This window comes from Xenopus tropicalis, chromosome 7 (genome assembly GCF_000004195.4).
Source record: "Xenopus tropicalis strain Nigerian chromosome 7, UCB_Xtro_10.0, whole genome shotgun sequence".
Taxonomy (NCBI): Eukaryota; Metazoa; Chordata; class Amphibia; order Anura; family Pipidae; genus Xenopus; species Xenopus tropicalis.
The window spans coordinates 81016042-81072755 of NC_030683.2; the positions used below are offsets into that span (position 1 = coordinate 81016042).

Sequence of the window (56714 nt, forward strand, 5' to 3'; positions counted from 1 at the left end):
CTGATATCTGCTGAGATAAACTGCTTCCACATTGTCTATTCCGGGAATGTGTATTGCCGAGATCTGAGTATCCATTCTTTCTGCCCACTCCAGTATGTGGGTCACTTCTAGGTTTGCTTTTCTGCTTCTCGTGCCTCCCTACCTGTTTGTATACGCCACTGCCGTTGCATTGTCCGACTGTATTCTCACAGCTTGGCTGTTTTCCCATGCCTGAAGTGCCTGCAGGATGGCCCTGATCTCTAGAATGTTTATCGGAAGTGATGATTCTGTCTGTGACCAGATTCCCTAGGCTGAGCGCCTCTGGAATATTGCCCCCCCAGCCAGTGAGGCTGGCATCCGTTGTGACTATCAGCCACAATGGTGCCAGAAAGTATTTCAAATTCAATACAAAATAAACTGGAGAGTACACATATTCTTCAGTGCAACAGTGTAATTTATTGAGATATCACTGCACTACATGTTTCGGCTAACAGCCTTCCTCAGGTGCATACAAGAGTGACATAAGCAAACAGAATAAATACCTTACACCCCACCAACAAGTTCCACCAGCTCCATAGTGTGGCCAGGTGTATAGGTTATCATGAAAATAAAGTGTGGCCTACCTTTAAATCGCACCTTAGTAGCAATATACAGATACATTGTATACAGATTAGCTACAAATGTAGAAAAAGGCAGTTTCCTACCAGACAGTAAATTGAGAGAACGTTTGTTCTTTTCACATGAATAGAAGTCCATCAATTAGAAGTTCTTAGCTTTATAACCTGTAAGTAAGAGGTATAACATTATAGAAAGGATTTGAGGCTCAAAGCTTCATTCATACCCAGTGGTTCAAGGGTTCCCATTATATGTATCCATTTTACCTCATTTTGCAATAGTAGACGTGTTCTGTCTCCCCCTCTCTTTGGGACGGCCACGTCTTCTAAAACTAGCCACCGTAATGAGGCCGGGCTGTGTTTATGCAAATAAAAATGTTTTCCCACGGGTGTCTGTGTTTTCTTTTTCTCTGGATCATATGCCGTTATAGAGTATTTATGTTCCCGTATTCTTGTTTTAACTGGTCTAGCAGTTTGACCTATATATATTTTCCCACATGGGCATTTTAACGCATACATACCACAGACTCAGAGTTACATGTATGGTATCCCCTGATAGGTATTTTATGGCCCTTATAAGGATGTGTAATGGAATCACCTTTAATAATAGAATTACAGTTACTGCATCCGAAGCAGGGAAAGGTCCCATATTTTGGAAGGCCAAAGAAACGGGTTCGTTTTTCTGTTCTCAATAGGTCTGATTTGACCAATTTGTCTGCCAAATTAATGATGTATAATCATTTTTTCTAGTTGTTTGCTTAGAGGGCCAAATTGACTGACGAATGGTATTCTCAGTTCTACTTGGTGTTTGGCAGTTTTTTTTACAAGTAGATTCTTTCTGTTAATTTGCTGCACATCATCCCTCACTTTACATAGCAACCTCTTATCGTATCCTTTTTCAACAAATTTATCTATGAGTTTATTAGCACTTTGTAAGTACCTTTGGTCATCAGATGCAATACGCCTGATGCGTAAAAATTGACCCTTGGGTATACCCTTAATAGTGTTTGGAGTATGGTAGCTGTCTGGTCTGAGGTAGTTATTTCTTTCTGTGGGTCTGGGAAATAGATCAGTCACAATGTGCCCTTCCTTATTAAACACCTGTACGTCAAGGTAATGTATGGTGTTTTTACTGTGTTCTTCTGTGAATTTGATTGAACTATGTTGGGAATTGATGTACTCAAGGAATCCCTGCAGTTGTGTTTCACCCGATTTCCAGATTATAAAGATATCATCCACATATCTGAAATAGCAATGTATGGATTCCGCATATATTGGATTCTGGAGTATAAGTTTACATTCCAGATAATCCATAAAAATGTTGGCATTGCTAGGTGCTAAGTTACTGCCCATCTCCGTGCCTTGTACTTGAACATAAAAGTCTTTTTCAAAGCGGAAGTAATTGTATTTCAAAACAAAGTTAAGTAGTTCCATGAGAAAGAACACCATAGCCATAGGCGGATTTTCCATAAGGCTAGGGAAGGCTAAGCCTCCCCAAACCTGCTTGGCACATTTAAAAAAAACAAACAAAAAAAAAAAAAAAAAACCTTACTCCGTTTCTGCACTGTCCTGGAAATCTGTTCTTGCAAGCCCGTTTTGCTGTGCTCCGATTGGATCTTTCTTCTTGTGGATTGTCCAATCAGAGCACAGCTTTCTCGACAGACAGAGCACAGATGCACACAGGGATCGGGAGATTTTGCAAACTGGAAGCAGTACAGAACTGAAGACTGAAAAGAAGAATCTGCAGGCTGTAACTTTACCTAAGAACCAACTGCAGTTTTCATCCCACAGGTACTATACAGTTCTAAAGAATCACTAGCTGACATTAAATTGTTTTTTGCCTGACCTGACATCTATAATAATTTATAATCTATCACCTACCCTAACAGATGGAGGGTAAAAAAAAGTTAACTCTTTCCCCTGCAAAAGCTCATTGTGTGTTTATATATTTGTTGTTGTTTTTTGCACTATTTTTTTTTTTCATTGTTTTTTTCATTTCTAGTAAGTTACAGTGGGGCCAATGCTGTGTATCAGTGCCAGTGTTATAGTGCCAGGGCCTGAATATCTGCCATCAGTACCCACTGCTTCTCACTGTATATAATGTGCTGGTTTTGTAAATATGGACTGCGTCTCACTGCATATAATGGGGAGTCAGTACCCACTGCCTTTCTTGCTATAAAACTAACATAAACACATCTAAAGGGGTGGTTTACTTTTAAGTTAACCTTTAGTATGTTATAGAATTACCTATTCCTAGCAACTTTGCAATTGGTCTTCCTAATTAATTTTTTTGAATAATTTGCCTCTCTTCTGCCTCTTTCCAGATTTCAAATGGGGGCCAAAAAATATTGCTCTGTGAGGCTACAATTTTATTATTATTATAATTTTGTATTACTTATTTTTCCAAGTAGGCCCCTTAACTATTCATATTCCCATCTCTTGTTTAAACCACTACCTGGTTGCTAGGGTAAATAAGACCCTAGCAACCAGATAGCTGCTGAAATACCAAATGGAGAGCTACTGAACAAAAAGCTAAATAACTAAAAAACCATTAAAAATAAAAGTGAATTCGAATGCGAACTACCCCTTTAAGCTAACTGATCACAAACACAAATGTTTGCAGATCCCCTAACAGAAGTGCACGTATGAATACTTTTACATCCTAAACATTTTAGGGTAAAAAAAAAGCACCCCCCGCACTTTTGTACAGTATCCCTGGGAGTCAGTGGGAACGGCAAGAGGTAGTTGGGAGGTTAACTTTTTATGCCAGCAGCGAATCCACTAAGTCTCACATTAGCTGTAGGTCAGTCTGTGTATGGGCCATCTTTAGCCTCCCCAAACAAAAAAGTGACCCTCCGCCTATGACCATAGCATGTGGGGTATTGGTATTAAGCAATGCTTCCTCAATGTAATGCATGCCCTCCTCATGTGGTATTGATGTATATAATGACTGTACATCAATGCTACATAAAAACCAGTCAGGGGAGATTTGTCCTATGTTCTGCAATTTACAGAGAAAATCCGTTGTATCACACAAGCATTGGGGTATACCCTTCACAATTTCCTGTAAGTATACATCTACAAATTGTGAGAGTGGCTGCAAGATTGATCCCATCCCTGATACAATTGGACGCCCTGGTGGATGTTCCAAATTTTTATGTATTTTGGGCAAGTGGTAACGTACTGGTATTCATGGATGTGTAACAGTCAAGAAGTCAAAAGTTTTTTTGTTAATGATACCTGACTCAAAAGCAGAGCTTATGCAGAGGTCAATCTTTTTCTTAATGTCCCAAGTTGGATCAGTTTGTAAAGGCTTGTAATGTTCCAAGTTACTAAGTTGTGAGAGTGCCTCTGATACACCTGAGAAAGGCTGTTAGCCGAAACATGTACTGTACACTGTTGCACTGAAGAACAAGTGTACTCTCCAGGTTATTTTGTATTGAATTTGAAATGTGTTCAGCCAGCAAGGGGCCTGTTAACTGTTGACGAGTACTTACTTCTGAACACTGGAACCTACGGCAGGACTTTGAATTTTCAATTTTTGCCAGAAAGGATTTCCCCTGGTTCAACCTGTTGGGGGTTAGACACTATAATAGAGATCTCTGAGTCTCTTCTGGAAGTGTTATCTTCAGTGGCCGGAAGTGGAGTTGAGCAAATGCTACTGCTTCTATAGTGGATACCATCAGTCCCAGCACCCACATGCATGTCTGAACTGTTAGTCGCACTGATGATTGAAGAAGTTTGATGGATCTTTGGATCCTGAGTTGTTTTTCCTGTGGTAGAAATACCCTCTGTGATGCAGTGTGGAACAGTAATCCCATGAACGGCATGGCCTGGTTTGGCACTAGGGAGGATTTGCGGATGTTGATTGGCCACCCGAATATTTGGAGACTCTGGATGGACAGCTGTATGTTCCGTTCTGCTATGTTCTTGGATCTCGCCTTGATGAGGAGGTTGTCCAAGTAAGACATTATGAAAACACCCCGCACACGTAGGTATGCCACCATGGAGGACATGATCTTTGTAATAACTTGTGGTGCCGAGGACAGTCCAAAAGGCAGGGCAACAAACTGATAGTGGTAATTGTGAAATGCAAACCTTAGAAACTGTTGGTGTGGCGGGAAGATGGAGACATGTAGATATGCATCTCTTATGTCCAGGGAGGCTAAAAAGTCTCCTGGTTCCACAGCCTGGATTATGGATCGAACCGATTCCATTTTGAACTTGTGGTAAACAATCCAATTGTTTAGGAGCTTTAATTCCAGGATTGGACGGAAAGACCCGAATAGAAGCCTTGAAATCTCTGATGCAGAGGCACTGGAGGGATGACTCCCGTTTCACACAGAGAATCTATTATGGAAAGGAAGGCTTGTCTCTTCAAGTCTGGAGTTGGTACTCTTGACATGAAAAAGTGTCTTGAGTTGAGTTGTGACCAAGTTTCTGCAAAAAAAGCGCAGTCAACCTCCTATGGTGCCTCTGTCTGAGACCGCCGAGTGTAGTCAGGAGGAAGCAGCCTTGTCTCCGGTTTGCTTGGGCAAGTGTCTGCGGGGTTACCATGCGGATTTCCTTTTGTTGGAGAATCGATTCTTTGAGTTATTCTGGGAGTTCGATTGCGGACTGTATCTAAAGTTGCAAAACCCTTAGTTCCGAAATGACTGTCCCCTTCTCTGATTGAATACGGACTTGGGCTTGTTTTGGGGTAAAAATGTACTTTTGCCCTTGGTAACTTGAGAAATTATTTTGTCCAGTTCGCCGCCAAATGACTTCTGTCCCTGAAATGGGATAGATGTTAGGGATGTTTTGGAACTAAGGTCGGTCGATCAGACCTTCAACCAAAGTGCTCTTCTTGTAGCAACTGAGAGTGTGGATGCTCTTGCTATAACCCAAGCTGTACTCAAACATAATAAAATGTGATCACACTTTTTGGTGGATATAGCTCTTACCCACAGTGACAGTGGGTCCAGGTGCTCATGCCCCAGACCATTCAGCACAGGGAGTCATCACAGGAAACCAATTATGAAGATAGGCAGGCACTCCGGATTGTTTGTTGTAGAAAAGTACAAAAGTAGAAAAATGCAGCCAGTAGAAAATAGTTAATTAAAAAAGTATAAATTTTATTCTATCCATGTGTAAAAGCAGATAGCCTTACGCGTTTCATACCATAGGGTACTTAGTCATAGGCTGAATACATTGAACACAATACACAATATTTAAAGGCAAATTTGACCAATGAAATAAACTTTGCAATCAACCAATCAGACCAAGAGGTCATGTGGCTAGGGAAAGTGGATAAAAAGTCATAAATTTACATAGGGATATATTAAACATTATATACATTAGATTGGTGTATAACCATAAAAAGCTAGATTTAGGTAATTATACATAACAAGTAACATCATAGTCATAGTTAAGTCCATGTGGTTGTCGAGTTTTTAGGAAGAAAATCCACTTAGTTTCTTTTCTAATTAGAACTGAAGAGATATCGCCCCCTCTAGGGCTAGGGATAGCTCTATCTATCCCTATAACCTGTAAAAAAGACAGGGATCTATTGGAGCATTCAGAGAAGTGTTTTGCAACAGTAGTGTGACTGTTAACATTAGTAATATTCAGTACATGTTCCCTTATCCTATCTTTTAGCTTTCTACATGTCTGACCTACATATTGTTTCATGCACTTAGTGCAAGTAAGGAGATATATAACGTTTTTAGTATTACAGTTAATGAAGTGTTTTATCTGATATTTTTTCATAGTCATAGAAGAGATGAACGAATCCGTTTTTTGTATGTAGTTACAAGTGATACATTGTCTGGATCCACACTTATAGCACCCTTTTGTAGACAACCATGTAGTTGTCGGCTGTCTAGTATGGATTAAACTTGGTGACAATAAATTACTCAAAGTTTCAGTTTTTCGAGTAATATATTTATGTCCTTTATCGAGTATTTGTCTCAGGATGGGATCTAATTTTAAGATGGTTAAATTATCATTGATAATTTTTTCTATAATTTTTTGTTGGGGGCTATAAGTCAAAATACATGTCAAAAAATCGTTGTCCTTCTTTTTAGCATACTTCTTATGTTTAGATACTTTTTGATTATGCACATGATATCTGTCAAAAAGATTTGATCTGTCTACAGATGCAGCCCGCTCAAAAGCTTTGACGATGTTGTTCTTAGAATACCCCCTTTCTATTAGTCTATGGTATAGATCCGTGGACTTAGATACAAATTCTGAATCTTCAGAACAGACGCGTCTGATGCGTAAAAATTGGCTGTATGGAATATTACAGATGGAGTGCCTCGGGTGACAGGAAGTAGCTTCTAATAACGTGTTAGCTGAACAATCTTTTCGAAAGATTGTGCTAGTGATTGATTGATTGAAAGTGCTCAACGTGACATCCAAAAAGTTAATGCTAGTATGATGTATTTCAGAAGTGAACTGTAAATTATAATTATTAGTGTTAATGTGTTGAATAAAATGACTAAATTGTTCTTCTGTGCCAGACCAAATCATTATGATATCATCAATGTAGCGTCCATAGTATTGAATGTGAGCAGAGAATGCATTAGTATCATTATAGATGTGTACATCCTCCCACCAACCTAGGAATAAGTTCGCATAGGAAGGTGCGAATTTGGCACCCATGGCCGTGCCTCTACACTGTAAATAATACTTATTGTCGAAATAGAAATAATTATGTGTAAGAAGAAAATGTATAGACTGTAATAAAAAAGTGATAAAGTTTGGTTCATAAGTGCTGTATTGGTGAAGGTGATATTCGATGGCTTGTAGGCCAAGAGTATGAGGAATACATGAATATAAAGAAGTGACATCTATTGAGGCCCATTTCAAATCTGTAGAATTCCACTGATATTTATTCAGAGTGTATAGTAAGTGACCGCTGTCTTTAAGGTAACTAGGGAGTCTTAGAACTAAAGGCTGTAAAAAGTGATCTATGAATTCACAAAGGTTTTCGCCTAGAGAGCCTATACCTGCTATAATCGGTCGGCCTAATGGAGGTCTCTCTTTTTTATGTATTTTCGGTAAATGATGGAAAATGGCCGATTTTGGTGTATCATTTTTGATGAAAGCAAGTTTTTCATCTATAATGTTGAAATTCAGAGCTTCTTGTAACAATGTGTCAAGCTCCATTTTATATGCATATGTAGGATTTTTATCTAAAGATAAATATGTGTCTTTATCTGCAAGTTGTCTGTAAGCCTCAGAAACATAATCTGATTTATTTAGTATAACAATCTGACCTCCCTTATCTGCTTGTCGGATAACTATGTCATGGTCATTTTTCAATGTCTCAAGTGCTCTTTTTTCTTTTTTAGTAAGGTTACTACTGGTAGAAGAATCTCTAACTGTCTCGTATAAATAGCTTAGTTCTGTTTCTATATTCTTCTGAAACATATTGATAATATTATCTCTAAGATATGTAGGATAGAAGGTAGATTTAGATTTAAATTTATACAGTGATTCAGGGAGACTGGCTCCAACTCTACCCGAATCGGGGTCGGTCTCTCTGCCCAACTGTTCAAGTTGAAGGAGCGTATTCATATCTTTGAAATTTGATATGTGAGACTGTAAGAGGGCAGGAGTAACTAAATTGCTCTCCTTATCTACCTCTTCGATTAAAGTAGTATTGTCATTGTAAAAGTGTTTTTTCAGTAAAAGTTTTCGTACAAATCGGTTAACATCTGTAATGGTGTCAAATAAGTCAAAGTTTTTTACAGGACAAAAAGTTAAACCTTTTTCCAGAATGTTCAGTTCATCAGAAGTGAAAGTTCTTGTTGACAGGTTCAAAATCTTTTTATCCTTCTGTCCCGTAGACGGTATCTTGGTCGACTGTTGAATTCCTCTTCCTCTCCTGACTCGCTTGAGTGATGATTCGTTTTTCTCTTCCACTTGGACCAGAGACCCTGTTCGTTTTTTGTCGAATAAGTCGTCTTTTTTCGGGTAGTCTCATCTGAACTGTAGTCATTGGAACGTGTGTCTTTATTTATCTGCAAAGAAAAAGGAGAGGAGGAGCAGCCACCAGAATCCGACTCGCCATTGCTGTCATAATTATCAAATTAACCCAAGCTGTGTCAAGTGAGGCATCTGCTAGGAACTGGTTGGCTTTCTGGATGTAGGAGGCCAGCTGGAGGATTGTGTATTTGGGACTATCATCCTGAATAGATTGTAATAGGGAGCTGGACCATGTTTCAACTGCCCGACTGACCCAGGCAGAAGCTAGGATGGGCCGCAGTGCTTAACCGGTGGAGAGGAAATTGGCCTTAAGAAGCCCTTTCATCCTCTTGTCAGTGGGGTCCTTGAACGCTGAGGCGTCTGGAACTGGTAGAGCGGTGACCTTGGACAGTCGAGATACTGGCGCATGCACCGCTGGAGGGGAGCTTCACTTCTCTATTGAGTCCTAAGGACTCAATAGTCTGGAAAAATGTTTTGTAACCTGAAATTTCTTATCTGGAAATTTCCACTCCTCAAGAATCAAGTACTGCAATTGTTCATGAGCTGGGAAGGTTACCGATGACTTGCATTGCCTTTTAAAAAGTGTGGAGGTCTTTTTCTGAGTAGAGTCTTCCTCCTGAATGTTTAGGGTTTCAAGGACTGCCCTAATGAGGCTATCCACCCTGGGTGCTGTATCGGCCGTATTGTCCTCCTCACTGGAGTCAGAGGCCGCAGGGGATGAAACTATTTCCCCTTCACTGATCTCTTCATCAGAGGAAGGGAGCGTGGATGAGTCCTTAAGGGAATGGTATGGGTGCACGAATGATGTGCAGTTTTAGGTGCGGGGGTGGAATGCAATATTGATAAGGGAGGCTGGGGTATCATCATGAGACCTAATGCTATAATCTATGGTGGGGCAAATAAAACACGTAGTGGGGGCGTGGAAACATCCTTGATCTAAGGAGCAGAATGCTGAGTACACGTTCGGAGTCGGAGCGCTGAATCAGAAGCACTCTAGTTACTTTATTAATAGCAGCAGCACATGATATGGTGTCTGGTGTCTTTCTACATGAGTTAAAGGAGAAGGAAAGGCTAATAAAGAGTTAATCTCAAGCTGCAGGCATACCTTCAGTTGTCTCAATAGTGCCCTTAAGTCTCCCCATTTTTCACCTGTTCAGAAGATCAGAAGCCAAACAGGAAAAAAAAACGCTGAGCAGGGTAAAGAAGATTCCCATAATGCATCGCTCCTTTCCAAGACTTGGAGACTTACTACAGAAGGTGCATGCGCACACAGCAGGAGCGTCTGGTTGCCATGGCGACAGTGAACCCGGTGAACTCTGTTGGGGTGAGCGGGGGGGGGGCAGGTGTGGGGAGCAAAGGACGGTTTGTGGCAGGAGCTTGGAGCGAAGCGAAAGGTTGGTGGGCGAGTGCTGTACATAACATTGCTGTATAGCAGATGCAAGTATAGCCGGCGGCGGTGTCGGTGTCGGTGTCCATCTGTATCTCTTCCTGCTAGTGCAGAGCGGCGGCAGCGGGGGGGGGGTTGCTGCCGGCAGTGGCAGCTCTGTGTGTCGATCTGTATGTCCTCCTGACAATGCAGAGCGGCGGCAGCAGCAGCAGTGGGGGAAGGTGGGGGGTGCTGCCGGCAGTGGAAGCTCTGTGTGTTGATCTGTGACATGCTGTGGGGGGGGGGGTTTGTGGCAGGACACTCTGTGACATGCTGGACAAGATGGCGGCGCCGTTCACTGAAACAAGTATGTAGGTCCTAGTAAGTGTATCTCTGTAAATCTTTCATTAGGCAAGCCAGGAATAGAGTGTTTTTACACAGCAATAGTAGTACTATTTAATAGAGTGCTTAATAGATTTTGACTTTCCTTGTCCTTTAAGAGTTGTTACATTTGTTGCAAGTTCTCCAAGGCATTTTCCCTGTTACTGCTCAGTTGGAGTTTGAATAGGGGAATTAGATACATTTCATATAACGGAGAAACTTGCAACGTTGTTTTGTTTTGTGTCAGCCTCAGTAAGTCAGTGGTGAGCAATTGATGCTTTGTGATTAACATTTGGATCACTTTTCACCCCCTGCTATTTTCAATTGGGATTTTCTTTTTTCCATGAGCATTATTTTTTGGGGTTTTATCTAAATTAAATAAAGGTTAAATTTTAATTCTGATTTTTCCAACACTCTTTGTTAACCAATTGACCTAATAATCTAATTTAGTAACTGTGCATGTAATTGAAGTCTAGGAGGGAACACCTGCTCGGTGTTTCCTAATTTGTGTATTGTACTCCTGTATGAAGGACACTGAAAAAACTGGCACCCTTCAGGGGCAGGAGGGGATAAAGGGAGAGTAGGAGGGTCTTCAGCTCTGATGTCATCAGTGTCCTACCTCCTGATGGGAGGGACCCTTTACCCCATGGTACCTGTGTCCCCCAAGATGTGAGAGAAAGGAGGAAAAATAGTTTGGAAACCGGGTCTAAGGTTTTCTGGTGGGCCCCTTGGTTCCCAGTCCAACACTGATTCCAGGTCATAAATAATGCATAAAACACCCCCATGTCGTTTTATAAAAGGTGCGCATTATCATCTGTTTCTCATTCTCCAGTTTAATTTATATAGTCAATTTGCATGACAAACTAATATCGGCAGGAGTGTGAGTACCTGCCGGATTCCCTTACACCCCTGTTCTAGTTTGACAGGGTGCACAGTCCCGCTATGAAACGCTCTGGCTCCGCTCGCACTGTGTATTTATAAGCAATAACCGCTTGAACGTAACTCTGACTAAATCTTAGACATAGATTATAGAGGATATATATCTATACACATACACATAACTAAACAGTTATTAACAGTCATTAGCTGTGTCAAACTTCAAACTAATGAAACGGTTTGCACACTTAGCAAACTATATCTGACCACTAGGCGTTTGCTGGTTACCTTATCAAACGTCACACCGTCGTGGCCCAATCCGCCGTGTACCCGGCACTCTGAACGTGGACCAATGGGCGCATATAATGGGTAAAACCTCCGGTCTGCCGATTGGCTAGATGTCTGCGCTCTGGTGACGTCAACATATACCGGTAAATCAGCCAATCTGTACACGCCGCGTTCAGGCCTGTGCGCGAGACAGAGACGGAGAGGTAAAAATACCGGGGGTGACAGAGAAATTGGTGCTTGGGTTATTTACGGGGGGCTGCGGGAACGACTGCCAGGTGTTGGGAGCAGAGGTGAGATATATTTGATGCAAGGCGCTTCATAGGCAAAGGGGGCGGATAAGCCACATGCTGCTTATACGCGGTGAGGCTGAAGGCATGGGTTACATTGCAGAGGATTGTGACAGATACTGTGGCTACTGAACTGACTGGCACTGACTAAATGACAAGGCAATAACATTTCATTAAAATACATACTGTAAATACAGCATAGAGTGATTGAAGTAAGGACATTAATCAGTACGTTTTGGAAATTCCTGCTTTTTATGACCTTGTACAATATTATTCAAGCGCACTCTTATAGTATTGCATCTGACATGTCTGGTCTCGTTTAGTTATGTGTGTGTATAGATATATATCCTCTATAATCTATGTAACTTTCTACTTCCTGTTAACATAAATAAAAACGCGTGTACTGTAAGTCATTCCTCAGCAAATACCCTGTCTTTACTGCTAATAGTCCCTCAGTTGTTTCCAGCCCAAGGGGGTTTGAGTCAATTCTGACCCCTGTATTCCTCTTCCTAAACCAACATCCCTGAGAGAGGTTTAGGTTTAGAGAGAGTTGTTTTTGAAGTACATATGTGGCTTGGAAGCAAAGACAATGTAGATGAATAAAAGGCGTATGAAATGCAGATTGCTGGGCAGAGGTGAATATGAGCATTATCTTAGCTGTGAGAGCTCCATTGCTTGCATGTGGTTGGAATGGCAGTGTGTAGGGTGTAGGCTTTACAGTACAGTCAAACTATGTGCCTGTAACAGGATGTAGTAAACAATGATAACATTTATGGGAAAAGCATACAAGTGGAACAGAATTAGTGGATGATTCAGTGTGTGTAAGTGTATATATACATTAAAATAAATGCAGTTGTAGATGAATGTTTTTCACATGCTTAGTTTTGACACTTTTTTTACTCTTTTTTTTTTTCTTTTTTTTAAAGGTACATGATGATTGTTCATAAAGTATCTGGGAACATGAGGCCATTAGTTTGTGTTTTTACGATGTTCCTCTTAGCACTGCTGTCTTCAAATACTGGTAAGTTCATAATCCATTCTCCCTGCAGGAGCAAATAATATCATATAATCTTCTTCAAGGGAAGTTTAACCCAAATAGTGAAAATATTTTTTATTTTTTGCTGCATAATTAAAATGTGATTTTAAGCAACTTTGGACTAACCATTAAATAAAATGTTCTGTGGTTTTAAATGTATTTGTAAATGTGATTGCAGTTCAAAGCAATGTTTGTTTGTCCCTTTTCTTCTCTTAGCACTGCTTTTCTCATTTGAAACAGTTTAGCAGAAGCAAGGTGGCTTCAAGCCAAGACTGCAGTTCCCACATGGTCTGATTCAGAGATCTTTTGGAGATGTGTGCAAAGCGTTTTAGGAATTGAGTCTTCTATTTAGTTACAGACAGGTTGCATTCACTCCTACTTGATGCAGTTGTTGGACCAGACAGTCCAGTGAGTCTCATGTGTCATTCAACACAGTGTGGCGATTACAAGTGGGCTAAAACATTTATTCAATTTCCAAAATGTTATGATTCAGGGCACACACTCAGTTTTTTTTTAGCTAAATAAACACACAGGGGCTTTGCCCAGCTTGCAGTTGCCATGTTGTATTGGTATTTTTGGTCTTTTTGAATTTAAACATTGGAGGGTGCTGATCTCTCATCATATACTGGGCACCAGAGGAACATATGAGGAAAGGCCAGGTGTGCTGGTAAAGTTTTAAAAAAATTATGACTACACGCATCTGTTTGAGTTGATCTTATTATGTATGGTGAGCTTTGGGGTGAAGACACATGGAGCTACTTTGTAGCAGCTTCTTGTCACGGCTACTAAACGCCAGAAAATACCATAGGCAATACTGAAGATTGCCTCTACTTAATACACATAGAGACACTTATCAGTAAACAATCAGCATTGTTTATTTTTGTAGCTGTGACAAGTAGCTACTACTAGTAGCTCCATGTGTCTTTACCCTTGGTATAGTTTTGTAATATGAACTGCCTCCTAAACTTCCTATAAAAGATAAGTAATAGATAAACACGTGGCATGTGTTCTGTTCTCATGCTGTTCTAATATGCAATAGTTAAAGGAACAGTAACATTAAAAAAATGAGTGTTTTAAAGAAATTAAAATATAATGTACTGTTGCTCTACACTGCTACAATTACTGTGTTTGCTTCAGAAACGCTACTACAGTTTATCTAAACAAGCTTCTGTGTAGCAATGGTGGCAGACATTTAAAGCTGAAAAAGGAGAAAAGGCACAGGTTACACAGAAGAAAACAGACAAGTTCTGTTGTATACAGTGGCTTTTACACAGCTTATCTGTTATCTATTATGGATCATGTGCTTGAATGGCAGCCCCCATGGCTACAAAGCAGCATATGTAAATAAATAATAGTAGGTTTTCTGAAGCAAACACATCCGTTTTACCAGTGTAGAGTAATTGTCATTCCTTTAAAACACTTTCATTTTTAATCTGGCCATACATGTTAAGATTTTTAAAAGATTTTCTCGTTCTCATAGAACCAAGCTTATCCTGAAGTGATTGTTTAAGAGTACGATTTGTCCATCAACGAAAACCTTTCAACCAATATCATCTAGTTGAAGTTAGGAAAACTACCTTCTTGGTCCTGCAAACTATTGGACAATGGTCCAATTTTACTAACACACAAAATTTTCAAATTTGCCTGATAAATTTTCTGATGATATGGGATGAATGATCACTAGATCTACAATCATTTGGTGCACACTAACATGCGTTCAGTGATAAATGTAGAGCTCATAACCCTTGCGTAAACAGATCTGTCACATGGCTATTGTTACAGGATTGTGCATATGCAGATACTGCTAGATATGGTGCAGAGTAACAATTGGTTTGTGGATTCTTAAAGTACTCCTCTAATTAGAAACAATTAAAGTACAATCAGAAATATTGCCGCCTTTTATTGTATATCCCTTTTTAGCTTTTAAAATATGATTTAACAATTTGAATTTTTGAGTTTCAAAACCTTTTAAGTAAAATATTTCTGTGCTTAACAAAGTGTTGTAGTTTCTTTGGTAGTTCTGCAAAGTAGAAAACCGAAATGCCATTATTTTCATGCTTGGCCTGTCATGGTAGGGAATTAATTGCTTGTTAAAAAAAAGGCTCCTCTGTATAAAACCTTTTTCCTTTACAACGTGAAGTGATGGGTTGGCAAAAAAGGCTCCTCGCCAAACTTTTTAGGAAGCATGAAATTGTCAATAATATAATTGTACATTATGTTCAGGTTTGCTTCCACCATAACAAGGGCACTTCAGCAAAACCATGATACACCGCGCCAGACAATATATTGAACTAATTTGTTAGTTGGCATTAATCGCATATTGAGGCAGGTAACATTGCCCTGGCATCTGCCAAATTCTTGACTTCTGGAAAATGTGTTGTGAATGCTGCAGAGTTTTTCATAGGTGGAAGTTTAAGGTAGATTCCTTTGCAGTTCATTAAAAGCAATATTTGCCAAAATGTGTGGTCAAATTTGGGTGTGCAGAGCATGTAAAAACATATTTAAAATAACTATAGAAACACACATTTGTCCCATCATCTCCACGGCTCTGTTTTTTTTTTTTTTTATTAAGCTTTCCTGCAGAGATTTGAAACCACTTACTGGCTGTAAGCTTTTGGAGGCTTTGAAATGACATGCTAGTCTTTAACTTCATATTTAGTCTACCTAGGGTTGGTATTTCCCAGATAGGACTGTGTCTGTATAACAACCCTGTTTTCTCTTGAGGCATACATCATGTTTCTCTCCAGCTTCTGTGAAACTTCAGCTCCCAGATCCAAGATTTTAGGAGGACATTTTGCTGTATAAAACAAATATGTTTCACTGGCAATTACTTTGTTTTATTTATGAAAATATTTAACTTATATTTACTTGTGTATCTTTTTAGAGTCTGTGGCTGTTATGTCTGTGGATATGGGCAGTGAATGGATGAAAATTGCCATTGTGAAGCCAGGAGTCCCAATGGAAATTGTTCTAAACAAGTAAGGACCTGACTAAAGAAATTGATGAAAGGCTACTAATGCTCAAGCTATGTAGGAAAGTAAATTTACCCTTTATAAATACTATTTTAAAATTGCTAATTTATCCAGTATTGTGTCATATATAATTTCCCTCTCATCTGCTGGAAACTTTCAGTCATAGAGCAGTGGCATAGGGGATATTTTGAGTACTTTAGTGCCCACACATTTTTAGTAGATAAGAGGCATCATAAATGAGTTTCCCTCACAGAGCAATAGTTTTTGGTTTCTGGGGTCATTGACCCCCATCTAAAAGCATGAAAGGGGCAGAAGAGAAAAGCAAAAAATGAAATAACAATAAAAAATGAAGATCATTTGGAAAGTTGCTCAATTAGGCCATTCTGTAACTACCTCTTTCTCTCCTCGGTGCTGATGAGTTCACTTAACATTATTGCCATTTGGGATTTTTATTGTGGCCTTTTAGAATTTTATCACATAAATATTAGGCCATTGATTATTAGGCCATGGCCATCGAACAGTTAGAATTTAATGCCCTTCAAATGTAGGAGTCTCCGGTTATTTTACATAGGGTAGTTCCTAAGCATGTGGAGTTGAAGGTGGTTTGGACAACACACTATTTTATCTATTTTTTAAAGATTAAATGTGACATGCATAAATATATACTTCATACTAATCAATGATTAAAAACAATATCTTGCAACTCTACAAGAAATTTCAAATTTTCCACATTGTTCTTCCTACTGTCCACATTGTTCTACTTACTGTTTTATATTCTATTCAAAAGCATACAAAAATTTTACAGTACTTATTTATATACATTCTATGCAGACCATTTAAGTTAAAAATCCATGTGGATAGATTTGACCTCATCAGGTGGAACTTTTATTTCCTTTTATATGTGGCAAGAACATTTTTTTTTTTTTTCCCCAGGGAATCTCGGAGAAAAACCCCAGTTGCTATTGCTCTGAAGGAGAACGAGCGTCTCTTTGGAGATAGTGCTCTTGGGATGGTAAGTTACCTAGTTATTCTTTACATATGGACCTCTGTGCAGTGACAAAATATAACTTATTAGTGATCATCCAGTATATTTTATTTGCTGCAATTTAATGTGGGCACTTTTTTTTTTTATTTTTTTTTTTAGCTCTTAACCTTTGTGTGTTGTCAGTGTTTATCAAGGTTTACATGTTTTATTAAAAACTCATGCATTCTGCAGGCTGTCAAGAACCCTAAGGTTACATTTCGATATTTCCAAGATCTTCTTGGGAAGCGGGCTGACAACCCACACGTAAAGGCATTTGAAGCCAGGTTCCCTGAATATCAATTGGTGAAGGATGAGCATCGGGAAACAGTCCTCTTCAAACTTTCCGAGTAAGTATTCTGACTTGTTTACTTAACACTTACCCCAATATGTAATAGAAGGCACTAAGTTTGCCCAGGCACAGTAACCCATAGTAATCAATAAGATGTTTGCTTTTGAACATGTGACCAGCAAACTTAGTGGGGGTCATTTATAAAGTTAGTGCAGTGCTTTTTTTTTTTGCAAATCGTTGTTTTGTATATTTTCTTCCCTTAAATGCTTTAATTTTCTACTGCTGTGCCTGTCTTTCCTTGCAAATCTCAGTGAAATGCGAATTCACAAATGAGATTGTGGTTTGCCTGAACATGCCCTCTGCATGTTTATTGTGTGCGAATATTGCGCCAATTTTCTCCTTTTGTTTTCGCAAATTGCAAAATGTTTGGAAATATTTTCCCACAAAGTTGTGGAGTATTTATATTGATAGCTTTTTTTTTTTTTTTTTTTTTTAATTGGTGTGTAATGACAGACCATTTGTCAGAGAATAAACATAGCTGAGAAAATGTAGAACAGGAAATGTTAGCTTGCTCTTGCATGCAAGATGAAATCATCTTCGTCCATCCAAAATCAGGGAGGTATCTTTTAGCTATGTGTTGCACAATTCTAGGCTTACCACAAATGCTGCACCAGAGCATCCACAAACTACAACTTAGACATGTCTATATTTTTGTTTTTCCTTTCAAGATCTCATGCTGTGTACAAAATAAACATGTTCTTTAGTGAATTATTTTTCATTTGTAATAATTTGATAGAGGAATTTGAAAGGGAGGTAATGCAATACAATTAGTTATATAATTAATAGTTTGCCCTTCTCACTAAAAACTAGAACTGTAGAAGTTTATCAGCAATTACTAGCTTTTGTAACCCATTAGACAAGTTTCAATATCTTACCTATGGTTTTTTAATGCTCACCATGCTATTACAAGAACTTTTTTATTGCCCACAATAATATATGAAAAAAGCTTAAGGCATATCCTTTAATCCAGTGGTCCTGAACCTTTCTTACTTGTGAGCCAGAGTCAAATGTAAAAAGACTTGGAGAGCAACACAAGCATCAATAAAAGTTCATGGAGGTGCCAAATAAGGGCTATTATTGGCTATTAGGCAGCCTCTATGCACACTATCAGCTTACAGGAGGCTTTATTTGGTAGTAAATCTTGTTTTTATTTAACCAAAACGTGCCACCAAGTCAGAAATTCAGATATAACTACCTGGTTTGGGGGCACTGAGAGCAACATCCATGGGGTTGGTGAGCAACATGTTGCCCTTGAGCCACTGGTTGGGGATCACTGCTTTAAGCCATGACCTATCCTTCCCACCAACTGCGGATAGCGCAGCAACCTCTTGTACATAATGAAATATTTTGGCGACCACCTAACAACTATTCCCAAATGTTAACAAACCCCCATATCAGTGTCACCTGTTTTCTCCCATAGGCAGCATAGGGTAGGCACAGTGTAACACACTCAGTGTAGGGCAGGAGACAGGGAGACTGAGCAGGACTACGCTAAAAAAAAAACCTCTCCTGAAAATAAAATCCCGTAGAAATATGGTGATCCGCGCATGTAAGACACTTAATACAGGTATGGGATCCCTTATCCGGAGACCCGTTATACAGAAAGCTCCGAATTATAAGCAAATAATTGTAATTTTAAAAAATGATTTCCTTTTTCTCTGTAATAATAGAACAGTACCTTGTACTTGATCCAAAAAAAGATATAAGTAATCCTTATTGGAGGCAAAACAATCCTATTGGGTTTATTCAATATTTAAATGATTTTTAGCAGACTTAAGTTATGGAGATTCAAATTACGGAAAGATCCCTTATCCGGAAAAACCCAGGTCCCGAGCATTCTGGATAACAGGTCCCATACCTGTAGTAATTCAGCATAAAATGCAGGATGATGTGGATTTTTCCACAGTTAAGCCAGATCAGCATTTTTACATGTGGTGATCTTCTTTCAGATCAAAGCGACAAAGTACCTTTTAAAGGATAACTAAACCCCCCACAGGCAAAAACACCCATAGACTGCCCTCATTTGGCCCTGCTCCCTCTCCACAGAGTCTATTAGATGGAAAAATGTCCCTGTCTGGAAAGCTGACCTATAAATGCAAAGTAGTACAGCATACTTCCCTGGTGCTGTCTTCAAGGTGTTTGGCAAGTTCTCAGAATCTGGCGCATGAGCAGTTGGAGCTAATCCCCGGACTAGCTCCAACTGCAGATGCACCAAAGCTTGGTGTCTGTGAGCTTCCATAACAAAATCTGAAGGCCTAGAAGATGGAGCCTGTGAAGTATGCTGCAATACTCTGCATCTGTAGGTCAACTTTCCAGACAGGGAAATATGTCCATCTAATAGCCTCTACGGGGAGGGAGTAGGTAAGGGGGCCAATGGAGGGCAGTCTATGTGGGCTTTAGTTTTCCTTTAAAGTCTGTTATTGCCCTTTAAAGCGGACCTGTCACCTTAAGAAATAATTTCAAATTCTTTTCTATTGTGTTTGGCAAGCAAAATAAACTTTACTTACACTATATAAATTATTTTAATCTTATTTTCTTCAGCCTTGGAATTCACAATTGTAGCATGCAGGCAGGGGTCATTTTGTGGACACTGTTATCAAAGCAGGCATTGCATCCTGCCAAAATCTTGTTTCTGTGCCAGTATGGGGGGACCTGGTGCCCATGTCCATGCAATGGTTACACAATTACATGGTGAGGATTGAGGGGGAATGTGAGGAGGGAAGCGACATCTAAGAAGTTCTGAATTAAAAGTGAAAGTAACTGTCTGCCCCACCTCTATGCCTAAGGCATAAGACTGCTCAAGGGCACTATTGACCTGCCACTTTGGGTGACATGTTTTATTATAATCTGGCCACTAAATCTTCTATAAAAACTGACATGCTATATGAAAACAGTTTGTCAGCACTGCTCTTGGTCATATAATATATAGAAAAACCAACTTTTTTTTTTGCCATATCGCCATCCTTGTTTAAAGAATTGCTGCAGGTTTCTGTGCTCGGGTAACCCCTGATGTTTCGCTGAGCACCTTGTGGCAATTTTTTTTAATGATTTACCCCAGGCAGAAGTACTACTTGGATAGCACTAAGGGGCTCTTTTGAAAGGTTATCTAAATGTAATTTTTTTTTTTTAAAGGTATGTACTAGATACTTTTTAAGATCCTAAACAAAATGCAGATGTACATTTTCATTGTGTATCTGTACAGTCTTTAATCTCTTTTTTGCCTCCTTTTTCAGAGGCTTGTGGTCAGTCAGCCTTTTTAATGGCTTAATGTACTTTATCATTACCCACTAACTGTCTTACACACCGAAAATAGGCAGATGCAAAAAAAAAAACTATTGTTAGAACAGACTTCGTTCTCCCTCCAGTTTATTTCTAAGGATTTTGTTGGAAGTGTGTTTTTTATGCTACTCACCTGCTCTCTCCTCCTTTTGTTTATGCAGAGAGTTAACCTATTCACCAGAGGAACTCTTGGGGATGATGTTAAATTACTCCAGGTCTCTGGCTGAGGAATTTGCTGGTAAGTTATTTTTGTTTATCTAGACTATTGTGTTTTAATACTTTTGGTACCACAAGTAGACAAGTGCTTAAAGTATTGAAAAACATATGCTAGATATGATATATCAGGTTTAATTACATGTAATTTGTGTGTAATATAACTTGGCTGCACTGTAAAACTATATATGGGTTAGTAAAGGAAATTAATGTAAAAGTTACAAATGATTTAAATGTTAAACACAGTGGACTTCATTTACAATGCAGGACGCAAAGTGAAAAAAAAAAAAAGCCGCTATTGGCTTATATTTTTTTGCACTTTTCAGACCGTCCTGCGTTATGTAACTTACCGTGGGCCTCTGTACACACATTTCTTCGTATCAAAGTGAAAGTAAAGGCTTCCCCCCAAGTGTGGTGTTAGCTATATTAATCCCTTAAAAAGAACTTTGCGGTATAAATATTTGAATTTTTTTTACTACCATTTTTAATTAGGAGATATCCGGCTTTGTTCCCTCATTGCTTCTGACCACTAAAAACTGCAATCCTCTTCAGACCAAAACATTCGGCATTTAAACTGATGCTGTAGGGCTGATCATTTAGTTCTGGTGCTAATTGCACTGGTTTCTGAGCTGCCATATAAAGTGAATTTGAACTAAAGAACTGTGTGAAGTCTATTTCACAGGGGGCTGCCAAAATGTGTGGTACCCCCTAGTGAAATAGATAGCTGCACTGTCATCTTCTTACATTAGATCTGGCAGATGCACAGTAAAGTAGATCTTGCCGGCCTTAATCTACTGCACTTGTGCTAACCGGGATTTTTGTAAGGTATGCCTGGGTCTGCGGTAGGAAGGTTAAGTACATTTCCAGACAGTTTTTCTAACAAACACTGGCCTGGGGAAAAAAAACTTGATCCGTGAAATCAACTGTACATGTCCTTCAACTACTATCAGCCTTGTATTGGGACTGTTATATTCTATATGTGCAGCATATTGGAAGTCGTTCCCTAAGCTCAGTTAACTGACTGCTGCATAAAGCATGTGTAAATTTTTCCATCAATTGGCAAAAAAAAAAGGCTAGAAATGCTGCAAAAAGCCCCCCAGCTCTACTTCTTTGTTATGCCGCTGTTATAGAAGAAATAAAAATTAAGTCTTGGGAAATCCAATTGGCTCCCACTGCAGTGCAGTGCTTAGCACTGTTGCCTTTTAACATTTGGGGTACTAGATTTGATTATGCCAGGGAATTCTCTACAGATAATTAATTGGAGTCCTTAATTTATAAAATCCACAGGGCAAAGGCCAATGTCAATGACATTTAGGATGATTATAATTATAGTAATATTGCAAAGTTTATTTTTACATTTTGTAAGGGATTTATTTTTCAAGCATTTAATTTACTTACTTTAAAGCAGTATATTAATGTACAAATTGTTAGCGATGTTTATTTTTTGTTAATTTTACCTGACAACATATTAAATACATTGCTTACCCCGTGTTTGACATGTTTTCTACAGAGCAGCCTGTAAAGGATGTAGTGATCACGGTGCCTGCCTTCTTTAATCAGGCAGAGCGCAGAGCAGTCCTGCAGGCAGCCCAACTCTCTGATCTCAAGGTCCTTCAGCTTATTAATGATAACACAGCAGTAGCCTTAAATTATGGCGTGTTCCGCAGGAAAGATATCAACGCCACAGCGCAGGTCTGTGCACTTATAATCTTTTTTTTGTTTATATCCCCATTTCAATTACTTTCACTTTTTGTTTCTAATTTTCTGCCTGCCTTTGATCTTACTGTTTTATTATCATTTTCCACCTTCTTTTTTTGGTGATTTTCTTGTAGCCTTCTAAATGCCTCTTCAGAGATTCCCTACATTATGATGATTGTCTCCCTATGCTTTCTGTGCTTATTTAAATAATCAAAATGGTTTTAATGTGCAAGTTATAATATAAGACATTTCTTTCATTACCATTATTTTCATACTCTCTTCTGTTTAGAACATAATGTTTTATGAAATGGGCTCCAGGAGTACAATCTGCACCATTGTGACATATCAATCTGTAAAGACTAAAGATTCTGGAATGCAACCCCAGCTGCAAATTCGAGGAGTAGGGTAAGAGGGATATTGAGCTTTTCTGTGCAGTGTTTTTTTAATTATTTCTTTCTAAGAAGTCGGCTGCTGGTGTATATTTGTTTTGCTGAGGTATTTTAAAATATTAATTTGTTTGCATTGTGATGGCAGCCAATTGTAAACCCCCCTTTTTTGTTTTGTTATTGAATAGTATATATGCAAACAGTGCATTTTTAATAAACATTGCGATTGTACAGATACATTTTGAGTAAACCAATTCAAATAAAATTTACATATCGCACAAACACACTTGCGTTTTGTTGAAAGGGCAGTGACACACGTGGAGATTAATTGCCGCAGTAAATCTTCGTTACCGCGGGTTATTAATCTCCTTGACATGGCATTCCACTGGCAAGAATGTAAATAGTCGGTGGGATGTCATACGCGTCACTCCCAAGGAAACTTCAGGCGACTTTGGGAAACTGAAGCAACGCGTATGCAATCCCACAAGCGATTTGCATTTTTGCCAGTGGGATGGTATTGCAAGGAACATTAGTCGCCCGCGGTAACAAGATTTATTGCGGGCAACTAATCTCCACGTGTGCCACTGCCCTAATTGTTCCTTGAGGGAGAGACCGCAGTCATACCTTGCGTTATCAGTATTGTTGATATTGAGGTGAGAATGGTCCTCAGGCTATTCTGGGGTATATGTCTTTATTTTATACCAATGGGGGAGGGAAACAAAGGATTAAAGAGGGAGAGGGGAAGTTAGGGTATAAGAGAATCATATCTTTTATTAGTAATTTATGCACAAAAATCAACCCAAAGAGGGTACTGCTGAGTTAACACCCATGTTCGGGTATATTATGAATTGGGGGAGAAAGAAAGCCTGAGAGTCTACTTTCACCCACACTACCCAGGCATTTAGTGGCTTATATTCGGCTTGGCATTTAGCCAAGAGTCCCACACTTAACCAAATTTGTCTGGGCAGCCCCTTCTTGCATAGATTATTTTGTATAATGTAATTGTATGGTTAACCTGATTCTGCCATAGCCACAGTGATGGGGGGTCCAAGCTTTCCAATTCATAACAATGCATTCCTTAGCTACAGTGAGTACTATGGCCAGGAGAGTTCTTATAGCCCTGGTGGGGGTCAGATTAGTAACCTGGTTTATTAGCAATGGGTCGGGTTGTATGTGGACACCTATAGTATTCTCCAGTTGTAAACCTTGTTTGTTAAATTATCATAAAATATATGATAATAAGTAAGTATAAGTAAATTTAAGCTTAATGATCAACCCTTTAGTCAAGATACCATATTTTCATGTCAGGTGGTTATATATTTATATCATAATGGAAATGTGAGTTTAGAGCTTAGTAAATAAAAAAAAATCAACCACATTTTGTTCATTCCTATGGGAGTTTGAAAAGCAGAGTTCATCAACTGATAAATACACTTTTTAAAATCCCATAGGAATGAATAGAAACGGGTTAGATATAATTTATTAAGCAAGCTCACATTTTGAAGAGTGCCCAATAGTGTACAATTATTATTTCATGGTTGATAATTATATTTGTCAGTGTGCTTATCTAAAAATCTGCATTTTTCCTGTGTCCCAAATCCACACCCCTTCCCCATGGCAAAATTTGATATACACACAGAAGGAAACTAATATGTTCACCAAAGTTCTGTGTGAGATCATACAGAAAGATCGTCCCATCACATAGGCTAATACACTAGACTAGTGCATCACGCTACCAGCTTTGTTACCAACACAGCACAATTTCACTTGTTGTTCCCATTTTGGTGCTATGTGGTGGTAAAAAAAAAAAGCTCTGCATGAGATACATTAAATGTTTCAGAAGCTCAGCATCTTAATACCAATGGGTATAAAATCTGGGATCTTAACTCTCTGCAGACAAATAAGTGGTGACTGGCTATAGTTACTTTTTTTGTGTATAGAATGTACAGTAACTGTCAGTATATTGCCACAGCTATATACTTTTCCTATGCAGATTTCCATGTTACCTCTGACATGAGCTGAATATAGTGAATGAATCTGATAAGTTAAAACACAGATTTTAACTATATGATGAGTCAATTGGAATTTCACAAACAAAAGTTAAACTTACTGCAGTACAGGTATCTGACCCCTTATCCGGAAACCCATTATCCAGAAAGTTCCGAATTATGAAAGGCCATCTCCCATATACTCCATTTTAATCAAATAAGTCACATTTTTAAAAATTAGAGCTGGGCGGTATGACCAAAAATTTATATCACGGTATTTTTCAAAATTATATCGGTATCACGGTATTTGACGGTATATAAATAAAAAATAAATAATAAATATTAGTGGCCCCCCCAGCCCCCCCCAACAACCACCCCAGCCCCCCCCCCCCAACAACCCCAACACCAACCACAACCCCCCCAGCCACCCCAACCCCCCAGCAGAACTTACCCAACTTGTGGTTCCTCCAGCTCCAGCGATGCGTCCTAGCGACGTCGCGTGCGCGCTGACGTCACATGCGCGCCGACGTCACGTACGCATGGGCGCAACCCGGATGTGATTGGAGAAAAACAGCAGGAGGCGCACATACCGGTATAGCGGTATGTTTAAAACTCATACCGGTTTTTTAAAAAAAAAACGGTATACCGGTTAAACCGGTATACCGCCCAGCACTATTAAAAATGATTTCCTTTTTCTCTGTAATCATAAAACAGTACCTTGTACTTGATCCCAACTAAGATATAATTATCCTTATTGGAGCCAAAACATTCCTAGAGGGTTTAATTACGGTTTAAATATTTTTTTTTTTTTTTAGCAAACTTTAGGTAGGATATCCAAATTACAAAAAGACCCCTTATCTGGAAAAACCCCAGGTCCCAAGCATTCTGAATAACGGGTCCCATACCTGTATAAAAAAAACAGGGCATTTTACTTTCATTTTTTAGATTTGATCGCACGCTTGGTGGCATAGAAATGGATCTACGACTCCGGGATCACTTGGCCAAACTCTTCAATGAGCAGAAGAAATCTAAAAAGGACGTTCGAGAAAATCAAAGAGCAATGAGCAAGTTGCTTAAAGAGGCCAATCGTGTAAAGACCATCCTTAGTGCAAACAATGACCATATGGCACAAGTACGGCATCTGATTTTATAATATGCATGCACAGTTGGGCAATATATTGCACATATTGCACTACAGTTGGGCAATATGTAAACACAAGTACAATGTAAAGCAGCTGAGTATTCCTGCTGCATAAGTATAATATTTTCTTTGCTTAAGGTATAGAACGCATTTTTCATGCATCAGAGTGTCATTGTCTTGCACCAAACTGTATCACATCCATGAATTACAATAGTGAGTCCTGGATGCAGATATATGTGAATAATAGGGAATTGTAACTGAAAGGGGGCCCCTGAACAGAAAAAAAAATAATTTCATATAAATTTAGTGCGCTTCAGTTAGTCAGCGACACTAGGGTAAACCAAATACAGAAGGTATATAGATAGTTAAAGTTGCTGCCATTCTGACCTTCAAAGAGCTGTTTAACTGAAAGCGTGAACTTTAGCAGTCTAAAACTGTTAATATTCCAGAAACCACAAAAAATAGACAATTTATTTACCTAAATCTTTTAATCTTTTGTGTTTAGACACTTCTACAACTGAGCAGATTAGGTTTGTTTGAAATAGAGCTGGAATAAGTTGATATTTCACACACTGCACAACTTTTCCTGGGCTGTTCCTTGTTAATGTAATCAGACTGCAAGGAAAGTATAGAACTTGTATTAGCTTTGCTATTTCCATACCACAATAAGGGCTGGAAATGTAGCAAAAGGAATTAAGGGCTATAACATATGGTGCTACTGGTAGCCAGCTACTTGTTGCGGCTACTAAATAACAAAAAAACAATACCCTGCCATAGACAATACTGAGGACTGACTCTGCTTAAACACACATAGAGACAATTATCAGTCTTTCTGAAGTCGCACAAAGTATCCTCCTGCAGGCACAGCTTAACGTTACTTTGGAAAGCAGAAGTGATGTCGTTGCCAGTGGAAAGACATTTTTGGAGAGGTTAGTAACCTGCGGTAGCAGAGACATATCTACCTAAAAGTGCCTGTGTTACATCTCTTTTTATTATTATTCTTATATATGGTCATTCAGAATGTAACCGCACATTTAGGCAGATATATCTCTGCTACTGCAGGTGACTAACCTCTCCAAAATGTCTTTCCACTGGCAACAACATCACTTCTGCATTCCGAAGTAACATGAAGTTGCCTACAGGAGGATACTTTGTGCGACTTCAGAAAGCCAAAGCGATAAGGTCATGTAAACATTATAGCATTGTGTACATACTACTTGCACATTTTCAAGCATAATTATAAGTAGAGTTAGCCAAAGAAACAAGACACAAGATTTGTTTAGATCTGAAGTGTTGTTCTGCTATAATAGTATAAAGTAATCTCTGACCTTATCTTATGTATAGATCGAAGGTCTTATGGATGATATTGACTTCAAAGCCAAGGTTACTCGTCAGGAATTGGAGGACCTATGTGCTGATCTCTTTAATAGAGTTTCTGCTCCTGTCCAGCATGCTCTGTCCAGTGCAGAGATGAAAATGGTGAGAAGGCAGAATATTTTTATATATTTACCCTTTTGTCTACCTACTGTCAATACCATATCATATTTATTTCTAAAAAAGCATTAAGATGATGGCAGCATAGAACCTGCTGTAGACAGAATAAGGTAGATTTACCTAATTTTGTCTTTCTAGCGTAGGTTCAACCAGCTCCACAATCTTAATAGCTGTCTATTAGGATTTCATTTGCCCCATGCATGGTGCTTACGGAACATTGAGTACCAAATATATATCCTTTTTTGTAATTTTTTTTTGGGGGGGGGGGGTTTAGAAAAAATAAGTGAACATGGTTTATTCAAACATTAGATGTTCCAATATCGAACCATATATGGAAAGCTTTAAGTGTAATGTCATACTAATATTTTATTCAGTTCTATGTAAAAATTTTCTTCAGTGGCAAGCAGCTCTCAGATTTTCAGATATGGAAAGAATAAATTGCATGTTCTATGCTTTTATATTTCAATTATGTATAAATAATGAATGCTTACTGTCAACATTCATACTGTATACTTTCCTCTATTACTTACATTGATAAATACTTATCACCATTCTTAGTATAACTCAAGGTTTTCAGGAACCAGAAAAATGAAATGTGATGAAGTGCTCCCTTTAAAATGTGCAAATTATGTGCTTCCTCTGTCTTCCACATAAACCTTTTTTCCCCCACTACAGGAGGAAATTGATCAAGTAATCTTAGTAGGAGGGGCTACCCGTGTACCCAAAGTACAGGAGTTACTGCTCAAAGTAGTTGGAAAGTGAGTATTATCAAAACTAATTTTGAAAGTTTTATCCTAGTAAATGTTATTCATCCCTGCTTTTTTTTTAATTTATTTTAACTCTGTTCTGTTTGTTGCAGAGAAGAACTAGGCAAAAACATAAATGCAGATGAGGCAGCAGCCATGGGTGCTGTTTATCAAGCAGCTGCACTCAGTAAAGCCTTCAAAGTGAAGCCATTTATAGTCAGAGATGCAGCCATTTTCCCAATACAGGTTAGACTGCAATGTAATGAGTATTAATTGTGTACATGCTCTTTTTTGTCAAATAAGAATATACCTAATTTGGTATTAATGGGAAATGTCCAAATGCATTCCTTATGTTAAATGTGCTTGTCATTGCCACTGAACCTTAAAGGTGAAGGAAAGACGTAATTACTGGTGAAAGGGGGGGTGCCATAAGGCAGTGCACCCTCTAGTGATTATAATCCCCAGGGCATTGGGCCAGTGCTCCTGTTTACTAAAACCTGCACTATTCTGGGTTACTACACTAAGCACCTTCCTGTTCTTGGATCTTCTCTGAAGCCTCAACTTGGGTGCTCATACGCAGTAGAGTAGAATGCCAGTTTTTTTTCCTTCAAAGTTAAGCTTTTTATTCAACTGCATGTGCATACAAACACAGAGGCCACAGGGGGTCATGGGAGAGAGAAGATGGTGATATAGAGCTCCTAGCTTAGTACTTTGGGCTGTTGTAGATTTCAACAAACAGGAGTACAGGCCTGCGTGTCAGGTAAGCAACTATATTAATTGGGAGGGGGATACATAACAAATTAGCACTGCCCAATGATTATATCTTTCCTTTCCCTTTAACAGCATGCCACTTTACTCTCCATCGCTTTCTAAGGCAATTGTCTGTAAGCACTTATTCATTCACTTCTCAGGTCCATACATGGACTTTTCAGGTCCAAGTATGGCTGCTCAAATAGCCATTGCCTTTAGGCTACTGCCACACCTGGTAGATTCTCAACCTGTAGATAAACATAGGCCGAGAGTTCACCCCTATACTCCTAAAAGCTTCTTGATGTGCATGCACACGCTGTCCAATAATCCTCCCCTATGCTCCTAAAAGATATTTGATGTGTCTGCACCCAGAGCCATTGCAGGCACATGGAGTGGATTTTGGCACGGAACTGCATATTTAAGCAGTTCCGTGTAAGTATATTTTACTTGCTTGACTAGCATAAAAAAAAAGAATTTTGGAATTATTTCTTAGAATGATGGTCCACTTTAAAGTGGGTGTTCACCTATAAGTTAACTTTTTAGTTTGTTATTGAATGTCCTTTTCTTTGCAACTTTTTAATTGGTCTTCAGTTTATTATTATAATTATTTGTCTTCTTCTTCTACCTCTTTCCGGCTGTCAGTTAGGGGTCACTGACCTCAGCAGCCAAAAAATGATTGCTTAGGAGACTGATTGTTATTGATATTTAATCTTTCTATCTAGGTCCTTTCCTATTCATTTTCCAGTTTCTCATTCAAACCTCTGGACTGGTTGCTAGGATAAGCAGGTCTCTAGTAACCAGATAGCTGCTGAAAATTCACACTGTAGAGTTGCTGAATAAAATGCTATACATTCATCATTGCACCTAAAACATTGTGTGCACCATATAATTTGTGTAATATGCAACTATTTTCTGTTTAAAAGGAGAATCCGTGAATGTTTATTGGAGTCTTTGCATCAGTTTTTATGTGAGAAAAATGAACAAGCAATGAACTAAAACAATATATCCTTTAATGGGCTTTCACTTAATTTACTGAGGCCTCCACTGGTCAAATTCCCATGAAGTATATCAGATTTCTTATGTTTGGTCAATAGCTCTAAAAATGTTTTCTTTTCAATTAAGGTCGAATTCACCCGTGAGGTGGAAGAGGAGGATCACAGCAAAAGTCTAAAGCACAATAAGCGAATTCTTTTTCAGCGGCTGGCTCCATACCCCCAACGTAAAGTTATCACCTTTAACAGATATACAGATAACTTTGCTTTCAGTATAAATTATGGAGATCTAAGCTACCTGGGGCCTGATGATTTAAAGTGAGTTCCATTAATGCTCACTTTGGGCATAGGTTTTTGGGAGTACTATTTAGTTATGAAAGATTAACAGTTCTGTAGTCTGTAGTTCTTTCTGTTATCTTATGACTTTATTATGACATGACTTTTGATGACAGGGTTTTCGGATCTTTAAATCTTACCACTGTAAAGTTAAATGGAGTTGGAGAGAGCTTCCAGAAAAGATCAGACTATGAGTCCAAAGGCATCAAGGCTCACTTTAACATGGATGAAAGTGGACTTCTTACTCTTGACAGGGTAAGTTAAGCTGAAGTAGATTCTGCATAGTGTAGGCTATGTTTTATTGGATTTCTTAAACCTTTTTAGCCCCATAACTTGTGGCATTTTGTTTAGTATTTGGTAGTTGTTGTCAACCTGTAGCTGAAATGTCCACCTACAAATTTTTAAGAACAAAATAAATGGTCCAATAAACCCATTACTTACTAGGTTAATATAACCAAATGGTTACTTTTCTTGTCAGTTTTTTTTTTTTTTTTTTTTTTTTGAAAGGTGTATTTTATTGATTTTCATACAAACAAAAACATAAAATAACACATTTAACATTACAATAAAAAATTATGCTGGTCTTTCTTATTCAGGTCTATCTTTAAGGTTTGTTACAGACATTACAGTAGGTACAACATTACAAAGTATGAGCGTGAGTCTGGCAGCAGTTACGGGATATTGAATCCATCATTCTACTGAGCTGAGATGTTCAAGATGTGATAGAGGAAAGTGGGGAGACACCGGGGGGTTTTACAGTGTAAATGGGAGTGGAATCCTCTAGTTTTCTTGTCAGTATTTTTAAAATGTGAATAGTTGCTGAGATATGAGAAATGGAAAATGTGTACCCCATTTCCATTTGGGGGTTTATCTTTCTTTCATTTATCTTAAAAGGTTAATCTCCGTTTCCTACTTTGGATTGAGGGATACTTTTTGCATAGTGGTATAAAATAGGTCATTTCCTTCACAAAATGAAAAATTCATATTATGTATACCATAGAGCATGCTTAGGACATTCTTCATATTCTACTTGCATACATTGGTTTAGTTAAGTGTGAGAATTTTAATCCCAACAGAAATACCAAGCAAAATAGTTCATATATGGCAAATGCTGGGCTGGAGGTAGTTATACAGAGACAGCTGAAGGGCCACATTCTGTGATATAGGATAATGAGGATACCCCTGTCTGAGCTGGTGGAACACTACCAACTGTTCTAGAATAAGAACTGCATGCACCCTTGGCTGGAATTAGTCATTCAGACTGCTGAGAATGAAAGCTCATAATGGGATACAATAGAATTTTAACTTCAGAGAAAAGTTGCAGCTTCTCTAACTGAGCAGTAGACTGTCACAGTTTAAGACTTAAGCTGGCCATACACGCACCGATAATATCGTACGAAACCTTGTTTCATATGATATTCGGTGCGTGTATGGCAAGTCGGCGAGTCGACTGGTATCGCAGGAGGCTGCTGATATCGGTTGACTCGCGATCGGCTAGGTCAGAAAATTTTGACCGGGCGCCATAGAAGGCACCTGAGCAAAATCTGCCGTCAGGGCTGAATCGGCAGAAGGAGGTAGAAATCCTATTGTTTCTACCTCCTTATCTGCTGTTTCAGCCCTGACGGTGTGTGGCGGATCTGACGATGTTTTGTGCGACCATCGCCAGATCGCCACGTGTGTGGCCACCTTTAGAAGTATATTTATCATGCTGTTTAAAAAGTGGAGTAAAACATCACCACTGATGTTGTTTATAACAGCCAATCAGATGCTTTGCTTAGGTTTTCCAACTGTTGGTTGCCCTGGGCAACATCACCAGTAATGCTTCACTCCATTTTTTACACAGCATGATAAATATACCCCTTAGACTTTAGTTAGGTGGTGAGCAGAGAAACAAGGGGGGACAGACTTGGGCTTCTATTGCAGAGCTCTGCTTGTCACTTACTGACATCTCTAGGTTATACTAATGAGAAAAAGTCAGTGACTTTACTAAACTTCCAGTAGAGGTGACCTAAAGAGGCAGTGCTTGACCTGATTTGGGGTGGTTTGGGAGAAACTGGATCTAAAAGGTATAAATATATTAGACTAAGTAAAAAAATGTGAAGCATATGTCCCCTTTAAGTGTTTATGATCTACAGTAGAACCCTGATTTTTACTTTTCCTGGGGAACCACGTCAAAGCAGTGTATAATCCATACCCCAATGTATTTTTGACAAATTAATTCTTTTTAATTTTGACCAAGGGAGTGTGCAGCCCTTTTTTTAATCAACTTGGTCTAGAAGTAGGCAGAACAGACTTTATAATATACTAAAAGTTTACATTAAAATGTACTTACAATCCTTTTGTAAGTTGTAACTTACTCGCTGTAATGAAAGCCCAAAATCTCAGCCATGACTTATGTTATGAGAAACCCAGGACCGCAAACTTAGGGCAAGAACCCACGGAGCAAGTTACTTGCTTACAATCGCAGGCGAGTAACCACTCTGAAAAGAAATCACCGGTAGAAATCCCTTCTCATCACTTCAGTAATCCGAAGTTGTTCAAAGTTTCCTCCTGCAGGCAACTTTGCGTGACTTTGGAAACTGAAGCGATGCAAAGGGCTTTCCTTTGCTGTTGGAGAGCCTTTTCGGAGGCGGTTACCTGCCTGCTCTGGCAGAGATCTATCGCAGGCGAGGAACTCACTCTGTGGGTTCCTACCTTTATTGTAATTTATTATATTTTGTGTGCAGGTTGAAGCTGTATTTGAGACTGTTGTTGATGAGAAGCCAGAACAGGAATCTACCTTAACAAGTAAGTGGCTTTTATATATTCTGGCCATCTTTATATATTCTATTGAAAACCCCACTGAGGCTAATATAATTTAGTAAAGCAAAATATGCAAAGAGTGGACTTTATAAAAGAGATTGTTAATTTTACTATTAACCTTTATGGCACATTCATTAAAGTATGAATCCAAATCACGAAATCCAATAATTTCTGATGATTGCAAAAAAACGAAAATCACGAAAATTCAGTTTGTTTGAATACAAAGATTTCGTACTTACGATCCGAAAAGTTCTGAAATTTTCGTATTGAAATGATCATTTACAATTGGCGATCCGAAAGTCACAAAATTAGTGTATCCCAATGATTGTAAATGGCGCAAAACTCTTCCTGACTTTGAACCTTCAGTGCATGTTTTTGGAAGCCTCCCATATAGGACTCAATGGCACTCTGCAGCTCCAACCTGACCAAAGGAAAGTCACGATACTGATGTTTTAAATGAATCGCAAAACTTTTGTACTCGGTGCGAAGTACAAAAAAGTCGAACAAATTAACAAAAATATCGGAGAAAATACACAAGTTGAAAAACTTTAGAAAAAATGCGAATTTTTTGTAATCGGACCTGTCATACTTTAATGAATGTGTCCCTTAGTGTGTGATATATAAAAGTATTCTGAAGATGTTTTCAGCTTTTGTTGATTCTAAATTATTTACCTTTCTCTTTTGTCACAGTCTAACCTAAAATAGCAGTGCCCTCTTTATTTAGATACATTTTGAGGTTTGTTATTGTAACTAGCAAAGGTGGTGTTCAGTGAGCAATCATGGATTTAGTCTAATATGCATCCATGATTGCCTAACAAGCACTAATAGCGGGTGCAGTCACCCCAAGCAGAATTCAGATCAGCATTGTTATTGCAATAGTCAGAGAAGCATCCTTTGTAAGTTTACATAGTCATTTTTTTAGATTTTGATCCCCTTGAAGTGATGCTATTAAATACAGTCTAAAGTACATTGTTGTACAGTAATCTTAGTTTTCAGAGTTGCTGTTGGTTTTGCATTACCAGTTGCTGTTACCTAAATCATATTCAATACTGCTTTTGTTTATCTTCAGAACTTGGAAATACAATATCCAGCCTGTTTGGAGGTGGAAGTTCTGTCCCTGAGACTAAAGAAAATGCTACAGACTCTGTCCAAGTAAGTTATCTGTTTGCATTTATGAAGACTATTAGTGCACTGGAACATAATTAATTTGGTCACTCTTATTAAAGCTGCCATAGTGAATACCAATTTGTAGTTTCCTACTGACTAAGATTATGCTGTATCTCAGAGAGTGTGCAATAGAATACTTTGCTTACATGATGAGTGACCCCTCTCACATGTTTTGCATACATGTTTTAAGCTATAGGAATATTTGTAACTATTTCATGGGTGTATTAAATATTAGTTTTAACATTTTTGTTGTTCTGTGCTACACTTCAACATTTATCTAAGTAACTTTCTGAAAATAGTCTTTAATGGGTTTGGAAGGAAGTTTGGTGTTTTTGTTTTTTTATGCAATTTTTATAACAATGGAAAAAACGACAACACTTGTGACTTACTGTGTGAAAACAATAAGCTTTGTAAAGGTGTAATTTGGTGTTACTTAAATAATCAGAATGTGTCTTAAAGTGCTCCACAGATTTAGGAAGTAGGTGGTAAGGAGTGCAAAAGAGGATTTACTAGGGGTTGGGGGTGGAAGGACAGATGTAAAGGTTGTTGAAAGGTGAATGGAATAGAAAAAAGAATTGGGAGAAAAGAAGCTATAAGGGAATTTGGAAGCACTTATGGCAAAGGATGGTACATCAGCTGGGAAGTATGTATTTGGAAGGGGGTGGTTGGAGATCAGCATCAAAAATAGAAGGGGGAGACTGGAAAAAGGTATGGGACCTGTTATCCAGAATGTTATCCAGGATATGGGGAGCTGATCTGGGATCAAGTACAAGGTACTGTTTTTACAGAGAAAATTCTTAAAAATTGGAATTATTTGATTACAATAGAGTCTATGGAAGATGGCCAATCTGTAATTTGGAGCTTTCTGGATACCGGGTTTCCAGATAAGATAAAACATTGGTCAAATTATAGTTGAGTCCTTATGCCTGCATATACCTATGCTAAAAATCTCAATTGTTTAAATCTTCTTACCGCATTTTTGCAAATATTGCCTAGGTATTTCTGTATGTGGTCATTTCGCAGTAGTAGCTCAGATAACTATTTTCATTTTTTTTAACCTTATCTAATTTCATGTGGGTCGAACGTTTACATACTTTGGCAGCAAATAACTGCCCAGAACAGGTTTGGCTCTGATATAGTTGGCTATCTTAAATGTATTGCAAAATATGGACAAACAGTCCTTATTTTGTTTTTAAAGGTGTCCATAGTATCTGATATTTCTTCCCAGTCGTCCTCATCAAGAGATGGGGTGATAGGTCTCTTTGGAGGGATTTAAAGATTGAGTATTGTATGCACTGAGGCATACTTGCCAAAATCTTTATAACAAAACATATGATTTGGAATGCCTGATCTATAGTCTAGTCTACAAGCTGCTGTCGGCAACTCGATCTCAGATTGGTTCCATCACAATGCAACTCTAGATTGGATACAAATAGTCTTACATCTTGGCCCTTCTATGGCTGAACCCCCACATAAGGCACTCTCCCATTTATAATGCAAAAGATTTAATATATATATATATATATATATATATATATATATATATAATCTTTATAATTTCAAGCCCAAAAAAAAAGTTAGTTGTAGTGAATACTACATCTTGTATCTTTATCTTTCATAGCCTTGTACTGGCTGCTTTTAATAACTTGGACCTAAATGCATTTCCTCTACTTCTATCTGAGAAGTATTATGACAATGCATGGAGGATAACCGGCAAACCTTTTCTATGTGTATTCATCTTGACCATTATAACTGCAGCTTTATCATCTCACAGGAAGAAGATGAGGTGCCAACTGAACCCACAAAAGAAGAAGAGCAGGAGTCTGCAGATGCAGCTGATAAACAGAAGGATAAAGAAAAAGGCACCACAGCAACAAATGAGGAAGAGGAAGGAAAAAAAGAAGAAGAAAAGTCTGAGCCTCAGGTAAATATATAAATGTTCCAAATAAAACAGCCTTGCTAAAGAACATGTTGTGACTCAACAGATGCTATTTATAAGTGACTTAATTTTTAACTGGTGCCAGCTGTGATATTGTAACATAGTAAATTAGATTGAAAAAAGGCACATGTCCATCAAGTTCAGCTTTTTGAAAAAAAACAAACAAACAAAAAAACACTCCTGCCTAATTGCTACGTGAGATAATATACCAGAACACTGGTTATACAGCAAGATAATCCTAACTGTGGTCATATGTGCATGTATAATTGTATTTTTAAAATATTTGTTAGTATAAATATATTTCCTATTATAATTGTCTACTGACTTAGTGGAAGAATACTTTAAAAAATGTATGATTACACAAAAGACATTCAACGGCCGTTAAAAAACAAACCAGAGACAGCGTTACTCTTACATTTCACACAAAATACTTCTGCTCCCCAGAAAAAAACTTTTATTTCACATATTCAACACAACTACAACACATATCGCAAAACACTGGAAAACTGGAGGCCCTTATGATATGCATCAAATTATACAAGGTTTGGACATGAGAGCAGCAATGGAAAAAATGGCAGCCAGGAACAAAAATAAACAAGAACATTTTGAAAAGGTCTGGGAACCTTACCTTACCACACCAAGACAAAAACATGTTACAAAGCATCTGACGGCAGATTCACATTAAGAGGCTAAAACAAAAGGTTTTACTACCCAATAACCCCCCTCTTGACCTTTAGAAGGCAAACCTGGTGTCTGAATAAGTTTAACCTTTTCACTGAATAAGTATAACCTTTTCACTTTATTACTATACTTTCTTCTACTTCCCATTTGTTTTTCTTTTTTCTTTTCTAATTTTCCTGGGATTATGGTACTACTGCGATATTTTCGAATTGTTCTTTTACAGAAAGTTAAGATACAAGTAAAGAGCAATGTTAATGTTAGCCAGAAAATAATTTCATAAATATGATTTTTCTGCTTAATAAAAAAAGTTAAAAAAAATCTGCAGTTTTAAAGTAAAAAAAAAAATCTATGATTACTAAAACATTTTTTTTTTTTTTTATTAAACACTTAATAAATGTATTTTTTAATTTAGGAGGAAAAGGAAAAACAGGAGACTGGTAAAGAAGAAGCCTCTGCAAAGGCCCCAGAGGTAGATGCCAAGAAACACACAGCACCTAAGAAGCAAAAGTTGGTGGATGATATTGGTGTAGAACAGACATTAAATGATATTCCAGATTTTTCAGAGGAAGAGCTAAAGAAAGCTTCAAAAAAGTAAGTAACAAAACTGAAGCAGCAAAATTAAAATAGAAAGGCAACTTGAAGTTATTACTTCAAGTTCTTACTGTGTTAATTATAGGCCTTTTTATTTTAATCATCTATTAAATTATTGTTAAATTATATTTGTGTATTCTTGCTACAGACTTCAGGACCTGACAGAAAGAGACCTCAATAAGCATGAGCGAGAAAAGGCAGCAAACAGTTTAGAAGCATTTATTTTTGAGACCCAGGTATGGCTTTTAAAAATGTTAATTCTTCTTAGATGCCACAAAGTAAAGTGTAATAAATTCCATCTTACTGAAACATGGGACTTAATAAATCTAATTACATTAATAACATTTAATTGATTAAATTAGTCTTCTGTATATCCCTCTAAGCAGCTTGTTTTGGTACTTCTCTTCTCTGAAAAGAAACCTGGTCTAGAATGACCTAGTGCACATTCATTGGTAGCTCCCCTTCTACATTTTTGAGGCCAGTGCGGTCTTTATTTTAAGAGCTCGTAGCCAATGCAAGCTTCACAAGAAAAAGTGGGTGCAAGCACAGAAGCCAAACTGTTGCAGCACTAGTTCTCACTGGTGCTGGCACAAAAAAACTATGCTGTTTAAAATGTATAAATGTACGGTATTGTTTGCCTTTAATTATTGTAATAATATATGGAAATGCTTTCTTAGAACTTGCATCTTTTCCTACAGGATAAACTCAACCAAGATGAGTTTAAACAGGTCTCCACAACTGAACAAAGAGAAGAAATCTCTGCTAAATTAAGCCAGGCTTCTACCTGGCTTGAAGAAGAGGGGTATGCAGCAATCACCAAGGTAAAATTGCACCCTGTGCTAAAAATCACTCCACTTTCCCTTAACATCTAAATTTTTAGCAATTACTGACAAACTATCTTTTTCCAGGAGGCCTCTTTATGTGTGTTAGAATTGTGTGACCCATCTAGTCAAGCCACCCTCCAACAAACTCCCAGCACCCCAAGAAAAGTTAGCTGCTAAACTAAATACAGTAGTTGCTTTATATCCCAGTGGTAGCCTTTTTTCTGAGGGGATCCAAATTATGTCGACAATTTAGCTCTGTGACCTTAAAATTAGTTAGAACAAATCATGCACCTTAAAGAATAAGTAAACCTTTTTTTTTTTTTTTTCTATGAGTAAAATGACTCTAAACAGCCTCCAGAATTACCTACCTTTGTCCCAGCATTCTCTCTGACCTGGTTCCTCAGTCAGAAGGTATTCTTTATCGTTGCTTCCTTGTGCAGAGTGAAGCCCCGCCCCCACTTCCTGTTCAGGTCTCTCATCCAAAAAAAAAAATGGCTAATTCACAGACTGGTTCCTGCTGCCTCCAGGCATGCGCAGAAGGCTCTCCACTCCGACAACCTTGTTGAATTGAATAGAGAACTGAACAGGAAGTGGGTGCACCACCACATAACTAATGAAGTTAGTGAATAACAAAGGGATCTGTTAGCCCTTCCCTAGTTAGGCATATTGTAGTGGTTGAGTTCTAAAGGTGTCCCTTAATAGTCAGTTTTAAGAGCCAGATTTTTTTTAATATAAGCAGGATTGTTGTTGCTAAATAAATACATTTTGTGGCTAGTTGAGGACAAAGACAAGACACTATGTTTGTTTATAGAAAATGTCTCAATTTTCCCATTAGGAACTGAAAGACAAGCTGTCTGAACTCAAAAAGATATGCAAGGCCTTATTCTTTAAGGTGGAAGAGAGGAGAAAGTGGCCTGACCGACTAGCAGCCCTTGACAGTTTACTGAATCACTCCAGCATATTCCTTAAGTAAGTGTCAAGAAACAGAGCACAGAAAATAAGATGATTGGGTTGGTGGCAAAAGGAAATGTTAAACTTTTATAAATGTGTTTTTTTTTTTTGGGGGGGGGGGGGTTGGTTTATGTAGCAGGGGAACCAATATTAACATTAGTTTAATATATTTTATGTATGTAATATTGTATGTTCCATCCTAGCTTTCTGCATTCATTTTTCTGTCTGGTGTTTTGACAGGAGTGCTAGAATGATCCCAGAAGATGATCAGATTTTCACAGATGTAGAGTTGGGCACTTTAGAGAAACTGATCTCAGATACCTGGGTAAAAAGAAACTGTATGCTTTTACAATTTATTACACCATGCAATGTGTCATGCACATTTCTCATGTGGATTTCTAATCTTCCCTTCTCCCAGACTTGGAAGAATGAAACTCTGGCTGAGCAGGCCAAGCTGTCACTCACTGAGAAGCCAGTGCTTTTGTCTAAAGACATTGAGATGAAGATTGGAGCGCTTGATCGGGAGGTGCAATACTTGCTCAACAAGGCAAAATTTTCCAAACCCAAGCCTAAGAAAAAGAATAACACCACCAAACCAGAGAATGCAGAAAAGAATGCTACAGAAAGTGAAGAAAAGATTATTCCTCCCACAGAAGAGAGTACACAAGGTAAGAAAGGGTAGCATTGCTAGCATCTGTCCCTTTCATAATCACATATTAGCCTTTTATAATTCTCCTTTACTCTGGAGTTTTGCCTTTTTTGTGTAAAGGCAAGAAACAAACTGCTGGTCTTGTATTCGTTTTTTGACACTTTCCCTTTACTTTATATTCTTAGAAAATGCCAGTAATCCAGAGCCTGTTAAAGAGCCACCAGTAGCAGAAGAGAAGACCGAGATTCCAGAATTAGGAGGGTCAGAAGCAGGTAATCCAGGGCACGCACAGGAATTTTAAGGCCTTTGTCATTTAGGAAGATGTGAGTATGTTGTAGATAAGTCTTGTGAACTGAAAAGAGCATTGGAATAGTGTTTCCTATGCTCTTAAGGTGCCCATACTCCTTTTGTAAAGCCATGGTACACATCCACAAATGTGTTGTTTGTGTGATCAGGCTTTGCTGGATCCCCGTTCTTTAAGTAAAACCAGGGTCTCTCACTTACACCTGATTGTCGTCCCATTCACTGAAGTTGCAAGACTCTGATTTCACCTTCAAAGTATATGATCATCCTAAGGATTCATTTACTTTTGCCCCACACAGATCATTTTTTTCAATAAATACATACCCCAAAATAATTTTTGTTCATCTGTTTAACTAAGGCTAGAGTAGCTCAAAAAGTGTGACTTCTTGCTAAAGGCATTGGGTTTGGATGGATTGGAGTCAGGATTTGGAGGAGCGGGGGCCCAGGCAGGCTTATAGGGCCCCACCATTCCTCATGGCAGCCATGTAAACACCCCCTGGGAAAAACAGCCTGGAACTGGTCTAATCAGGCCATACTCATGGACCAAATTGTAATACTTTACCACACTGTCATACAGTCATATACTGTCATATATCAATCCCTCTTTTCATCCGATAAACTCCGATTACAGTTCCCCATAGCAAGCAATAATGTGATTTTATTTTCTGACCAGTAGTAGACTTGTTGCTAGGATTAACACCTATGTTTTTAAATGAGCTCTTTTGTACTTGGTCAGTTAAAGCTCCTATTTTCCCTGTTCAAATAAATGTAAAATTGTCCATATACATAAGTTTTGTCAGCCCTAATGATTGGCTTTTGTTAAAAATGAGATACGGTTTTAATGTAATCACCCCCTCATATATTTAGTATATTTAGTTACGTATTTAGTTTAGTCTGGCCACAATTTAAACTTTGTTGATCTAGCAGACTTTTAACAATTTCCTATTCTTTACCGTTTATCCTTATGCCAACAGATGCCACATCACAAAAGCCTTCAGAAAAGCCAGACGAGAGCCACAAGACTGAATTATAATTGCATCTCACCTTCGTCTGCCTGTGTTGGCACACGTATTTATTAACATTACTTTTTTGTAATGGACCTTAATGTTTTCTGCCAACAGAACTGTTTGTTTTCTTTGTTCCTTTTTTTTTTTTCTTTTCTTTTTCTTTTTTGTTTTTTGGAAAACTGTTATGAAGATGTAAATTTCTGTCCTGTTGAAGAGCACTGTTAGAATTTTTAACAATGTTCCTTGTGTGCTTGTTGTGTTTTTATTTAACCCTTACATCAATTGTCAAATATTCTAATTGGACAGAACAGAATAGGCTACTAAAGAAATACCAAAAGCAAGGCAATTTCTCTAAATTCTACCAGACTGCCATACAATATTGGGTTATCATTGCATTTTCCATCCAAGATAAAAAGGGAAGTTACCCAAAAAAATCAGATGGCTTTTGCCATATCTAATTGTTGTTTGAAACCTGACAGATTCAATGTTTATTTAGACTTAAATAGGCAGTTCACCTGTAAGGTAACTTTTTTCATATCTTATAGAATGTCCTGTTCCTAACTACTTTTCAATTGGTAGTCATTTTTTTTTGTTTAATAGTTAATTATTTGCCTTTATCTCCAGCTTTCAAATGGGTTTATTGACCTCGGCAGCCAAAAAACAGTTGCTCTGTGAAGCTACAATTTTATTGTTACTTTTTATTACTTATCATTCTGTTCACACTGCCTCCTGTTAATATTCCAGTATCTCATTCCAACTACTGCCTAGTTGCTAGCAACTACATAGATGCTGAAATTCCATAGAGCTGAACAATAGATAAATAATCCAAAATCATTGTAAAAAAACAAAATGAAGACCAAATTGTTTCAGAATATCGTGGTCTAAGGATGCTAAAGTTAATTTAATGTAAACTACCCCTTTAATTGTGCATTCTAAAATCCAGAACTGATATTATTTGATGTGAGAATTGGCTTCCTCTGTTAGACCCTTTCTAACATTGGCTTTGTCTAAAAGGGGTAAATAAAAAAAAAAAAAAAAAAAAAAAACAAAAAAAAAAACTGTTATATGAAAAATTAGTGAGCAAACATCAAAATTCACATAGGTAGTTTTAAATTATGTCTTTTTTTTTTTTTTTTTGTATAATTCACCTTTATAAGTGGTTTCCTATTGAGCACAAAAGGACGTGGCAAAAGTAGCCCTCAGCAACTGCCCAAAAATGCACCCGTATTTGTTTACAGATGATAATTGCAGTGTTTGTCATTGTAGTCAGTGGAAAGTAAACTTGTGGTAGTTCTCCATGTTTTTTACTGTTGCTTTTTGACTAAACCATCATATAATTCTGAATAGGGACTACTGACTAACTCAAAAAGTTAAGACTTCAGCTCCAAACAAAGAATAACTGTGTAGAGATCTGTAGTATTTCAGTGTAGATAAACATTTTCTAACTGCTGTTCTTTCAAAAATCAGGGACTGGTATGCATAGAAGTGAGCATTAAACATCACACAATTTGACAAAAAAGAAACAAGAATACTTAATAAAAGTTAATAGTGTACTATTAAATCATGAATTTGACAAATATTAGTGGCCTGCAATATATTTGTAGTAGATTCATCGCACATCATGTAGGATGTTATAATCATTATTAGAACAAATTATGTTCTTTTTTTTTTTTTTTTTTTTTTTTTAAAGCAAAGAACACTCATTAAAAACATTGGTTAGTGAATTGAGTGAAAAGGGTGATGGGAAGATGCTTCGGAAATGTATGCATTAAAGTTGCCTTTACTTCAGTGTAAAGCCTGTTGCTATCGCACTACAAATATACTAATATATATATATATATATATATATATATATATATATATATATATATATATATATATATATATATATATATATATATATATATATACACACAAATATATACTAGTATACTAAAAATTAAGAAATAATGCACTGGAAAATGAGTGGAATGGTTACTCCGAGATCTTATTATGCCGTCTTCTTACAACCTGCTAAAGCCAATAGTTTTATAGAAAGAAGAATGATTTTCTAGCAGGGGTTTGCCATTACCTTTGATTTTTTATTCTGTAAAATATGTCTGCAGTTTTCTGGAAAAAAAAAAATAGCAAATGGCATCACTAACGGTCAGCTGTAATTCATTTTTAACAGCTTGGAATTATTTTTAGCACTTTTTTTTCTGCTTAAAAACATGGGCAGCAATTAAATTGTTGTAAGATATGGGCAGCTGTGAATATTGTAAATATGCAGTGGCACAAATAAGCGAGAACAGTTGGGACAAACCAGACCAGAAATGATTAATAGGCCCAGAGCTCAACGTTTTATAGTGAATAATGTACCACCTATTCTAGAGTAAAAGGATAATAAAAGCCCTGTAGAAAAGGGTATATTTTGCAGGTTATTCAGGGCTCTTGCAACCTCTAAAGCTCATTTAGGAATATGGGTTGTTTAGTATGTACTAACAATTAAAAGAAAACTACCCCTAAAAAAAATATATTGCATGAAGAGATTCATATGCCCTGCTTCATATAAATAAACCATTTTCATGAAAATATACTTTTTTTTAGTAGTATACCCCCAATAGTTTGTCCGCCTCCTGGAATCCTAGGTCATTTAACATGATATAATGATAAATATGATAAACATGATATAAACTGTTGGTTAAGTATTTATTCTGGGGGTATAGTTTTCCTTTAAATTCAGGACAAATAAGCAATGCAATTAGTACAAGTAATGTTCTGTAAAATAACTGCTATTAAGTTCTGGTACTTGTACCCCTGCATATATTATGGTATAAATAAAGTAAAAACATGGACATATGGTCCATGATAAAGCTTCATGCAACAATGGGCTTGCAGTCTGTGGTGTGCAAATAGATAGGTGGTATACACTTATGCTTAAATATACAAAATCCTATATAGCTTGCTCACCCTATCATATTGCATCTTAGTGGGAAAAGGTAATTTTTTTATTTTTATTTTTTATTAATGGAAGCAAATGCAATTCTAACCAACGTTCCAGATTACATTAAACATTTTCAGTGTCTAATTACTTGAACATATTGCTACTGAAAGTGGAAATATAACAGAATAGTACATTTTGGATAATGTGCTTATAGTCCTTAGGCAGACCTTATCTAGAATAGAGGGGAATTCTGAGGTGGAGCAGAAGGTGGGGGAGGTGGTGGTAATAGTGTAGTTTATTTATTTACAAATAACTTTAAAATCACCTTTTTAACTTATGTATATTGAAAAATGAATTTTTTCTTTCATTATGGAAAACAAAATGTGGGTGGGGATCCCTTTTTAAAAGTACCTGTACAGCATAGTTACCCATACTTTTTTCTTTAAAACTAATTGTTCATAACGCTGAGCAATTTGCAGATGAATTGGCCACTGTCTCAGGATGTCATATATAATTTTTATTTAATGTGATATCTTATGCAGGCCTTTAAAGAAACAGTTCATGCTGCTATTTTTGGGACGGAGGGGGGGGAAGAGATGCATTAATGAAATGTGAACCAAGGCTGGTCAGTTATAACTCAGTAGGGCAATACCAAAGTATTTTTTTTTTTTTAAATTTCAAAAAATATCTATATCAAAGAATATCTATAGTTGTGAACATAAACTTAAAAGGGTGTAGTATTAGAAGTGCAACATGTGTATAGAAATATCTGAATGTCCCATAATAACTAGAAATAGGCTATTTTTAGATCTTGTCTAAAGTTCCTAAAACCCTTGTTCTCACCAGGCCCACAATGTTGCACAACAAAATGCACCTTTGCCTTGCTGGTAGTTAAGAGATAAAGATATGATCAATTTAAAAAGGTGTAGAAATGTGTAAGATTTAGGCCTCATTCACAACAGCAACTCCACTACCATTTAGGGATAATGTCCCACGGAGAGATTAGTCGCTGCGATTTTTAAAAAGCGAGTTCCAGTGACAAGTCCCTTGTTTTGTCTACATACAGAGAATCGGCAGTACCTAAACCACCGATACTACTTCAAATTGCTTATTGCTATCGCTATGGGACCCTTTTTCGAGCGATTGTACAAAGAAAGCATTGTCATTCAAAATTATTGGAATTGCTAAAAATAAAACCCACGGAGTGGGAAGTCACTGTGATCTCCCCATTGCACTGAATGTAATTTCTAATTGTGGGTGGGGAATATGACACCTGGATTTGTGGGAAATAGAATCGCTCCATTGTGGAAATCTCTAGTAATTGCTTGTTAGGAAAAGATGAGCGACTTGTCGCTGGAACTCGCTTTTTAAAAATCGCAATGACTAAATCTCCCTGAGGGATATAAGACTAACCATGGTTGGACCAAATCAAACATTTTGACACGTAGGGTCACTCTAATTAATTGAGCATTACATGCATACAGGCAATTTTCTGTGCTTGTAATGAACAAGCCCAATGGGTGTATACTACATAGAATCCCTTATAATTGCAGTAAAACTGTGGCAGTGTCCTCATCCATTTGACATAGGTGCAATAGTTTCACTGCATTTCGAACATTTATCCTACATTATTAGGTAAAGGCCCCCAATTTGGCATGCTCGGGGTGAGATGAAACATGGCGCTTAAAATACATGACAAGCACAGAAAACTGCTCATGTATATGTACTCTATGGGGAAGAGTGCAAAATTATAACCCAAGCAACCCAAAAACTTGCAATAGTTTTTGTTGTCAGGGCAACACTTAGGGCTCTGGCACACGGGGAGATTAGTCGCCCGCGACAAAACTCCCTGTTCGCGGGTGACTAATCTCCCTGAGTTGCCTTCACCTGCCATCCCACCGGCGGCGCGATTTCGCGCAAACCACCGAAGTTGCCTCGCGAGGCTTTTTCCTGCGATTTGCGCGAAATCGCGCCACCGTGTGTGCCATCCCACCGGCGACTTACATTTTCGCCGGTGGGATGGCAGGTGAAGGCAACTCGGGGAGATTAGTCGCCTGCGAACAGGGAGTTTTGTCGCAGGCGACTAATCTCCCCGTGTGCCAGAGCCCTTAGATGCAAGAAATAAATGCATTAGTTACACAGCATTTTCTCATTTTTTGCTTTGAGACTGCATTCCTGTGAGTTGCTATACTGAACAAGCCCTCTAGCTCATTATGTTTCTACAGTGTTTCATACAGCTTCCTGCTTGAGTTAAATGGGTCCAGTTTTTTGCAATCAGACTGACGTTCCTTGGCTGTGCTGTTTCATCTTTGCTAAAACACAGGAAAATAATAAATTTCTCTATATTTCTGAAATCTGCCTGTTTGCCTTTTTAATTTGTTTAAATAAGTGGTGGCGGTGGGGTGACAGCTGTATCTGATGCTTTGATAAAGCATTTGTTACATTACTTCATTATGTGGAACATTAAGCCAGTGTGCTCAGATTTTTTTCACTGGACATCCTCTTCCATGCTTTTTGACCCATGAGAATGTCTCTCTGCAGTTTAATCTCAGTTTTCTCTAGGGCAGAGGGACTGAGGCAGACAATATAATGTAAAACCAGAAAAGGGGTTTTGTCCGATCTTGTCTGTAAAGACTCCAGGGTTGTTTCGGGTATCCTTAAAAGAACTACTACACCCCACCCCCAGCTATAAAAGCCCCCTTAACTGGCCTGCCTCAACTCCCACTCACTTCTTCCTTATAGCATACTCTGAAACTTAAAAAACTGCCTCTATTGTAAACCCCAACCGAAAAGAGCAGCAACGTACCTTGGCAACATCTTCCGTTCTATCGTAGAAGCTTTGGGTCTTAACGCCGACACGGACCCTGCTTGAGCCATGCGCAGTTGAAGGTGATTTCCTGATAGCCCCAACTGTGCATGCTCAAGCAGGGTCCGTATCGGCGTGGCCATATTAGTGGTTGCCACGGGTTACTGCTCAGGCCCACATTTGCCATTTTGCTATCACAGCAAATAGATATTTAGCATTGCTTCAGATAAAAATGCCTCTCTTCCAGTCTAAAGGGTGGGTCTCTTGTCTTTTATTTTTATGATGAAAAAAAAAGGCATCAGTTAATAGAGCTTCTCCAGCAGAATCCTGCATTGAAATCCATTTTTTTTTAAAAATATTTTTTATATTTAATTTTGAAATTTCACATGGGACTAGCCACCTTATTCATTTCGCAGGGTGCCGCAGCCAAGTGACTTGTGCTAATAAACTTCAGTAACACTTTACGGCTGCACTGCAAGTTGGAGTGATATCACCCCCTGCCTTTTCCCCCCAGCAGGCAATCAGCAGAACAATGGGAAGGTAGCAAGATAGCAGCTCCCTGACATCTGTATTGCTAAACGTGGTAGATCAGAATAGCCCTTAATAGTAAAAAATTCAAGTCCAGTTCGGGAATCCTACAGTTACACTGAGCAGGAAAAATAATAGGTTATCTGAAAGCAATTCTAAAGGTGCCCATACACCTTAAAGTGGACCTGTCACCCAGACATAAAAAGCTGTATAATAAAAGTCCTTTTCAAATTAAACATGAAACCCAAAATAATTTTTTATTACCACATCCATACCCATTACAAAAGCATTTTAAAATCCCAGCTGTCAATCATATAATGCTTGCCCCGCCTCTATGCCTTAGGCATAGAGGTGGGGCAGACAGTTACTTTCACTTTCAATTCAGAACTTCTTAGATGTTGCTGCCCTCCTCACATTCCCCCTCCCTCCTCACCATCTAATTGTGTAACCAGTGCATAGGCATGAGCATCAGGTCCCCCATACTGGCACAGAAACAAGATTTTGGCAGGATGCAATGCCTGCTTTGATAACAGTGTCCACAAAATGGCCCCTGCCTGCTTGCTGCAATTGTGAATTCCAAGGCTGAAGAAAATAAGATTCAAATTATTTATATAGTGTAAGTAAAGTTTATTTTGCTTGACAAACACAAAAAAAAACAATTTGAAATTATTTCTTAAGGTGACAGGTCCGCTTTAAGATCCGCTCGCTTGGCGATGTTGCCCTGGCCCTGGGGCCAAACGATTGAATTATATTGACGGGCATAGGCAATGTCGGTCCGGGGATTGCATCAACTAGCCGATGCGGTCCCCGATCCGACTAGATTTTTAAACCTGCCCGATCAAGATCTGGCCGATTTCAGGCCAGATATCAGTCGGCAGTGCCCATACACGGGCCGATTAGCTGCCGGATCGGTCTAAAGCAGTGCTGTCCAACTTCTACGGTGCTGAGGGCCGGAATTTCTCTAGCATACATGGTGGAGGGCCGCTAATGGAAGCCAGTTTTGACCACTCCCCTTTTTGAAACCACAACCACTTCAAACCACACCTATTTTATCACAATGGTGGTAGCACAGCAAAATCCCAAATGCTTGGTCCTTACAGGGGGGATATCAACCATCATTCATATGTGAAAGAATTATGTCATATTAAGATATACCCTTAAATTCCATATGCCTCCTCCTCCACTGTGGATAGCAGAGCAACCCCCAGTACATAATTACACACCTTAGGGACCATTTAATGGCTATTTCCAACTGCTAACAAACTCCCACAACAAACCCCTGCCAGGTTCACCTCCCACAAGCAGCATAGGGCAAGCAGAGTATGGCACACAGAGGCAGCATAGGGAAGGCAGAGTATGGCACACACACAGGCAGAGTGTCATACTCTGCCTGCCCTACCCTGACTGTGTTTGCCATACTCTGCCTGCCCTACCCTTCCTGTGTGTGCCATACCCTCCCTGACCTATGCTGCCTGTGTGTGCCATACTCTACCTGCCCTTTTCTGGCTGTATGTGCCATACTCTACCTACAGTACCTATGTCTGAGGTGTGAAGAAGTGAACAATGGGAGTGATTACAGCCTGAGCCTGAGGTGTGAACACTGCAGGGGGTGAACAATGCAGGTATTAAAAGGTGTGAACAACACAGGGGATTACATTTTTAAACAATACAGAGGGATTACAGCCTGAATCTGAGGTGAGAACCATGCAGGCGGCCAGTTAATCTCAGTACTGATACCATTTAATGCTTACTCAAAGGTAAGCCATCAAAGCAGCCAGACAGGTGGGGGGCCACACAGAGGGGGGTCGCGAGCCGCTAGTTGGACAGCACTGGTCTAAAGAATGCAGCTGTGTAGCCACGGGGGCAGCCATTCAAAGGAGAAAAGGCACAGGCACTTAGCAGATAACGGATAAAACACTATTGTATTCTACAGAGCTTATCCGTTATCTGTTATGTAACCTGTGCATTTTCTCCTTTTTTCCAGCTTGAATGGCTGCCCCCGGGGCTACACCAGCTTATATATAAACTATAGTAGAGTTACTGTAGGAAACGCACAACTTTTACCAGTGCAGGGCAACAGTACATTACATTTCATTTACTTTAAAACTCTTATATTTTTTGGTGTTACTGTTCCTTTAAGGGTGAAGACACACAGAGCAACTAGTAGCAGCTACATGTCATTGCTACTAAAAAAGACAATGCTGATCATTTACTGATAAGTGTCTCTACGTGTTTTAGCAGAGGCAATTCTCAATTTCAGGCATTTAATAGCCGTCACAAGTAGCTGCTATTAAGTAGCTCCGTGTGTCTTCACCCTAATGTCCCTAATGTCTAGTGTGGGCTACTTGTGAAAGCTCAGACCCAGGCACAATACACTGAGATGGCTGCCTACACAATATTACAACTAAAAAAAAAAAAAATATTTGTTGGTTCAAGAGTAATATAATGGTAAAGTGAATTATTTTAGATGTAAACAGTGTAATTTAGAAATAATAAAGTACACCATAAAAATAACAACAGAATCTCTTTAAAGGGGAGAATCCCCTGCCAGCACTGGTCTTCACCAATGCCCTTTTTGGGCCCTGGAGATATTTTGGCTGTGGGACTGACTTCCAACCTGAACACTTTGGAGTTAGGACCAGAGTAAACCAAGAGTGAAAGATTAACTTTGGTCAATTTCACACAGCCTTAAAATTAGCCTTTGATCTGTATTTTGTCCTGAATTGCCAAAAATTTGCCCATTGTGTGTACAAAAATACTGGGACCATTTGATACCACTGTGAAAAAAGAGCCGGAAAACTCAAGATTACTTGTGGTAAATTTAATCTATTGTCTTCTACTAAATTGGTGGTTGTTTTGTCCCTAATTTGTGCAATAATACTGGGAACCTCCAATATAAAACCTAAAACAATTACTTTATTTGACCTTGCCATAGTTTGCACAAAACTCTTTTTTTTTTAAGTGGGAAGACAGGTTCTTATGCAGCAGGTAGCGTTTTTAAGAAAACATCTTTTTTGAAATTGAACTCTGAGCAGAGACCAAAAAGGAACTTTTGGTTAAGTTTTCAGAGCAGAGGCCTCTAATGACATTGCTAATTATTGCCATTAAATTGGGTGTTCTTTCTCAACACAAATCTCTTGTAAATAAATATTGTGAGCAGAGACTCCAGTGGAAGCTATTGGGCTCTTGCACCCACCAGAAAAAAAGTTATTTTTATTTTCGTTGTTTCCTGTCACAAGAATGAAATTTGGCGAAAAGAGAAAGCAACGAATCACTTAGTTGCGGCCAACTATTGGAAGCTGAGATGATTGTCAGCAACGGGCGGGTATAGTGGGCAATCAACACGAAGAAAAATGTATTTTTTCTGTTCCCTGACAAACAAAACTAGGGGATGTAAGGGAAGTAAAAAAAAATACATTGTAAGCCGTCAACCACATCCTGGTGTGTATTAGTAACCGCTTACATTTACGTGTTTTAAACATCCTCATCACTCCCCCTAGACTGCTAAACGCTTGGCATATGCGCTTATATACTGGCAGTCGTGACGACAGAATCTCGCGAGATAAGGCTTGTGACATCGAGAATAGCGGTCTGTCAGAAGTGAAGGAGCTGGAAAATAACGGCGAGTCGGGATTGCGGGCTGTGTTAAGAGATTGAAGACTGTACCGCGAAAAGTGGGAGTTTTGGGCGCTACGCCAGACTAGAAGTAAAATGTAGTCCACATACATATGCGTGCATAATGACAATTACATGCATGTGTTTGACAGTGGAATCATAAATGTGCTTATTATTCTCTCCCAAAATTAACCCACACTACACAGTGGCTTGTTCTTCTCCATTTAATAATTATGCTGCTTCTTTCTAATTGTTAAAGGCTCTTTACCGTTTCAGAAACGTATGAATGCAGGCTATGGCTATTGACTCTTCTATGGTTATTTTTTTCTTTTTTGGGTGGGGGCGGGGAACGTCTAGGTGAGACCTATGAAGATATGCATTGGCCAGAGAGAGCAGGGTGGCGTGTCTAATTACCAGCACTTTGCTCATTGTATGAGGAAAAAGGAGGGTTAAACTGCTGCCATTTTCTGAAAGTCTCTTACAGCAGTATGATTAGCTCTCCTGCTGTGTATGTTACTTTTCCCACAGCAGTGGCTTTCTTTCATTTTTAGTTGAAGACACCTTTAAATGGACAGCATTTTGTCCCAGTAACACTATAGTAACCACTATATAAAAACAGTATTGTCCAGTTTGGCAGGTAGGGGGCAGAATGCTTGCCTCTCAACTCACTTTAATGCTAATTGCCTGGACCCTGCTGGTGCACTTCTGGGTAAAGTAATTGTCACAATTATCATTAAAGGCAATAGGGAAAAAAAGCCTTTAAACTGCTTAAAGTTTGGCATTTGATCATATTTTTATAGTGTTCTTCATTGTAGTTCAAAACTTTCATTGACAAAATCTTGTCATGCAATAACACAAGATTTTGTAGGATCCTACAGAACTTGATCCCAATAAGTGTAACGTAAGTCAGAGCAGATTGTGTGTTTATGCATGTACATCTGACATTCAGTGTATTTCAGTAAGAAGATAAAGGCTTTCAGGTGGATGCAGCATGCAGTGTTCCTACCGACTGGGCAAATCTACAGATCAGATTTTTATATTTTGTCCCATGAAACTACATCCGACTTGTAGGATATGATGTCAGTCAGACACCATCCTACAAAATCTCCAGTGTAGTTTATAGGGATGCACTGAATCCAGGATTTGGTTTGGGATTCAGCCTGTTTTGGCAGGATTCGGATTTCGCCGAATCCATGGTCCTGGCCAAACCAAATCTGAATCCTAAAAATCATGTGACTTTTTGTCACTTAATCACGGAAGTTGAAAATTTTTCCCAAATGTAACCCTTCCAAAACCTAATTAGCATATGGTAATTAGGATTTGGTTCGGTATTCAGCCAAATCCTTTACGAAGGATTCCGGCCGAATCCAAAAAAGTGGATTCGGTGCATCACTAGTAGTTAAGCTCATAAACGTCATTCTCTCATTGATGCCTTAACTATAATAATTATCTTCTTAGGGGTAGGTAGGTTACATAATTTTCATTTCTGTAAGGGTAATGTCCCACTGAGAGATTAGTCATCTACCACAAGCAACTAATCTCTCCAAAATGCCTTTTCACCAGCAACAAAGGGAATCACCAGTGCAAAGAACTACACATTGCTTCGGTTTTCCGAAGTCTTATGAAGTTGCCTGCAGGAGGAAACTGCGTTTTTCAGGGAGATAATTCATCCACAGTAACCGATTTATTGCAGGCCACTGATCTCCCCTTGAGACATTACCCTTAGGGCTAAACTATCCAACACAATCTGATTAAAATCTCATGTATAGTTGGGGCCTTTAATGTGTGTCTATTAATATTCATGCTGAATAAGTAATAACTGCTGATTTACAAACATGGGTGGTAAATTCACCAGTGCAGTTCCACATATCAATCAGTCATGTCTTTGCTTTGATTTTCTAACTTGTAGCATACTGTTCAAGCATGTTGTCTTGGAAATGGACAAGGAAACCTAGATCTGAACACTTGTGGGTACAAGCAGGCAGAATAATATGTAATTAGATTTTCGATTGGTGTGCTTTAACCTACGCCTCAGTAACATGAAAACACTTGTAAATAAGGGCTGATTTATACAACGCTGTATGCTGCCCCTTCCCCTCTTCTGCTGGCTGCAACTTTTGTCCGATTGCTTTCTCTCTGCATTTGATTTACATTGACCTCTGTAAACCCACTAAACAGAATGTTGTTTGTCTGTCAAAGCAGTCAAACACGTTCTGACCAACTGACATAGATAGTTTAATAAATATGTCAACCTGTTAAAGGGGTGGTCCACCTTGAAGATAACTTTTCGTATGTTATAACATGGCCTTATAACATGGCCAATTCCAAGCAAACTATATAATTTTTTTTTTTTTTTATAGTTTTTGAATGATTTACCTTTATCTTCTTACTCTTTGCAGCTTTCAAACAGATGGGTAACTTACCCCAAGAGCCAGAAAATGTTGCACTATGAAGCTACAGTTTTATTGTTATTGTTACTTTTTAGTACTTATTTTTCTGTTTAAGTCCTCTGCTATTGATATATATCAGTCTTTCATTCAAACCACAACCTGGTTGCTAAGGTAATTTGGATCCTGGCAACCAAACAGCTGCTGAAACTCCAAACGGGAGAGCTGCTGAACAAAAACTAAAATAATTAATAACTGAAGACCAGTTGCAAATTATCTCAGAATATTACTCTCTACATCATACTAAAAGTTAACTCAAAGGTGAACAACTCCTGTTAGAAAAGTTTTCATACATGGGGAAAATATTGAACTGCTGCAATTCTTTCATGATTCCCAAGTTTGTCATTTGCTAAATCTATCCAATAAAGTTATTATAGTGAGGATGATCCTGTGTGTGTTAGTAGCAGAACATGCTTAGATGTTGTGCAAGAATGCATGTGCATCAAAGTGCCCTTTGATACAGTGCTGTGCTTGTCAATTCTCTGCTTAAACATCTACAGTTTTGGACCTTTATACAGATAAGTACAAGCTGCTGTTATTGTTGTTCTCAAAAGACAGGTTGGACAGAATGTGCTTTGATAGTAGCAGTTCCCTCCCCCTTACCAATATTGTGCCTCAGGCTCCAAATATATTGAACTTTGAAGTAGAGCAAACAGTGGCAGGCACTTTGCTATCTATTACATATATGATTTATTAGACTGAGGCATAGCTAATGTTCCATTCCCATTTGATGACAGGATGAGTGTTACACCACACCAAGCAATGTAAATGCTGCAGTGTTGCTTAAGGCTTATGGCACACAGAGTGTAAATAGGTCCCTGCTGCTTTCCTTTCATCTAATTGGGAACACTTGATAGCACCAGGGCTGAATCTAATGCCAGGGCACTTGTTTATGTACCCTCTGTAGTATGCCCCACTCTCATTAAAGGAGAAAGAAAGGTAAAAACTAAGTAAGCTTCATCAGAAAGGTCTATGTAAATACAGCCATAAGCACTCACAGAAACACTGCACTGACTTCTCTGAAAAAGATTAGTTGTGTCTGTAATTCCTGTGCCAGAGACACGCAGCTTTCTGTTCTCTGCTCTTTCCTGCTCCCCCCTCTCTCAAGATTGCTAAGAACTCACTCCCCCCCCTTAGGAATGTGGATCTGAGCCAATCAGCAGGAAGCTGACTCATAGTCTAACTAACTAACTGAGCATGTTCACTTGGTCTGGGTGTCTGTGCAGGAGTTAGGCATTATGGGAACTTTCTTTACACAGCTCAGCGTTTTTTCTTCCTGTTTGGCTTCAGATCTTCTGAACGGGAGAAATATGGGGAGACTTAAGGGCACTATTGAGACAATTGAAGGTATGCATGCAGCTTGAGATTAACTCTTGACTAGCCTTTCCTTCTCTTTTAACACCCTCCCACCCAGCTTCTGACTTGACCAGCAGCAGTGGTACCAGTGTATTGACCTGCTGCCCTACTTTGCCTAAAGAGCAAGTGCAAAAAACTGCAAAAATATTTCTTAGCAGTGAGCCAAGGTATGTGTAACCTTGAATGACTTTTGATCCCCGTTTATTGCCACTTTTACCTTATTGTAAGTTCCCTGCCAGATCACAGGCAGATGGGATGAGTTGGGCTGAGGCAGGTCTGGACAGGAATTCAAAATAGACCCTGGTATTTCAATTACACAGTGGACTAAACAGCCCCCACCAGCCCACTAAATAGTGACTCTCTACTATGGCATCTTACAGCAGTCCCTCTGGCATTTGCCCAAAGATTTCCAGTCCAGGGCTGGGTTGAGAGTCCACAGCAGCTGCCAAATCACAGTTCTGTGCTCCCAATATAGGATGGGTATGACTGAAGAGACCAACTACACAGAGGCATAATACTCTAGCCACCCTCTTTGCTGAGATGTTTGTTTACTAAATGGTAATCACAGGGAAAATTAAACTTTAAAAGCCTATTTTTTTCAAAAAGGGTTCAAGAGATATATTTAAAGTGTCTTGACACAAACAAGTCATATAATGGTATTAACAAGCACTTACAGAATTATCTTGCTAAACACTGATAACCGCAATGTAGTGCGGAACATTAGTGGCTCTTACTACTTCAACATGTTGTGGGGGTCTCTTCACCAGGAAATATAAGGGCAAATACACACGGTGCAATTAGTCTCTTTTAAAAAAAGAAAGCTCTGTTGGGGAAATATAGCTCCCATAAGAGTCACCGTGACCAAGCGCGCCCCATTTGTGTCATTCTGATTACTCTCTGTTGCAGCAACTAATCATCCCATGTGTCTTTGCCCTAAGGGGGCGCTACATCCGGAGGTTTAAGGGCAACTTCCTTCTGTTCAATACTAGTAATAACAAATATGATAGCACAAAAATCCTCAAACTGATCAATTTCATTAATGCCAATAAAGTAATTAGTTAAAATGCTAAACAATAAATATGCATTAAAACCGTTTAAAGGAGAAGGAAAGGTAAAACCTAAGTAAGCTTTATCAGAAAAGTCTATGTAAATACAGCCATAAGCACTCACAGAAACGCTCTATCAAAAGAAACAGGATTTTTAGTCTCCTTCCTTGTCTCTGTAATCCCTGTGACAGAGTCTGTGCCTCTCTCTCCTCTCTTCCCTCTCCTGCTCCCCCCTCCCTCAAGAATGCTAAGATCCCCCCCCCTTAGGAATGTGTGATCTGAGCCATACAGCAGGAAGCTTCCTCATAGTCTTACAAACTGGCAATGTACAGGGGTCTTGGTCTTGGTGCAGGAGTGTGGCATGATGGAGATTTTCTTTACGGAGCTCAGCATTTAGTTTTTTTCTATGAGGCTTCTCATCATCTAAACAGGAGAAATATGGGGAGACTTAAGGGCATTATTGAGACAACTGAAGGTATGCATACAGCTTGAGATTAACTCTTTATTAGCCTTTCCTTCTTTAAAATAGTGAAATTGGAATTCTGCATATATATAGCATGCATATTCATGCCCCCGAAAGTTTCCCACCACACCCCGTTAAAACCAAACTCACCAAACTCCTACCTAAACCCTGCCCATTACCTGCAAGCTTAACCTTATCATATCCATGAACTGGACTAAGTCTGTCTGGGCCCCTGCTTGGATGTTATAGGACTCCTAACTAAATTGTCTTCTGAGGTGCTTTTACCTGTGTTTATGGCCAAGGCAGTAAAAATCAAACTGGCATATACATATATGCAGTGAGACAATATGGCCAGTTTGGCCACTTTGCAGTAAAAGGTCAATTATTTCAGACTTTGCAGCATATATATTAGCCATGCGAGAGGAAGTACATTTGAACTTTTTCATA

General features: G+C 38.5%; 1 protein-coding gene across 5 annotated transcripts; it reads left to right on the plus strand.

Moving 5' to 3' along the window:
• The first annotated feature begins 11564 nt into the window (after positions 1-11564).
• On the plus strand, positions 11565-42662 carry hyou1 (hypoxia up-regulated 1). Of its 5 annotated transcripts, none has more exons than XM_012966717.3 (25): positions 11565-11621; positions 12692-12786; positions 15686-15779; positions 16707-16785; positions 16990-17144; positions 20587-20663; positions 22149-22330; positions 22626-22741; positions 25656-25842; positions 27196-27330; positions 28021-28103; positions 28205-28337; positions 29964-30151; positions 30286-30424; positions 32896-32956; positions 34041-34123; positions 35913-36062; positions 37171-37349; positions 37498-37585; positions 38048-38170; positions 39009-39142; positions 39365-39449; positions 39543-39792; positions 39959-40045; positions 41051-42662. In XM_012966717.3, exons 2-25 carry the CDS (start codon positions 12696-12698, stop codon positions 41107-41109), a joined length of 2958 nt encoding a protein of 985 aa, XP_012822171.1. In that variant the 5' UTR covers positions 11565-11621; positions 12692-12695; the 3' UTR covers positions 41110-42662.
• Positions 42663-56714: the final 14052 nt, after the last annotated feature.

What these genes read in the sequence shown, in the direction of transcription:
- hyou1 (XM_012966717.3), top strand. Translation starts at nt 12,696, where the DNA reads ATGATGATTGTTCATAAAGTATCTGGGAACATGAGGCCATTAGTTTGT. An exon ending in ATGCTACAGACTCTGTCCAA is followed by an intron (nt 34,124 to 35,912) that starts GTAAGTTATCTG and finishes ATCATCTCACAG; the next exon opens with GAAGAAGATGAGGTGCCAAC. An exon ending in CACTCCAGCATATTCCTTAA is followed by an intron (nt 39,143 to 39,364) that starts GTAAGTGTCAAG and finishes GTGTTTTGACAG; the next exon opens with GAGTGCTAGAATGATCCCAG.